General features: G+C 36.8%; 1 pseudogene; it reads right to left on the bottom strand.

Annotated features, from left to right (window-relative positions):
* Nucleotides 1-8794: 8794 nt before the first annotated feature.
* LOC117023146 (heterogeneous nuclear ribonucleoprotein A1-like) lies at nt 8795-30285 on the bottom strand (annotated as a pseudogene).
* Between the last annotated feature and the right edge of the window lie 33661 nt (nt 30286-63946).

Raw genomic sequence — 63946 nt, 5'->3', positions numbered from 1 at the left:
TGCTTGAAATGTTGATTGGAGGCTAAGAAGGATGTACTACAACATGGCATTATGGAGAGAAAGAGGGAAGAATGCAGGTAGAGAGGAAGACAGGGAGAGCCAAATCATCCGCCTTGTGATTTCTGCTGGTTTTTAGAGAATATTTCCAAACAGTTTAGCATTTCATTTTAAACGATGAACATCTGATTATTTTGTAGTTATGGTGAAAATGTTTGAAAATATTTCTAAATCTTATGTCTTACACTACTTAGCTAAACAGATCTGCTCAAGTGAGTCGGAATCCGAAAAAAGCATTTTGCAATTTAGCATGTTTTCTTAAGCAAACCTGCCAAAAGTAAGAAACTGGTTGTTGAGAAAATATTTAATTACTTTGCTATCACTGGATGTTTTCTTTGAAAAGCGCCTCAACCACAATGCTTCTTTTCCAATTACGAAGTTCTCATTTTAATAAAGATTTATAATGTTAAAAATGGTCATTTTATTCAATGTCCAGTAGATGCTCATTTATAGCTATCAAAATGCTTGGAAAAGAGAAGAACATGATTTATTTTGGCTTTGGACAGCTTATTCAGTAAACATTTTTTTTTTATTTGCTCATTTGTAAGGATAAGGCGAAGAATAAAATCTAATTTATTATTTTATTGGAAGTCGGTATCAGAGTGATGCAGGATTGTAGATTTAAGAAATCTGTAAATCTCTTTAATAAAGGCCTAGGGAATTATTAGTAAGGACAAATGTAAAATGCCTGACAGTTACATATCTAAAAGAAAAACACAATAATCTCATTAAAGAAATTACTGACAGCGGCTCACAGATGTTAATGGTTGAAGTAACAAAGGACATACATTATCAGAAAGTAGATTATCTTTCTCCTCTTTTAGAATTTTGCTATCGATTTAACTTATTGAGCATATCAAAATAACAAGCTGCAGTTTTCACTCAACAATCCTCTTCTTCAGTAATACTAGGCAATTCAGAATAAAAAATATTTTTATATAATAGATAATTATAATTTAAACACAAAGAATTGTTAAATCCTTTAAAGGCAGAGGTTTATATGAAAATAATACTGAATTCTGCAGCATAAGAACTATAAGGAAGATTGCCCTGAAGCCAACCAAATAATATTATATAAAAATGTTTTGCATCTTGAAAGCTATACAGGAAATTACTTACAAATATGTAGTAAATTCAGTTTCAAGAACCAGAATTTTAATTACTTTTTCTTTTTTGTGCTCACTTCCTCTCATTATCTTTAACAAGGAATGAGTGAATTATGCACTTTAGAGAAGGTCAAGAAGAAGTCTAATAAACAAGGAAGAGGGTTTTTCTTTAAAGGATAAAAGGCAGTTGTAAAATATTACCTATGTTATCTCCCTTATAATCTCGCATACTTAGAGAGTAGGTGATTGGCATGATTTTAGATGTGTTTAGTACTTTTTGAGATATTCTGTTGAATATGCCAAATTATGCTATGTCACCTGCTGTATTACATCATACTAAATATTACCCATCCGGATCAAAATTAAGAAAGATGGTTTGTACACTTAATTATTTAATCTTTCACTTGAGCCTCTTAAATGTTTGTGTTCTGAAAGCTGCGCACTTCCCTAAGTTGTGGTAAATATTCAATTATGTCCATTTTGTACTTGAGAAAATGAAGGCACTTAGAGATTACTGATCGGAATAATGTTTTCAAATGTGTTAACACAGCTAAAGAATCTTAAATCCTAGGCTGAGACTCACTGGGCACACTGCCCGACCAAGACCTCAGCAGTAAGAATCTGAATCCCAGCACACTGTGGGAATTTAGCTAAGCCTCAGATTAGCACTCTTCCTACATTTCCCTACATCAAAATTCAAGATGAAATGGTTTAAATGTTAGGTGTAGCTTCTTTGATCGAGGAAAATATGGCAAAACTTAGGAATGCTTTTTTGATTTAGGAAGGGATATGGTATGCCTTAATATAATAATGACTTAAAATATCATATGCAGATAAAAATACTACCCCACATCACATGAGAGGTATTTATGATAGTGGTCAAACCATATAGTGAATTTCGCCTCGGATACTTATTTGCCAAAGCAAAATTTTACTTAAATGTTTTTATGATTTACACACTAAAATCCATCATATAATTTGGAAAAATAACATGATGTTAATGTTTCATATCTTCAGCTGTATTCTAAAAAGTCAAGTCTTTATTTTATCTTTAGGTTTGTGAGTTATTGATACAATAAAAGGCGGTTGTAAGGTAAAATAAGAAGAAACAGTTAAACAGTTTTCTAAAGAACCAAGCCAGCGGAGGGGGGTGAGGAGGGGTCGGGGGGGAAAGAAAGAAAGAAGAGAGATTCTTTCTATTCAAGGCAATATGAAGCCATTGAGATAGCTTGTAAATTGCATTTCAAAAAAAAAAATTCTTAGATACATTTTTATATAGACCTTGTCCTAATTTTAAAATATTCTTAATGTACCAAAGTTTCTTGCAAGCAAAATGGATTTACATGGATGGTTACTGATAGACTGAATTAGTTTAAAGGTTTGCAAGTTTATTTTGGGGGGATTTGGGCCAGAAGAACCCTAAGAGGTCTAACAAGAATCATTCTACATGTAGCAGAATCTACATCAGAGACATAATTAAAATAACCTTAAACTAAATGTAAACATTCTTACTCCTGGCAACCTACAAATGAGAACATGGGGATGGCTTGCATGTACCCCTGAATCCTCTGGTGGATTAGGAAGGGGGAAAAGATACAGGAGGACATGGATAGCAGTTTCTTCCATGTGTCCACTCTGGCCAGAAGAGAAGATACAACATTTACGGAGTATGATCTATGTACTTTTATGTATGCTTCTTCACTTAATTTTTTAAAAAAATATTTATTTTTTAGAACAGTTTTAGATTCACAGAAAAATTGAGAAATAGTACAAAGAGTTCCCATATACCCTGAACCCAGTTTCTCCAATTAGTAACATCTATATTAGTATGGTACATTTATTATAATTATTGAATCAATATTAATACAGTGTTACTAACTGAAGTCCCTATTTAATTCAGATTTCCTTATTTTCATCCAGTACCCATTTCCTTTTCCAGGATCCCATCCAGGATCCCACAAGTAAATTGCATTTACTTGTCATTTTTCCTTAAGCTTGTCTTGGCTATAACAGTTTCTCAGTCTTTCCCTTATTTTTGATGACCTTGACAGTTTGAGGAATACACAAGGCAGGTATTTTGTAGAATGCCCCTCTATTGGAATTTTTCTGATGTTTTTCTAATGATTTGACTAAAGTGCATCATTGATTTTAATCACAGTCCTATTGGGTTGATATTTTACAAATGAGGAAACTGAACAGAGTTGCAGTAAATTAACCACAGCTCCACAGCAGTAAGGGATCTGTGTTAGATCTGTGTGTGTTCAGCTACACCATATTGTTTTTGTAGCTATTATACTCTTATTTTAAAAATATGCCCTATATTTCTTTCATTTATTGCTACAGGGCTTAACTTATTTTCCCCATGAGAAGAGTCAGATTGCCTATTTTGCCAAAGGAAAAATGAACAAACAGGCAAATAAAAGCACATGGGCATACAAAATCAGTTTGGATGTTTAAATGAAGAAAATAGCTGAGATCACAATTCTTTGGATGGTAAAATAGTTAGCATCCTTCAGCTGACTCCACTCACTGTTATTATTTTTTTTTTTAGGGTCAAGTTAAAATAACTCAAACTATTTAACCATTTTCCCCTTTTATTCACCCAATTCAAAGGTAGACAAAGCCCCAGGGTAGACCTTTATAGATAAAAAGCTATTTCAGGAACCAGATTGTTCCCTTAGGCATCACAATTGACTTAAAATTCTTAGGTGGTCACAGGGACAACTCTAGGAGTTTAAAATAAACCAACCAACCTGGGTGTGCATGTTGCTCCATTTTGGGTACTACCTTTGCTAACTCTCCTGCCACATCCTCAAATATCCAGTGACATAACTATTGATCAGTGAGTTATGGAGATAAAACATGAATCAAATTTGTCCTCCAAGAGACCCCTTTTAGGTTAATTCTTCTGAGTAGATACAGTATTGGTAACATGATTTGCCCAAGGAAGGACCATTGGTAGTTACATATGATAATAGAGCTGTTAGAATGACTCAGGTTGGGAACTTTTTAAATTCACAGATACCTGGTTCTACTCTAGGCTAATTCAATCAAACTCAGGGAGTAAAGCTTTGACACCAGTATTTCTGGATTTAGTCCTAACCTATAACCATCAGAAAAAATTCCAAATTATACACTTTCCCAAAACATCTTTAACAACACATATCGAACTAACTGAGGACATGCCAGTTTCTATGTGTAGAAAAATGAACAACAAAAAAGTACCTGCTATCAAGAAGAGAATAGTCTAGTTGTGACAGGGCATGGAGTACCAATCAAATTATAATAGAATAAGGGCAATAATCAAGGTGTGATAATACAAGGGGCAATAATATAAGATGCCAAGAGAGTGCTCCTGAGTGAGTACTCTGCAAAGCATCAGGGATGCAAACCAGACAGTTGAACTGGTGGCACCATCTTGCTGCAAAATATGGGGAAAGTTACATGACCTCTTTGTGGTTGGATTTTCATTAAGAAAAAAAAAGGTTAGATTACATTATATCTAAGGTCCATTGAATATGTATTTGTAGGAAAATGCTACTGTGTACTACTTATTTAACAATACCCCCTGGAGCCCTGTCAGATACATGGTTAAGTTTTCAAGTTGGGCAATTTGGTACCTATGTAATTAACCAGGCTTCCTAATAAGCAAAACATTTTATACCCAGAGATACACACAAATTGATCATTTTTTTCCAACACTATTGCGCCAAAACTTAGTGGATTAAAACAATATTTATTTTAATCAGAAATCTCAATTTGGGCAGGGATTGGTGGCAACATCTTGTCTCTGCTCTATTCCTTATCAGCTAGGGGCTGGGGATGGAGGCCGGAATCACCTGAAGCTCATTCATTCATATGTCTGCTGGTTGATACAGGGCCTTAAACAGCTGAGAGGCCAGTACAGCCTCCATCTCCTTGGGCATTTTCTTCTATCTCTATGTGGACTTTCTACATGGTCTGCAATATGGAAGCCCAGCGCTCTAGGTGGGTATGTGTGCTAAGAGAGCCAGGTAGCTATATCACCTTTTCATACCCAGTCTCAGAAGTCATTTTCATATTATTGCCACCACATTTTATTGTTAGGAGTGAGTCGCTAGGGTCAACCTCCATTCAAGGGGAGAGGAATTAGACTCCACTTTTTTACGGAAGGAGTAATAATGTTTGCAGATCACCATGATCACCGAACAGTAGAACTTTCTACATGATAATATTTAGTTGTGAACACAAGGTTTCTTTTGACCCTTTAGTTTAAAATAACCAAACTTTTTAGAGTAGCTGCAGAAGTCAGTCAACACATAATTAATAGTAAGAACTATTCAAAAGAAATTAAAACTGCTTTCCTATGATGGTAATTCCTGGAAGAATTAAAAGCCAAGGAAGTCTAGTTAATAATATTTATGTAGTACTTATCTATGTGCATTACCATGTAGCCACTAACACACTTCAGATAGTTTATCTCATTTAACCCTCTCAACACGTCTATAAGGCAGGTACTTTTGTTATTCCTATTACAGAGGCTCACATAGGTGAAGAAATTTTCCCAAGTTCAAAATTGTGGCAAAGGAAATACCAGGGATTTTCACCAATCAGTTCTCACTTTAGAGACCAAGGTCTTAATCATACTAACCTATAAAAATAACAGTTGCCTAGATGTTCTGGATGATGAACTTGCTCATATTATTTATAAAACTTCTTCATTCCAAAAATATAGAATTTGAAATGAACTTATCCTAGTTCTTGTTTACCTCTCAAATTTTGTTCACATTTTGTATTGAACTGTTCTGTTCATTTGCAAATGAAGGAGCTTGGTATAAACTGAATCAAGTACAATTTATACTCAACCTTGACTTTCTTGCTTAACCATCATTAATGTATTACTAGAGCTTTCTCCAAATGGCCCGATAAAGTGAGGTCATAACGGATTTCCTGTATTCTCTGACAGTGGGAAACCAAAGCACCTTGTCGTCCACCATGTGTGGTCCATACTTGGCCTCTGAGTCTGTAAAGAACACACAAAACTTGGTATGAAATAAGTATGTTCCCCTTTAAATATATTCTTTTATCTACTCTGCATGGTGCTGTGTCAAAAATGTCTGAATCATTTCACACCTCATTTTTGCATATCCTTATTGATCTGACAAAAGTAGATGTGATGTAAGCAATGAAGAAGGAAAAACTTTCCGAGAAAAGCACTCCCGTACTCCACCCACAACATATTACTAGTCATGTTAGCATCTGAACACCTTTCCATCAGGACTGCTGCAGTCTCTATACAGGGGAGGGAACTGGGTATTTCTAGAGACTCTCGCTGTGAGGTAGAGGCAGCAGCAGAGTTGTGTGCTCAGCTGCCTAATTAGATCATGGGACAGCCCAGGCAAGAAAGAAACAAGGTGTGGGGGGTGGGAGGAGATCAGGTAATAAGTCTGGAGCAAGGGACAAGGGCAGCAGGGGAGAGTTTAATAAAGGAGGCAACGAAGTTGGAGCGGGGGCAGAAACAGAATCCTAGAAATGAAAACCATTTGAATAGCTGAGCACATAAGAACCCAGGTCTTCTCTCTCTCTCTCTCTCTCGGCATACAGCTAGATGCCTTCCTACGTTCAAAATTGTAATTTAGAAATACATTCTGGCCCAAACTATATCCTTGCTGTCAATTTAGAGACTGAGAAACCAATGAGTTAGATATCTTTTTTACTTACTATGCTGTCCCGTATCCTAGAATCAAATATTATCTATGATGGCTATTGAGGAAGGCTCTCAATATGTTCAATCAGTAAACGATATGAGGTCCTTATAGTATGTAAAGTTCTAAGGACATGAAGATGATTACAATTTAGCTTTTGTCTTCTAGGTGAGACAGACAAACATATAAATGTTAGTATGCCGTGACTAATGGTACAGTAGATGCTCACACAATAGTAGATGGGATAGGTGCACACTGGGGCTGCTGGACAAGGCTCTTCAGGAGGAACTGGGTTGTGGAGGATACAGAAGTATTCTCTGGGAGAAAAGAATTCCCTGAGAGAGGGCTCCATTTATGGAATGACCCAGAGAACAGGGTGCACTGGGTATGAGGTGTAGTTTGGGGCGACAGGGACTCAGGGTATGTGGCATGGGAAATAGGCTGGTGGGACTGTCCAACCTGAGAAAAGCCTTGCATTTGTGCTTTGGTGTGTTAGTTTAGCATCATATTCACTAACTCTCTTTGCTTATAATCACGCATAAGAAACACTGAATAAATCTAACCCTTATCGTTTCAATGCCTCAAGTTTTCTCATCTGCAAAATAGGGATATTTTGATTTTCATTCCTACTATCAATGCCTAATTCATAATTTTATTATTGCTTGTCTATATTATTGCCATAAGCTTCAGTCTAGCTTCTCTGACTTCAATTTCTCTCTTTTAAAGCACAGCCCTGGGCCATTACTAGATTAAAGACAAAGCACAACAAAGAATAATAAAAAATACATTATCATCACTTCAAAGCTCCCCATTTCCCAAAGAATGAAGTCCAAAATTTCTGAAAAGGCAGTTAAGACTTTCCACCAACTGATTCCAACCTGATTTTATTTTAAATTCCGATACATCCCATACTCTTGCTTTCTTGGACTGTGTGACCTACCACAATATTTGTTTGATATAGACCCTCCATCTGGGTTATTCTCCTGTTTGCCAACATCTCCTTAGTTAGTTTTCAAGACCCAGCAAAATGCTGCTTAGGATAGTCAGAAATGATATCTTCAGCTTCGGAGTTCTTAAAACAGCCATCGAACGATCGAAAGTCCTTGTCAGAGCCCTCATTCTGCTGTTGCTAGTTATGAGATTTTAGCAAGATACTAATTTTTCTAAGCCCTAGTTTTCTCACCAATAACATAGGTAAAATATGAGTAATAATACCTACTTCACAGAGTAGTTGCATAATTCAAATGAGAGAAAACATGAAACACACTTTTATGAACTCTGCAAGCATATGTCAATGTGAGCAACAGCATGGGGTTTTCAACGGAGAATGAGAAGTAAAAAAAAAAAAAAGACACCTGCAAGCAGTGTTTAAGTCCCCACTCTGATTACAGACACATCCCCGCATTTGCCTACACTGGGTATGCCATCGAATTGGAGTAACAATATTCTCTACATCATGGAGTCTTGAGATGGTTCCATGAGATAACAGATGTGAGAGCAATGGGAAAAGAATAATATTCTATGACTATACAAATATTAGTTGTCATTATTTGTTTTTTAAGTCACCGTGACCACTCTCTATCCTAAACAGAATTTTTTTAAAAAAGACACATTTGTTCAGTGTCATGATCAGACTATTACATTTAGCAATCAACAGCATGGGTGCAAAAAAACACAAAAACAAACCTACATTAAAACCCTTTGTTGGAATGCTTTACACTTTCCACAGAACAGAAACTAAAATAACCTGTTATACAACTAGTCACAAATACAGTACTCAAGTTTTTTGCTCATACACATGAGTATTGTCTAAAACATGTCTTCTTTGTAGCAGCTAGGCCCTGCCACCACTGTACTTGGCTGAGTTCACCAATCTCTTGCTACCTGTAGTTTCTCTGTCACTTCTCTGGCTCTCTTCTCTTGCTAAGCTTTGTTTCCTGGCAGTAATTAAAACCTTTTGCCACTGCCATAGCTACTGCTGCTGCTGGAACCACCATAGCCACCTTGGTTTCATGGTTTGGCAAAATATGGACCTCCACCACCATAGGGGCCAGAGCTTCTGGCTCCAAAGTTCCCTCCTTTCATAGGTCCAAAATTTGAAGAGTGATTGTTTTAATTGCCAAAATTGTTGTAGCTTCAACCACCTCCAAAACTGCTTCCATCATTACCAAATCCATTATAGCCATCCCCACTGCCACCATATCCTCCTCCACCACGACTGCCACCAAAGCCACCTCGACCACTGAAGTTTCCTCCACGACCAAAGTTGTCATTCCCACCAAAGCCACCTCCTCGACCACCACCGAAGTTTCCAGAACCACTTCGACCTCTTTGACTGGATGAAGCACTAGCCATCTCTTGCTTAGATAGGGCATTCCTTACTTCACAGTTGTGGCCATTCACAGCGTGGTATTTCTGAATGACAATCTTGTCTACAGAGTCATGGTCATCAAAAGTTACAAAAGCAAAGCCTCTCTTCTTGCCACTGCCTCGGTCAGTCATGATTTCAATCGCTTCAATTTTCCCATACTGTTCAAAATCATCTCTTAGGGGATGTTCTTCAGTGTCTTCTTTAATAACACTGACAAAAACCTTTTTCAGTTAAGTGGGCACCAGGTCTTTGAGAATCCTGTCTTGAGCAGCCCTCTTTGGTTCCACCACTTTTCCCTCCACCTTGTGTGGCCTTGCATTCATGGCTACGTCCACCTCCTCCACGGTGGCATAGGTGACAAACCCGAAGCCTCTGGAACCCTTGGTGTTTGGGTCTCTCCTCACCACACAGTCTGTGAGCGCTCCCCATCGCTCAAAATGGCTCCTCAGACTCTCATCAGTTGTTTCAAAGCGCAATCCTCCGATGAAGCGCTTCCACAGCTGTGCAGGCTCTTAGGGAGACTGACTTAGACGTGACGACCGCGGGAGGGGTGACTTTTACGATGCTTACCCGGCGGCGTCCACCGACAGAAAGAAGCACTTCTTATAAGATGTATAAAATTGTAAAACATTTGAAGGTAGGCAAGCAGTGGTTTTAATCATGTTTTTCCTCCCACAGAATACGTAAGTGACGCTCATAAGATCAGTGTATTTCTTATCAAAGCAACAATGCTTGCGTTTGCCGGGAGAGCAGTCCCGGCTGGGGTAAGGCTGCCTGCGACAATCACAGCATGCCTTCTTTGCCTGTGCATTGTTACCTCCCCGCAGTGTGGGGCAAAGACCTGCTTATCTTTTACATGTATTTTAGTCTCAAACATCTGAATCATTAGGGGAAAATTCCTTTGCCCTTACTCATCCTTACAAGTACAGGCCTCTCTCTGATTTTTATAATCACAATTTCCCACGTTGCTATAGTTGCAGCTCTCATCTTCACGCAATGTTCCTCCTCCACTACCTAAGCCTGCGATATACCAGTATTCCCTTTTACATTATAACTTACTGGAAAAATTCAATTTTCACATCTGTCTGGTGGATTTTGACTGATACTCTGCTTCCCTATGTCGGTATTACTGGGGATTCCATGCATGTAAAACTGAACAGCGCAGAATGAAAACCAAATGTTAAACTTAGCTCTTTTCCTATTGCACAATTGTTTTTGGAAACGATTCCTATCACTCAACACCTTTTTATTTTTGCATGGACTACGTGAACAATTATTACTTATGTGGATGAACTTTTGGATCATTCTTAATTCATTAATGTTATATACTGAATGAACAATTGGTTTTAGTTAGTATTTTTTCACCAAACGTTGTCGATTGCTATACAAAATTTCCAAATTAATGACAAGTCTGGCATGGTAGGCTAATCTGAACACCTCTTTTCAACTTGAAAAATAAGAATTATGTAAACGTCGAGAAAAAACTGGAATGTAGTCTTTGCATAAAACTGGTGTCATTACAACTAACAGCCTTGCAAAAAAGTCTATTGGTGATTTATGTTGTGAAAGTCATAATAAATATTAGGAGCAATAATTTTGCTCCTTGTGCCCTAACAGAGGGTAAGGTGCCTGGGAATAAGCTTTTGCAATTTGATAAAATTTGTTGCTTTTTTTTTTTAACAAGAAAAATCAGCTGTGTTTGAACACTTACGTAGTTGATTATTATTGTTTATCATTAAAGTTACCCACAAAATCTAGAGCAAGGTTTTTAGCTGACAAAGTCCTCTAAGCATCATATGCTGAATTCTGAACCTTATAGATTTCAAATGCGGGTAAAATCAGGAGAGAGGAATATAAGGAGAAATGAACATTGACTGAGCATCTGCCCTGGGCTGGGCACTAAGCAAAGGGATTCACTCTCATTATTTCAGTTCTCTTTTAAACAACCCTGTGAGGTAGTCGGTTTTTCACTTTACAGACAAGCACAGTAACACTCAGAATTTTTATTTGTCAGACTGCAAAGCCCAAGCTCTTTCTACTTCACAAAATGGATGAAGCCGATGAATTTTTTCCTACACAAGTTTGAATCAAAGAGAACTTTTGCTACAAAAGAAGGTTTGTGCAGTCCTGACAATGTTCTTGGTCTTGATCATATATATGGATATCTTAAAATCTGTGAAATCAAGATCTCTCCAATTGATAACATTGCAATATACAGACATAGCATATTAAATGAAGCACATTAACCCAGTACCCTGGCTTTTAAAAACATCACTGGAGTAATAATGTCATTTATCCCAAGAAAACTTGGATCCCATTTATCACTAAATGCATGCTGACATTCATAAAGTGAGTATTGAATGAATTCCTATGTTAGAGAGAGTTTAGAGAGGATGGTGTTACAAATATGATATGGGCATGGGGGGTAAGAAGGTGAAGGGTGCAAGAGGACAAATCCCAAAGAAAACAGGGAAGTTGAACAGGACTCTTTTTGTTACTTCCGCTAGCTATTTTGCAGATGACGATACTAAGCCCAGGGGTTTGCAACTAAATCACTTCTCAGATTATGTTGGCTTCAGGGTTGGGTTTGGAATTCAGACTCCTATCCTTGGGGAAGAGACAACTGACATTTGATGGTTTTAAATATTCCACCATGTTATGTTAGAAGAGAATTCTATTTTTTACAGTTGTCTGTGAATTTAAGGCTAGACTAGGATCTTTGGGGTTGGAAGTGATTGCGAAGATGATGGCCCTAGATCAGAGTCAGATTCCTGTGGGCATTGAAAATATGATATTCCTCCTCCTTCTCCTTTTCCTCTTACTACTACTACTGCTGCTGCTACTACTACTACTAGTACTATTACTACTGATACCGTGTTTCCCCGAAAGTAAGACCTAGCCAGACAATCAGCTCTAGTGCACCTTCTGGAGCAAAAATTAACATAAGATCCAGTGCTACGTTATGTTATGTTATGTTATACCTGGTCTTATATTATAGTAAAATAAGACCGGGTCTTATATTAATTTTTGTTCCAAAAGATGCATTAGAGCTGAATGTCTGGCTAGGTCTTATTTTCGGGGAAACACGGCACTACTGCTACTACTACTACTTCTTACAAGGCAACATACAGTTATTTGGAATTTATAAAGTATTTCTTTAATATCATGTTGTTTGATCTTCAGTATAACCCTGTTTAGTGTTATAGGAGAACATCCATGAAATGATGTTTTATACTATTAAAATTTCAAGTTGAGGTCTTTGCTTTTCAATTTTTGATATCTTTTTGAGCACTTTAAAATTATGTCACAGTTTTCTTATCTATATCTGTTATCATAAAGAGGCTAATATCTTCCCTATCTGTCTCCAGGGCCATTGAGAAAATCAATTGAGACACTATTGTGAAATGGTCAAGAAATTCTAAAGCTTTCTTTTCTTAATATTGTTGGGATGTACTTGTTTCACAGATGTTCCCTGGGAAAGGGAGATATGATGCCCACCTTTTCTGTCGTAGAGGGGGTGTTATATAGTGATGAGAACAGAGACTCTGGAGTTCGACGGCATCAGATGATTTCCAGCTCTGCCAGTTACTCGCTATGTGCCCTTGAACAAATTACTTAAGCTCTCTGTGTTTTAGTTTCCTCATGTGCAAATTAGAGATCATAGAATTGATGCAAGGATTAAATGTGTTAACATACATAAAATGTTTTGAATGGTGTCTGACACATACTGAGTTCTGTTTACGTGTTAGGTCTTCCAATTAGCTATTGATATCACCACTGTGGTCTGACATATTGTAGATGATCAATGCATTTTAGGAACACATAAAGAAAGTAATAAACATAGAGCAGGTGGGACACTATTGTAGTCTAATATGGTAGGAAAGGAACAGAAGTCATAGAAACAATTTACCTTACTATCTAATAAAATAATTGATGCGCTAATAAAATAATGGTGATCTTGAGTCATCCGGAAAAGTTACAAATAAGTTCAGAAACCTGTAAGCCATAAAACTGTAAGATTTTCCTTCATATCATAGACAAAATACTCTTAAGTGTAACTTTCATGTAATTATTACAACAAACCAGTGACATCCATCATATATCACTCTCATAGAGAGAGAAGAAAACAATACTCAGGGAGGCTCATAGGCCCAAGGCCACTTGGAAATGTGTGAATACAGGAATTCAGATTTTCTGAATCAGATGCATTTTCTCACCCTAGACTCTACTCAAAGCTGAGTCTCCACCTCTCAGACAGAGAACTGTGATACCACATCACTAAAATCATTTGTCTTTCTGTTCAAGACTGTTCAGCTTGCAGTCTTCTCCTTATTCTCCTAACCAAGAGAAGGAGTGATGGGAGGTGCGAGTAGGGAAGAGAAGAAGCGTCTGTGAGCACTTCATCAGTATGGAATACCTTGAATGGCATCCCATTTACTTCCCCCACCACAACTTGTTTGAGGTATAATTGACAAATAGAATTGTATATATTTAAGGTGTACACCATGATGATTTGATATATTATGAAATGGTTACCACAATCAAGTTAATTAACACATCCATCACCTTACATAGTTAATATTTTTTTTGCATGGTGAGAACATTAAGATCTACTCTATCAGAGAATTTCAAGTACACAATTCAGTATTATTAACTATAACTAGTATGCTGTATATTAGATCCTCAAAAATTACTCATCTTATAAAACTGAAATGTTGTACCGTTTGACCAACATCTCCCTATTTCCCTTATTCCCCACCCCCTATAAGGCCCTAGCAACCACCATGCTACTCTCTGTTTCTATGAGTTTGACTCTTTTAGATTCCACATATAAGTGATACTATGCAGTATTTGTTTTTCTTTGGCTTATTTCACTTCAGGTTTAACCATGTTATTGCAAATGGTAGGGTTTTCTTCTTTTTTATGGATTAGTAATCTCTCTCTCTCTCTCATTTTCTTTATCTCATTGACACTTAGGTTGTTTTCATATCTTGGCTATTGTGAATAACATGCAGTGAACATGAATGGGAAGGTGACCTTTCTTCAAGATCCTGATTTCTTTTGCATATGTACAGAGAAGTAGAATTGCTGGGTCATATGGTATTTCTATTTTAAAAAAAGTTTTTTTTTTATTGGGGAATAGTGTGTTTTTCCAGGACCCATCAGCTCCAAGTCAAGTCGCTGTTTTCAATCTAGTTGTGGAGGGCACAGCTCACTGGCCCAAGCGGGACTTGAACCGGTGACCTTGGTATTATAAGCACTGCACTCTAACCACTGAGCCAACCGGCCGCCCACCTGTGGCTCAGCTCCAATCCCAATCTGTTGTTTCCAGTCCAGTTGTGGAGGGTGCCATTCACTAGCCCATGTGGGAATCGAATTGGCAACCCTGTTGTTAAGAGCTCAGGCTCTAACCAACTGAGCCATCCGGCTGCCTGGTAGTTCTATTTTTAATTTTTTGAGGAATCTCCACACTATTTTCCATAGAGGCTGCACCACTTTGCATTCCCACCAACAGTGCACGAGGTTTCCCTATTCTCCACATCCTCGCCAATACTTGTTATCTCTTACCTTGTTGATAATAGACATTCTAACAGGTGTGAGGTGATATCTCATTGTGGTTTTGGCTTGCATTTCCCTGGTTATTAGTGATGTTGAGCACTTTTTTGAATACTATTTGTCCATGTGTGTGTCATCTTTGGAAAAATGTCTATTCAGGTCCTCTGCCCATTTTTAAATGGGATTATTTATGTGTGGGTTTGTTATTTTTTTGTTTGTTCTGCTATCGAGTTGTGTGAGTTCTTTATATATTGTGGATATTAACCCATTATCAGATATATCACTTACAAATACTTCATCCCATCCCACAGGTTGCCTTGTCATTTAGTTGATAGTTTCACTGCTGTGCAGATGTTTTTTGTTTGGTGTATTCCCACTTGTTTATTTTTGCTTTTGTTGCCTGTGCTTTTGGTGTCATATCCAAAAAACGAAAAAAAAAAAAACATTGCCAAGACCAATGTCAAGGAGCTTTTCCTGGAGTTTTATGGTTTCAGATATTGCGTTTAAGTCTTTAATCCATTTCAAGTTAATTTTTGTGTGTGGTGTAAGATAGGGGACCAATTGCATTCTTTTCCATGGATATCCAGTTTTCCCAGCACCATTTACTGAGGAGACTATCCTTTCCCCATTGTGCATTATTGACTCCCTTATCAAATATTGGTTGACCATATATGTGTAGGTTTATTTCTGGGCTATTGATGCTGTTCCTTTGGTCTATGTGTCTATTTTTATGCCAGTACCATACTGTTTTGATTACTATAAATTTGTAGTATAGTTTGCAACTAGGAAGTGTAATGAGTCCAGCTTTATTCTTTGTTTTCAGGAGTGCTTTGAACTATTCTGAGTCTTCTGTGGTTCCATGTGAATTTTAGGACTATTTTTTCTATTTCTGTGAAAAATGTCATTGGAATTTTCATAGGTATTTCATTGAATCTTAGACAGCTTTGGGCAATATTAACAATTTATGAATATTAATTCTTCCAATCCTTGACAATGAGATATATTTCCATTTATTTATGTTTTCTTCAATTTTTTTCATCAATGTCTTATAGGTTTCAGTGTACAGATCTTTCATCTCCTCAGTTAAATTTAAACATTTTATTGTTTTGATACAATTGTAAGTGTGGTTTTTAAAATTTCTTTTTCAGATACTTTGTTGTTAGTGTATAGAAGCACAACTGTTTTTTATCTGTTGATTTTGCATCCTGCAACTTTACTGAATTCCTTCATTAGTTCCAACAGTTTTCTTTGTGAAGTCTTCAGGGTTTTACTTTTCACCAGAATACTGTAGATCCGGTAAATCAGCTATAGTTGGGTGAGTTAGCCAAGACTATACAGCTAGAAGACGGATGAGAAGAAATTATATCACAATGTGACTCTAAAGCCAGGTTCTTTTCACCTCTTAGGGAGATTGCCTCATGCAGCTTACCCCTACTGTGCGAGCTGCCATGAGCTCTGGGAGCAGCAGGTTTGTACTTACAGAATGTCCCTCAGAGAAAATTCCTGATTACTCAGGGATTACTGAGCTTTTAGCCAAACAGACTGTCTTTGCCAGGATAGTGTCAGACATGGCATTTTATGCCTTAGTTTAGCGTTTCTCAAAATGTGGAATAGGAGCTATAAATTCCTCTTATTAAAATTCTAATCATTGTATATTTATTTTTAATGTTTTCAAAAAATATAATTAGTTGTTATAACAGGAGAAATAAATTGTCGTCAATAAAGAAGTCACTGAGTAAAATATTTATTCGTTATTGAAAAGAAAACCTTATAGAAATAAAAATATAGGTGGTGTGTGGATGTGGCAAAAAAGCCACAGAAAGAAATCACAGGTTATCAAAACGTTAGAAACCAAATAATGATATAGTAATATACATACTTAAGACATTGAATAACTAGTTCTAATGGCAGGTGTAATATCGATTGCAATTTTGCAGCAGTGACGAGCATAAATGCTACTTTGAGAGATCTGCAGTAACTGTCATAGGATAGGAAAATATCTGTGCTTTCTTTTGGTGCCAAACTCACACGTACTGCTAATACCAATGTGCTTTATTTTCTGCATTCATAACTAAAAGAACAATACATTTCAGTTAGAAGTTAGTGAAATTTAGATACCATTTTTCCCCTTTAAATGCTGTTCGGGGGTACTTAAAAATGCTTTTTTCCCTTTAGATGAGAACCTCTGGTCAGGTGTCCAAATCCCACTAGCTGGGAGAAATTAACAGCTGTGTTACCTTAGCAAGTGACTCTACGCCCTTAAAGAGTGAAGATAAGAACGGGACTTTATGAAGTTTAGGGGCTTGTAGTGGTAAGCTTACACACATAAAGTAGTTTACACATGCTTGGCACAATGTAGGAACTCGCTAAATGTTATAAACTTGCTCTTAGTGTTCCAGTGAGAGTGGGGGTGGGTGAGTGATCATTCAGCCAGCAGGGGCTGCATCATTCTAGCACAGTCCAAGTATTCAGAGACCTTACTTTCCCCCAAGGGACTCAAATGAAAGAATTCCATTTTTCTGGAGGAAATTCATGATCTTATTAAATGGACTTGCTTTTGTTTAAGTTTGCATTTTATGGCTAAGAAAAAAATGATTCCGTTGAGGCATGCATGTAGAAGAGTAGATGAAAATATGGATATTAAACACCCTTATTGATTTTAGGGTACATGATAATGGGAAAAGATATATGCAGTGCCTGAAGAAGAAGTAAGCATTAAAAGTGATGACATTAAAAAGAGAAACAGAGTTTACCAAGGCATTTTGTGAGTAGAAAAGGTATCAGAATTTTCTCTTTCTAATGCACTCTGCTGTGCTATTGTATAGGTTGGATCTACTCTGTGAAATAGTTTCCTATTATTGGTTAGAGAGATACAAACTCCCTCATGATCTGCTCCACTTTAATGCTTTTAACGTGAGTGAGTTTGATATTAAAAATGAAAAATGTGCAGGCAGATTTTACCTAATGGGAATTTGTCCACTTTGCTTCTTGGTAAAAACCCCGCATCAGGAATGAGAATTGGGAAGGGTTGAGATAAAAGAGTTTGAAAATAGTTATTGATGAGTTGTAATACTTAATGTTAAGTAGAAACCGTGAAAGATCATTCCCAGCTCACCTGAATGGGAAGTGAACAGTGCACATTGCTCTTGTAATGGGGCTGCTATGCAAGTCTTTGGAGAGGATGATATATGTGAAGAGAAGTCCATGGAGAGGACATTATGATATCAAGACAATGACAAAACAGATTTCAATTCAAATCTATAGAGACTATATTACAATGTCAAGGCAATGGCAACATGTAAGTCTAGAGAGACCATTATACAATGTCAAGACAATGGTAAAACAATGTCGCTGAAAGATTATTGAGACCACATTGCCATGTTAAATTACAGTGTCAAAACATTATCATTGCAAGTCTTTAGAGATCATGTACCTCTGTTAAGATAATAGCAAAACAATGGAACTTGAAATAGCAAACAATAGAACAAAGGAATTTTACGTAAGTCCCTGTTACTATCAAAAGTAGATGATAAAAATGTAGAGGCAAGTCACAAGGTTGTTAAAGAAACATAAACAATAACAAGCTTAAGACTGCAATACATCCAGTGAGCATTCAACTTTTATTCTTGCTTTGCAGAGAATAAAGTCTGAACTTCAGAACTAAGGTTGCCAGCAAGTTTAGCTAAAGGCTGAGAAATAGTTAGGGATGAGTGACTGAGATATTAGATCCCTATAAGCAGTTGATTTATGGAATTAGAATCTCACTCCTCTTCCATAAATAACTCGTTTATTGTTTTAGTTATTCAGGTGAGTTGTCTTCATGGCATGAAGTTCACAAATCCTTGGTTTCTGAATCTTGCTTTGTCTGTGACCTTTGTTTGTGATGTAGAGTCCAGTGCTCACTGTTTAAATCTAGATTCAGTTCACAGTTTTTATTACCATGTGTCAATTATTGTGCTAGCCACTGAAGGAAAGATTTTCTTTCTTTTCTATGAAGCTGGGAGGAGCAGGTACCTACCCATACAAAGGTGTTGTTAGCAGACAGGGTATAGAGAGTGAGCTTTCTAATTACAGCCCTGCCCACACTCTTTGTGAATATGGGCACACCACCTGACTGAGCTTTGTTCAAGTTCATTCCATATAAAACAAGAGGATGCACCTGTGATTGATCTCTTTACACTCTAGACACTGGGCTGAGAATCCAAGGCTGTGTACCTTTAACAAGTTGCTTGGCTTCTTTGGGTTTAATGAAGGTGTTGATTGTGCTTGCACATGCTCTTTTCTAGTTCTAAATTTGGTTTTTAGAAATAACTAAAATGCGTATAGTATGTATGAACAATTAACTGTCAAATCTATTATCACAACCCACCCTACCATACACCCAAAATAAGTGCCATTCTTCTTTACAGGATGTCATCTATGTTAAGTTTTTTACAAATGAATTTGCTGCAGGTTTTTAAGTTCAAATAATAGCTATGAATACCTATGGATATGACTATCTATCTATCTATCTATCTATCCATCTATCTATCATCTATCATCTCCCTATCCATCTATCTAATATAGATATCTCCAGTTACATATATCTATTTAAACCAATGGTTTAGAAACAGAGACAATGATTGATCTTAGAAGCTTGGGAGCTCTGGATAACTCCTGGAGGAAGAGGGAGTTAGAAGAGCAGCATGTACTGTAATCCTTCATGGCTCCACTTTGTGATCTGGCTTGTGATAACAGACCCATTAGAGACACAGAATGAACAATAAAAGATTTTATTTTAGCATTGCACCAGATTCTAACAGAAGAATGTTATCCTTATTGTCAACTGAGCACCTATTATGTACAGAGTTTTCTCTACTCAGCCCAGATGTCTCAAATTCTTACACAGACTTTATATAATTTATCAGGAACAAAAACTGAGGCTGAGAATAGTTAAGTCACTTTCACAAGCCACATTGCTAACAAGTAGCTGAGAATGGAGTCTAGATTTATCAGACTTCAAAGTCTGTAGTCAAGTAATGGCAATCAGTGAGAAAAGAAACCTAGATTCCTCTGTAATTCCTGAACTGACCCCCACCAGCTCAGGATACGCTCCTTTCAGGACTGTGACCACCTCATCTGTACTTGATCATTAGCTCACTCTCTCCTGTATCTTCAACCTCTCCCTCAAACTGGCCTTTTGCTGAAGTATAAAAGCATGCACATCACACATCTTTGAGAAAGTCTTTCAACAGTAGCATATTTCCATCTAGCTTTTTGCCTTTCTGGCCAAAGTTCTCAAAAGACTAGTTCTATACCTTCCATTTATACTTAGTTCATGTGCTTCCTGAATCTGAGGATTCATGTCTTTTATCAGTTCTGGAAAATTCTTAGACATTATTTTCTCAAGTATTGACTCTCACGCATTTTATTTTTCCTTTTAGAATGTTTAAATAGATATGACTATGTAGTTCAATTCAAGCCAAAAATCCAAAAGGAGGTAGCCCCAAGGTTTGGATTCTTAGAAGAGATTATTTTTTACCAGAAACAAGGCTAAGAGACTATAGTAACTTTGCCATTTCCCTGCACTTGTATGAAAAGATGTATTTTTCTTTGCCTAACCCACCTTTTCCACCAAGGATGTAGCCTTTCCAGAGTCCCACATCTTGTTGGGATCTTAGCTCTAACTGGGCTCAAGATATCATCAAATTTAAAATCGAAACCACTTGCTTACTCAGCCTGGAATTATTTTCTCTTGGTTCTCTTCCTGCCATTTTGATCTTTGTTCCTCCCTTTAGTCTCCTTCACAGGCACCTTCTTCTCCTGCTCTATAATTACTAGTCTTCTATAAAGCTTGGGGTGTCCAATATTCAACAGATTATATAACTCTCTGCTCACCTCAATCCCTTGAAACTATTCCATCATTTCTTATTAGGATGAACACTTTACCTAACACCATGCTTCAGCCTCTTTAATATGTTCTTCACACCAAAGCTGAAGTGAACTTATTAAAATAGAAATATGGCAGTCCTTTCTTTAAAATCTTTTGATGGCTTCTCCTTGTCCACAACACAGATATGCGTGTGTGCTTGAGCGCGCGCACACACACACACACACACACACACACACACACAATCAAATAATACTCTTTTGAAGTATGTAAATCCTTAAGATCAATCTCCTGCAAAGCTTTTCAATCTCATCTGGCTCTCCTATACGAAGTTCCAGTTTTCTAGCTGTTCTGAACTGTTCTTCTAGACTTCTTTACTTCTGTACCTAGTGTTTATATAACAAGTGTTTCCTCTATATATCATTACAGAAGTTATTATGACATTTTTAATTGTTACATTAACTTGGTTTTTGTTTTTTATTCTTCATATGAAAATAAATATGATGCACAAGGAACCTATGAAAAATTAGCATACAAGAAATTAGAGTTTTTTGTACATAGGATCATGGATCCCAGAAAGTTCTGTGGTGGCAATAATGAATAGCTCTGACCTCCTCTATGCTCCTTTTTGTCCTTTTCTCCAATAATCTTTCCTTCCATATCTAGTTGTTATGTTATTTTGGAAGTAAGACCCATGATTGAAAGGATTACATCAGGATTAGTACCAGTGACAAGAGTCCCTCAATAATCATTGATTTACGTGTGCATCCTAGAGAATTTAACATACCTCTACACCAAGCACATGCATTTGGAAATATTGTATTTCAAAATGCTAAAACTACAACACATGGACAATAGTCTCATTCTGAACAGTAAAGGAATTATTTTTACTTCCTTCAAGGCAGCAAGACAGCAAATATTTTGCTGCCCTAGTTTTGTTAGTTCCCTTTTCCTCAGTTTACTCATCTGCAAAATGGAAATAATAAAAATACCTATTTCTTGGTTTTTGGGGGGGTTAAATGAATTAACGCCTAAAAGCAATTAGAACAATGCCTGGTATTGAGTAAAAAAATCAGTAAAAATTGAATCATTATTTTTCCCATTGTTTTTCTCTCACCTAATCAGACAAGATTTTAGTGAATAATATTTTAAGTAAGAGATAATGTACTTTTATGTCATGGTTCCCTTTCCTATCACGGTCAATTTTGAAATAGGATCTATTACTAGTCATTTATTCATTGGTATGATTTGAAGACATTGTTGGTTCTTTTTCTGATTTCATGATAATTACGAAATGAGAATCTTATAAAGCCATTCAGTTATCAGCGATCATAGCAGGAAGATGTTAGAAAGTAGAAGGTTTCTTAGAGAACTCAAGAGAATACTTTACTCCATTATCACATAAGACCCTTGTGGCTACCACAGTCCGTTTCCCACCCCTTTTACCTGCTGGGAAAACTCTATTATAAGCTACTTCCTGTGACTTTGTATTTCTTATATTGGGATTAGAAAGCTAAGAAAAGACATATGGGATTGTGTTCTCTCTCCCCCTTTTCCCAGTCTATGTATATCCTGCTTTAATGTCTTGGGAATATGTGAAATACCAAGTATAGAAACTACTTCTATTATGAGGTTTTCCCAGCATGTATCAAGTAATAAAGGGTCATTGGATGCACCATTGTTCTCATTGCAAGACTAATGGAATTCTCTTGTAAGAACATGAAACTAACATAAATCAAATGAACATAATTCATTAAATAAATGATTGATCCTATCCCCAGTATGTCTTCTGAAACCCCATGAAACAAATATACTACGAGGTAAAAGTTCTAACTTGTTTCTTTTTCTTAAGAATTTTGCTTACAAGTTCAAGAGCTTGGAGACATATATATATAATATCTCATATATATAAATATATTGTATATTATATATAATATATACACACACATATAATATATATGTATGTGTGTGTACATATACATATACATATATATATATATAGTCTCCAAGCATGCATACACATACACATCTATATTTATTTCTGTATCTTTCTATATCTGTTCATACTCTGTCCAATTTAAATCCAGTACCACAGGATTCATTCTAGTTTTCTGTTTTCCTTATTTGTAGCTTCTTTCTCTGCCTTTGAGAAACCTGCCTCTCATTATATACAAAATATTAACTTATTTGTTAATTTCCAGTACATACATAAGGTAGTTTTAGAATTGCTAACCAACATCCCTACAAGAAATACATTTACTAACTCACGTACAGTGTTTGTGTACAGTTCTTTTGGTCTTTAGCCTTGGAATATCCAGACAAAACACTGTTTTCCTTAGTTACATAGGTTAGTTCTTTTATCCCCCACCCCTTTGGTGTGGTTATGTTATTTATTGGAAATAAAGTTGTACAGTTTGGTTTATTTGCTACAGTTTGCATTCCATTTTTGGTCTGTGCCACATTCTGGCAAATTTTCATTATCTTTTTGGAATGTGAAATAATATTGTGGTTCTAAAAGTCAGAGCTATACAAAATTGTACACAGGGAGGTATCACTCCCTCCTTACCTCTATGCATTCCTAGTCGCCCTGTTCCTGCCACTTTTTCACCCACCCTTTCTAGAAAGTTAATTTCTTTAGTTTCTGGTTCATCCTTCCTGTATTTTTATTTTCCAAAAATGAACAGATACATGTGTCTTTTTTTTTAAAAAAATATTTGCTTCCTTTTTAGTCATCCTGATACTCTTGATCTATTTTTGATATAGGTTCTTTTCCTATAAGATTTGACAATTCCCTGAAGAATTCATATATTTTCTTCCAGACTATTATTACCAGAACTTCAAGTGGCCAATGACTCTCTCAGAGAATGCCTAATTATTTCAGATCTAATTTTTATTAGCCCTATCTTTACTAAAGTTTTGTTATTATTCATACTTATTTTATGAGAGCTTTGTGTCCATTGTTTGTATTAGATTTCATTTTCAGAGGCTGTTTCTCACTCATGAGACAGGTCACAAAAAGATTATTTTCAATAAAAACAATTAGAAATATTGAGATTCATTCACCTTCAGAATTTGTCTTCCTGGAAGGGGGCCGGTGGAACATGTGTGTTCTGACCTTGACCAGGTCTAAGCTGGTCCTTAACTTTTGTGGAGGGAGCCTCTTCCATTTTACATGGCTATGGGAACAGATTCTCTACAAAGAAAGCAGCGGGCACACCATCAAATGACATTTCATTCTTTCTTTAATGATTCGTTTTTTTGCTCTTGGAACAAGTCTGTAAAGATTACAAGTGTGTCTCAAGGGAAGAAAAAAATAAAAGTATAGTAGAGCCAAAACTTGAGCAAGTTCACAAAGAATCATAAGGGGATGGACAAGGTATTAGAATATAAATAGAAAGTACAGTATTAGCTCTAAACAAATGCTTTCAAAGTCTTTGTGTGCACTGACAGCTTCAGATATTTGATGTAAATGAATTTTTCCCTAGAAACAATGGAATCTGTAGCTGTGGTGGCAGTGTTTCTTTTCTAAACCTTGCTTTTTCTTTTCTTTTTGTTCCTGAGGTGAAAGCATAGCTAACTTAGGTATGTATTTGCATCAGAAAGACTCCCCAGCAGCGTCTATACTAGTCAGTGATCATTTTTTCATTATTTCAGGTACCTGCTTGTTTGCAATTTTCTTTTTTAAGCCCCTGTCCTCCTCATCATGAAGCACAAACACAGTCACTGTCACGCACAGAAACATAGACACACTCAAATGATGACGGCGTCTGGCATTGCCATTTTCTTTGAATATTACAAGGTAAAGCCTGTATCCACACTGTGTTTTATGATTGTTGAAATCCCATCAATTTGTGAGAGTCTACTCATCTCCATTAATGACACCTCCATTTACTTAGGTGTGTATGCCAGAAATGAGAGTAATTTCTGGCGCCTTCTCTGCCCCACAGAACCCCCACCCCAATCAACCATTAAATCTTTCAGAATCTCCTTATAAAATATATCATGAATCTGTCTTCTCTTCTTGTTGCCACCATTCTAGTCCAAGCTTCCTCTCTGGCCTGTCTATCTGACCTCCCTGGCCTCTGCTGTAATCCCATCTCTACAAGAACAAGAATGATTTCTTGAAATTTAAATAACATGTCATTTTGCTAAGTAAATGGCCCTGGCCGACCCCCCCACTGCCTATGGCTTTTTACAGTACTTCTGATAAACTCCAAAATTCTTTACAAGACATACAGGGAGTTGCCCCTTGTTTCCACTGCCTTCCCCTTCAGGTCCTCTCACTCGACTTTTCCTCTGGCTTTCCGGGTTATAGCCACACGGCCCTTCTTGTCAGGTCCTAGACAAATAACCAAGCTTTTTTCCCCATCTCAGCACCCGGAAAGTTCTTGCCTACCCCTTTTTACCTAGTTCTTACTAATCTTTCAGGACACTGGCTCAGAGAAGCTCTTCCTAACTCCTATTTCAAATCTCAATTTCCTCGTAGTATGCTCTCCTACTACCCTGCATCTTCCTTTAGAACTACCATCAGAATTTCAAATTATGTATTTGGGCGCTTACATTTGTATCTTCTTGTTCCCTGTATACTCCAGACCTGGCGCAGTGCCTCACATACGGTAAACGCTCAATAAATATTTGTCGACTAAATTAACATTACGGCAATTGTATGCGTGATCTCAGACCATTAACTGCATTGTTCAGGAAAAATCATAAAAACTGATGAATTACATATCACGTTCTCTCAAAGTATTTTGCATATATCTTCGTTTTCAAAGGAATGACTACCACCCTGCTCTCGCTACCATCACCAGAAAGCACTCCCTATTGGAACTGACCCACCCGCTGGCCTCTTTCTACCTGCTTGTTTGTTAGCTGGCAGTGGCGGTGCTCACCTTGGTAGAGTGATTTGAAGGATTTCTAGAAACATGGCCCGAGTTTTACTTCCACTAGCAATATCAAGAAATCCTCAATGCGTTGGTTCATAATATTAAAATATCCCTACAGCAAAATTGCTATTTAGGAGAAATAACATGTCAGACACCAGTAGCCATTATTGTCATATCCTCAGATAGAATAGTCAGTCAGTAAGAGACACTAGATGTTTAAGGGGGGCAGAAATAATCAGGGTACATTTTGATTGGGCTGAAGAACTACAAACACCAAGAAACATTAAGATAATCTCCTGAGGTGGGTATTGAGGAATTTGGGCAACATTACTTCCTAGAGAAACGCGGGGGTGGGTTGTCAGGCACCTATGAGGAGGCTGAATCATCCAAGAGATGCTGAAAACAGTAGAGATGGACATCTCTGGGGATAACAGTTCAAAAGACGCATTAACACATTGTACTGTTCTTCTTAGATTGGCTTTGCCTGGCAAACTTCACCCTCACACTGAATGTTAATTAATTTTTTCCTTGAAGAAAATAGGAAGGCTAGCCCACAAAGATATACAGGCGATGGACATGCAATCCAGTTCCCCAGGCAACCCGTGCTGGCTGGTGAGTTCAACCTTTTACAGCTCTCTGCTCCAATTCTGGGGCCTGGACCTTCACGCTTCCACAGTGGCCCCCATCTCCTGGGACCCAGACCTGAGATGACCTCACTTGACCTGGGCAACGTCCTATGTTTCTGACCCCAGCCTGCTTCCCTACGTCTAACCTTTCCTGACCAAATACTTTTCTGAGGGCTTTTAGCATTCTTCTCCTAGGACTCTGTGTTCACTTCTCAGAGGTTCTCAATATAATAAATCTGACCTCCATCCTATCATCTTGCCTTTGTAGAATTTATAAAGGTCTTTCAAAATTATTTATTTATCTGATTATAATAGGCAATTTAGTGTAATAGGAATACATTTTATACATGAGGAAACTGGGTCCCTTTTCAGATTAGGTTGGGTTACTCTTCTGTTTGCTTGGACTTAATTATTGCTAATAGAATACTAACTGATTCTGATAAGGCAGATAATGACCCCTTGGGCCAGCTGCCAATTTAGAATGACTCAAATGGAAAATAACTAATAGAATGGAATATTCTAGATCACCCCCAAACCATAAATCTGTAGTGTTCAACGCCACAGAAAGCTAGCCTATGTTGAGATGGATTTAACAGGGTATCATGTTTATCAAGTAAAAGATGGTCTATAGTAGGCACTCAAGTGATACTGAGCATTCAAACATTCAAGAGCATTCAAGACTTCTCTAGAGCATTCGAGACTAGGGATGTGGCTTGGTTTGGCATTCTGGTCAGAGTCTGGATTCAGTGAGTCATCATCTAAAGCTGCAATTAGCTTCTATTATTTGCTAGGGTTTGGAACTCAGTCCAGCAAGTGACTCCAGCCTGTTTTGGCAAACAGTACAAACCTATCACTCTTCCCTGCTTGGGCTCAGGGCATGAAGCATGTACGAACATTCCTCTATCTGTTAGTTTCATCGTAGATGGGGACTGGAGAAACCATACAGGAAAAGGTCAGTCATATAAGCCCAGAGCAAATATGGTACACTTGAAACACTTAATGGGTCTTTTCTTGGTGATTCCATATTTGAGTCTATTTAAGTTCTCCATAGGCTTTTAGGCAAACACAGCATTTTCTAAAATTCCCTCCAAATTGCCATATTGACCATCAGTCTTCTCAAACTGAATTGTATATATAGCACATATGTACAAAATTATTTTACATAGTGAAAATCCACATGTAACCATGTTTTCTGGTCAAAAGATTCTCCAGGTGGTCTTTTTTCTCTTGAGAATCCTCATTTACACATATGCAATATCTTCCTTTTAATATTTCTCTGCCATTGGAGGAATTGTTTTTTTTTTCCCAGAAAACGTAATGATGGGATTTCACTGTACTTATGTATTCTCTATCTGAAGAGCACTTAATATCTTTTTGATTTTAATATATTTACATTGTTCTTGGCATTGCTATCCACTTGTTGGTTTTAAGTAGGGAGCTCAAATTCATCTGAGTTCCTTTACCATAAAGGGGATAATTGAGATTCCAGAAAATTAGGTGCTCTGAAGCATAGTGAGTCAGCAGCAGAGAAAAGAGGAAGGTAATTGATTTAGGGCCCGCCATAGGCTAGATATAAGGACGTTCTTACATTATCTTGTTTAGTTCTTACCAAAACCCTGTAAGATAGGTGTTATTATTCCTGCTTAACAGACAAGAGAACTGAGGCTCAAAGGGATTAAGTGATTTGCCCAAGATCACACAGTTAAGTGGCAGAGCTGAATTATAATCTACATATATCTGTTTGAGGTCTCATGGAATGCTTACTCTTGGAAACCAGTCCCCACGCTGCGAGGAAGTCAAAGCAACTCATAGAGAATCTCACATGGAGAGATCCATGTGGAGAAGAACTAAGACACCCACTTCTTCTGCTCTGGCTGAGCTTCCAGCTGATAGCCAATGCCCACTGACTGAGCCATCTTGGGAGCAGGGCCACCTCATCTGATCTGTGTGGAGAAACACAAGCCTTCCCATAGCACACTGCCCAATTTGCAGATGTATGAGCTAAATAAATGATTGTGTTTATTTTAAGACACTAGATTTGGGGTTAGATCGCAACTGGAGAAAGCAAGGCATAGACATCAAAAATGATAGAAAATCATTAAAAAGTAGCACAAGTATTCAAACAGCTTAGAAAGGTAAATGTATACTTAGGTATTATAAATCTCTATAATTAAACACAGAAGGAATTTTTAGTTAGTTCCTTGCCTTTAAAGACGGAATTTATGAAATGTGTATTTGGTACAAAATGTCAAGTAAGCATGTTTAGTCAGAGAGTTTATTCTTGCTCATTCTTTTAAAAAATGCAATATGTACTGAATTAGGCCATGGACTCCAGAGAGAGAGAGAGAGAGAATACTGTGAAGACAGAAGAAAAAGGAAAAGATGGTAATATGGCATAAGATCTGTATTAAACACAACAGTAATAATACTGCCATTTGGGGCTTACATAATTCTGTCTTTTTAAAAACTCAAAGATACTAAACAAGTTTTTTAGTACAGCAACATCATAGACGGGGCTAGAAGAGTTTTCTCTTTTGCTCTTTCTCCTTTTCTCTGTCCCTCAACTAAAACTGAACATAAGAAATGTTATGATTTCTTTATATTCAAAGAATAGACCAATCTTAGACTACTCTGCAGTTAATCCCCAAAAGACTAGGAATGAGTGACATCATCATTTTAGATTTTTTATTAAATCAGTAGTACCCTGTGATAATTTTTCTCAATTAGGCAATTACTTTTTCAAAACGTTTTATTTTTGGCCAGGTACTTTCACTTCTATTTCTCCATTCTTCTTCTTGGCTTCCCAGACTCTAGCCAAGTTTCACTATAAATTGGCTAAAATAACTCCCAAGTCACTCCAACCATTTGATATCATTCATTGCCTTCTTTGAATTATCCTCACCATTTCTACATTCATTTAAATAATATAAACATTTATTGAGAACTTACTATGTACCAGGTACCTTGAGGTTTTCTTCAGGATTCTTATTTCTCTGTTTCTGTTTTTAGCACCTAAACTTTAATTCCTTGTTTTATAACCTAAATTCTATCCAATCTTCTCTTCCTGTCACCAGATGGTTTTTCTTTTAGTTTCACTCCCACAAAGTTCTTTTATAAAATTGAACCTTAGTTTGCCGGAGTTTAGAACTCTCCCAGGTAGTCATCTCAGATTTACTATTCCCTTTTCTTTCATCAACTAGCACAGTTCTTTCTGTTTGCTTGTCTTTTACTTACTCTGGCAATTACTGAAGTCATGCAGTAATTTATCTTGTTTGTCTTATGTCTCCAAAAAAGAATTTAAATTACGTATTTCTCCAAGGCAGAAACAGTGTCCATTGTTTTAAATTCTTCTCATTTGTTCTATGATGTGGTCAGTGACAATAGCATGTGACAAAACTTAACAAAATGGAAAAACAAATGTCTTTATGATTAATCTGTTAAATTTGCAAATGAGTGCTACTCTACAAAGAAGAAAATATATTATGGATATTAGAAATGGGTGCGATGTAAATGTATTCATTTTAATACATCCCATTTCTTATTAACATATTTAAGTGGGGTCTGAAGGCTTCAGTACTATATGTATATGTAGAAGAAGGGAGCTTATAAAAACACAATATTTTAATAGCAGATATGGCACTTAATTCTTCAATGGTTACACTCTAAAACAGTTCCCAACGTATTCTTGTTTGTTCAACAAAAAAATAAAGTCCCCAGATTCACATGAATTATTACATTTTGGAAATTAGCAGCAATACGATAATGCAGAACTATAAGCCATGGAGTTTATAAACTGGCTATTTTTCATCACTTATAGAAGTGGCTCATACAATACTCTTTCCTCACTTTTCACCTTATATATTCTCATATATTAGTGGGCTTCCCCCCAATTTTCCTTTTCTCATTATGTATAGTTGCTTCCCAGCGTTAAGAAGAGTGTGGAGAACAGGACACACACTGTCAGCTGGCCATGTCAATTGCTGCCCATAGCCTGAGAAATGAGGCAGAGATGGATGCTCAACATACGCTTTATGCCGGGTTCCCTCCTCCCCGCTTCGTCCAAATGGGCTACCACATTCTTGCTCATGGTCTATACCCAAACTGGGGAAGCCATCTGAGTCAAAACACATCTACTGCTTATCTAGTGAAAAGGGGCACTTTGAGAACAGAACCCAAAATAGGGTATGTTGAACTACTTGCATAACTAAGAAGTTTGAATTTCTTGAATAACTAAGACAGAGCTGGCTTCTTTGGATACAGGACAAGGTGAAGCCACATTTGTCATGGCAGCTTTTCTTGGGATGAGACTCCCCCCCTCCCGCCACGCCCCGCTGTGATCCCCAGGAGCTGATTCCCATGTCAGAGCTCTTGCTGCATGGCCTTCCACTGTGCTGAGCAGGAGCATTGCAGGTAGTTCACCTGGAGGTACGAGCAAGAGGTTCCAGTTATGTGCAATCTCCTGGGACCAGGCAGTGCAATACGGAGTATGATATTCAGAGGAAGGCTGGATGTCATAGCTCGATTGGCAGTTTGTCCTTATGTCATGCTAAAATTCCCATAGTTAGACTACTTCTGATAGCCAGCGGAGCGAGCATAATCATGTATAAATGCAAGGTCCAATATGGTAGCTACGAGCAAGATGTGGCTATTGAACACTTGAAATGTGGCTATATGTGCTGTAAGCAGTGACATAGTTCAAAGAAAAGAATGTGATGTCGTATTTTTTGTAATGAATACATGTTGAATTAATAATATTTTAAATATATTGGTTTAAATAAAATTTATCATTAAAAATAAAAATCCACCTGTTCCTTTTCTGCACTTTAAAAAACATTGCTACTAGAAAATTTGAAATCACATATGTAGTTCACATTTTATTTTATTGAGCAGTGCCAGTTTAGAGATTTCTAGTAAGGCTGACCTGACTTTGAGTCCTGGCTGCAATCCATGCAAGTCACTTAATTTCTTTAAGTCTCAGATTTCTTCTTATAATAATAGTACTCACAATGTTTTTATGAGGATGTACTGAGATAACGTTGGTAAAGCACTTGGAAAATTACCTAGAGCAAAATAAATACTTAACAAATGCTTAAATAAAAGCCTAAAACTAACATTCCAAAAATCTAGGTCCTCCTTTGTTTACTAATAGTTTACTAACTATTCATGTGTCACTGAAAAAGTCCCTTCTTCTCTCTGGTCCTCAGTTTATTCATGTATAAAATTATGAGCTGTACAAAATATTTTCAATTAATTAATTCAAAAACATTTGGTCTATCATGGCCGCAAACCCAAAGTTCAACAGTGAGTTGATGAGATGTGTGTTAGTTAAGGGAAGGCAGGAATACAACAGGGAATAAGACACTGTATTAGATCCCTGTTTTGTTTTCTCAGTTTGCTCTGCCCTCTCCGCCCCCCTTTCTGGAGATTTCCTTCTCTTCCAACCCCACCGTTTCAGTCAGAGCAGCCATGTCAGTACAATGTGTCTGTCCCCTGGTCACAGTTAATTGGTGGAGGAGTGGACATTTGTCCAGGTGGGGCCCAGGCTTTCCTGGGAATTGTATTTGAGATTAGAATATTACAAATCTATCTGGTTTATTCCAGAGTGGAGGTGACATCAACTGGAGAGTTATCAGCAATATCCATTTCCAACTCTGTGGACTGGGGAAGAGAAACAGCTGGTCTGTGGTAGCAGCAAAGAATGAAGCAGATGCACAGAGGGAAGCAGAAAGAAGAAAAAAAGAGAGAGGTCTTATGGGTTCCTTGTTAGGCTCCAGTCCTGTATTCAGTCCATTTCTACATATAAGAATGGCTGCACCCCTGGCCTGTATGGTGGGAGCTATCCCCACATGCTTAAAGCAAAACAAAACCCCCTTTGCTGATGTTAAACGGGTTTCCTTTTATTTGCAACCTAAAAAGTTTCAACTAATTTGGACACGGTCCTCACATTTAAGCTCCTGCTAATGGGGAAAAGAAGCTCACAAACCAGTCATTTAATGCACTTAAGATGTTATGTAACATCTTACACACGTAAGATGTTATGAGACAATAGAGAGGAGAGCAAGGGAATGCCCAGTGAAGTGGGGAAGGCTTCATAACCAAAGTATCATTTGAGATGGGTCTTATGAGAATGAAGGGGGCTCTTCCAGGTGAAGAAGGAAGGGTGGACCATTCTAGACAGAGGCATATACAAGTACCAAGTATGAAAGAGAGAGTTACATTGAGGAAATGACATGTAGGTTACTTACTGGATAAAAGGAGCTATTGGGATTTTTCAGGGTCTAAATTAACTTTTAATTCTAAACAGTTCTTAGGAACATATAGGACAGAAAAGTAAGTGGAAAAATAATGACCTTGGAATAAGGAGACTTGGCTTTTGTCCCACCCCAGACATGGATTAACTGTGTTACCTTGGGTAATTTGCATCACTTCTTTGGGAATTGGTTCTGTTATTTGGAAAATGAGGAGGCAGATTCTATTATCTCTATTGTCCCTTTCAGCTCAAAATTCTGATTCTGTAACTTAACTCAAATATAAAAACTTTGTCACTGCTGACAAAGCATTTCTACTAGGTTTGACTGTAGTAGTGATTTAATTTAGATATGTTTCATTTCCTGTCAAAACTGTGATATGCTATATGCTACATCAAAGAAGTCTTGGTCCAAAGACTTATTCCATAAAATAGGGAATTTTGAAAGTGAATTTCAATAACTAGCGTCATCCCTGAGACTGACCTAGTTATTAGCCTTTCAATGCTTTACTTTCTCTACCTGTGCAATGGGCCCAAAGAAATCTGTCCTATATCTAGGTATTACAAAGATAACGAATGATTGAGTTCTGTGGAGGAAAAAAATTATCCTTATTTGAATATGACAAACAAAAAATATTTCCCATGAAGATATCTCAAAGAATCCTTTTCTGAAAATTGTAGCTATATAAAAATATCATCAAAAGTGGTAAAGGAATGGCAGATTTGCAAAAATTCACATGCCTCCAAGCATAGTGCATTTCTCTCATGTGCATCTTTTATATTCTCTCCCTCCTGTCTTTGGATATCAGAAAAGGGAATTCTTATTCTTTCTCACTATGCACCTGCGACAATCTTTTGGCAACTTGTCTTTTTAAGTTTCCTTTGTTTATATCCAAAGACAAATACTCTATGGGAACAAATGGCACATAATATCGTTTCCTGGACACATTTGTTATAAAGGCCTGGGTGTGTTTGCTAAGCGGAACGTGTTCCTAGCCAAGAAAATGGGGACTATAAGCATATGTGAGGCAGAATGGTAAATAAAATTATTACAATCACAACAATGAGTAGGAGAATGTGTAGCAAAGGGAAGCTGCACATGTTGTGTCAACAATGTATCTACCTTTATTGTCTTCTAAGACCTCTTTCAAAATACATAGATGCTGAAGTTTTGGTTTAACTATTGGTAAGTTACTATTTTTCTAAATTATCATAAGCAAGAAATCGACAAGCATGATAAGGTTTATAGTGAAATTGCGTGGTACACAAATCCCATTCTTACCAGTAGTGTCCCTTTCTAAGGTGATTTGTCTGCATGAATTGCTTGATCATCAGGTAACTAAAATGTTAACTGTATCACGATGTCCTATCTCTACCATGCCAGGTAATTAGGCTGCAAGTGTGAAAACTTTGCAGTCCATCATATTTTAAACTTTTAAAAAGCATATTTGCATGTTATTATTTATTATAAATTATTATTTTTATCAGAGATAATCTTATCAGGATAATCTTCTGCTTACTTTTAGTCAATATGGACAAAAACTAATATAATAAAATTAGAAGAAAGCACTTGATTATTTACAAGAGTAATTTAAAAGGTTATATTTAGACCAAATAAATATAAGTATGACAAATTGACAGATGACAAACTTTATAAATGTGGTTTCTACCAGTTATCAAAGTCTGGAAGGACACAACATATTAAAAAAAAATGTTTAGATAAACAGTGGGTAATATTCAAAGAAGAGAACCATTCTGAAAATGTTCGATGATAAATACAATGTTAATGTTGGAAGCTAAATACAAGGCCTGCTCCAAGAAAACAACTTTTTTTATTGTGGTATAATTGACATATAACATTATGTTAGTATTAGGTGTATAATGTAATGATATGCTATTTGCGAAATGATCACCATGATGTTTAGTTAATACCTGTCATCATACATAGTTACAAAATTTTTTCTTATGATGAAAATTTTTAAGATATACACTCTTGCAACTTTCAAATATACAATGTAGTATTATTAACTATAGCCTCCATGCTGTATATTATATCCCCATTATTTATTTATTATATAACTGTAAGTTTGTACCTTTAAACCCCCTTTACTCATTTTGCCTACCTCCCCAGAAAATAATTTTTATACTTACATTTGTGTTATGATATAATCAATAGATAACAATGAAATATTCTATATCTACCTATGCTTGGTTGGAACAAACATCACTTAGAAAATATGTATGAAAGTCTTAGAGTTTTATATAGTTTTACTTGGTTTTAGTTTTCTAATGCTGGACTACTAATATTATAAATTTGGAAAGGTTTCTGGTATGATGGTAAAGAGACACCCCTTTGATTGGGAAAGAAGGAAATCATGTGCCATACACTACCTTACACATTTTCATGTACCTTATCTCATTAAGCTGAAATGTTTTAAGTTGCCAAACTACCCAGTCAGTAAGCAATAGGATCATAATTCTGAATCCAAGACTGGCCGACTTTCTTTATATTTGGAAGGGTGGTCAATTCATATTCAAAAACCTCTGTGAATCCAGTACCATAGTGATTCTATTCTGTCATAGTGAATTTCTAAAAATCAGTTTTGTAATGTTGGGATATATGTTTCTAAATTCTAAAATTCTGCCCCCAATCTCCCATTGTTCCTGATTTTCCCCTCACCATTAGCATTTTCTCAAAGCCCAGAACAGGAGCCGTCATATATTTCATGCAGAAAATGGCACACAGACAAAACAAAGTATAGACAACAGATCTAGGACAGTAAGTAAACTCAATGTAAGGAGGAACTTCTGAAAAAACCCAAGAATTTTCCACAGTGTGCTGCTCTCCCTGCTGAAAAAGGAACAGTGATCCGCCCTCAGGAAAACAAGAGTAGGGATTCCTATATTGGTAGAAGTTTGGCTTAATGGTAATCTAAGATGCTTGCCAACTCAATGAATTAGGAAAATAGATTAATCACTATGAGAGATTATAAGACCACACTTTCCAATTTGGAGCTTCCTCTCCCACCATCGTCCCCACCATTTACCGTGTTGCCCACCCATAGTCTGTGAGTGATGCAACTGCTGACCGGCACCGCACTTGAAAGACAACAGAACCTTGCAGACCACGATGCTGTTCCCTTACACCACAAACAACGTCTACGTTCAACACACTTTACTCACAGTAATTAAGATGCTCAGGTTATGAGATAACTGCTGGGCGAAATACAATATGCACCTTCCAGAGTACATTTTCTCGTGGGTGACACAGATAGGAATGACCAACAGAAAGTAGTATGTTTCTCTATGGCTACTATCTTGAAAGCATTAAAATCTTAATCCCCATACTGTCTCTGCAAAACTGCTTGCCTCCAGTAATGTCAGTAGTGCTAGGCCTCAATTCTTTTCTCTGTGAAATGGGCATATTGATGATGACTTCCTCTGCAGAATTATTGTGTTGTATAAATATATCCATATTATTCACGGTAACACTCACTTTCTGTAACCTTTATCAAGAGGAAAGAATTTCATTTTGGGTAAGAAAGAAACCTACTAAATAGAGTTTTATAAATCACCATTAAAATATTTCCGGAATAATTTTGCATTACCCAATTTAAAATTATCAATAATTTTAGAACTGTAAGTATATTTTTAATCCTTTTTTTTCCACAGAAGATAAAACTGAGAGCCAGAAAAATCAAGAGAATTGCTGACCGTCACTCAGCTACTACCCTGTTTCCCTGAAAATAAGACCTAGCCAGACGACAGCTCTAATGCGTCTTTTGGAGCAAAAATTAATATAAGACCCAGTCTTATTTTAGACTGGGTATAATATAATATAATATAATATAATATAATATAATAGCGGGTCTTATATTAATTTTTGCTCCAAAAGATGCATTAGAGCTGATCACCCAGCTAGGTCTTATTTTTGGGGTTCTAAGTGGCTGGACCAGCCTGCGTCAGTTTCTGACCTTCTGATGCCTGCCCCAGTGTTCAAGTGTCTAATATGTGTCTGAGGGTACTGGGTTTACCAGATTGTAAGTGGAAAATGAGTATGGTGACAAATGTTTACCTTGGTATTTTTATGTTCTCTTAGCTTCTTTTTTAAACTCATTTTTTTTTGTTCATATAACACAGCTGAGTGAAGTATAAAGCATCTAGAAAATAGTCATTAAGAACTTCTGTATTTAAGCACATCTCTATAGAATTTTGTTAGTGCAAGTGTAATTACCAATCTCCTAACAGTTGTTAGAAAAATAAGAAAAAAGATTAACTTAATTTTGTATTATATATACAATTCTCTTTGAGGTTATCCAGATTTATTCCCATCAATATAAATATATTCCTATAGATTACTGTGTATATCCATAAATTGGATTTCTTAGGAGCATGTGAGCTCAGATGGAAAATTTTCCATATATGCCAAAAAACAACAAAAAAAGTGTTCCTGGTCTTTGCAGGTGGAAATCAATAAAGGAGTAATTTGAAATCTAAATCATGACATCACTAGACAATATAATATAATGAACATACATACAATATGTCCTACCTTCATCCCTTATTTGGATTGATTTGTTCTTGATCATACCTGAATGAGTTTGCTGTTTCTCCAGGTCCAAGTGGAAAATTTCTTATTCTGGTTCCATCTTCCTTGAACAGCTGTGGTAAACCTTTCTCCTGATGGAGAAAACACACATAATATGACATTAATATCAGTAGTACTCCTGATATTCCCCAACGTTTAGCTGAAACTCCACTCTTTTTTTCTCATTCAAGAAAGCTGATCTGCATGAATGCTGTATTTTTATAGTAACAATTACACACTTTCTTCCTTCCTTCCTTCCCTTCCTCCCTCCCTCCATATCTCCCTCCCATCCTTTATTCCTTCTCTTTTTCTCTTTCTTCCTATCTATCTATCTATCTATCTATCTATCTATCTATCTATCTATCTATCTATCTATCTATCTATCTATCTATTATCTATCATCTATCTATCCATCTATCATCTATCTATCTATCTCCATCAACATCATCATCATCATCTATATATTTGTTTTCAAGCATTAGCACATCAGCTATTGTCAGTAACTCACTTCACAAGTTATCAGCTGTACCAAGGTATCAAGACAGCACTGGTTGGGATCACTCCAACTCAGAGGGAGGGAGTACAGATCTGCATGGGATGCAGTGGACTAGTCACCTGTCACCTTCTGCTGTCCGACTCTCCGAGGACCATTTGTAATATCTGATATTGCCTGGGCTAGAAGTCACAGAACTTGTGAAGATATTTCACAAATTATCATTTTTTTGTCTGTGTGTATTTTAAGATTTTTATGTGTAGATCAATATTAAGAACTTTTTAGCACTGTATTTCTGTTGATTAATCTGAATAGTGTGCGTATCTGCGGGGTGGGTAATGACAAATACCATTTCATTTTCTGGCCGATTCAGACTTTTGGGAACACTGTAGACCATGTAATGGCACACTTAAGCATGGCTGGTGGGATGGTCTTTGCCATCAGTTAGACTGTGTGGGGGTTCCCACTTGGCCACCTCTCAGTAGTGTTTCCTTTCTGTGTTTGCTTCTATTATCAGGAAAACGAGGAAGAGCGCCGTGAGGACTGAATATTATGTATAAAGCGTTTTCCCAATTCCTGGCACACAGTATGTACTTAATAATAACCACAATAATGATTATTTTATAATTCTATTGACTCACACCAGAATGTAATGAGCAGTCAAACAATGATTTTAGATTTTGCCCTATTTGTTCTCCACAAAGATGAGAAGTTCCAAGTGTGGGGTACTGAAAGCAGGTATCCATGCCTCATGCCTGACTAAAGGGACTGTCATGTGAATGCTGAAAGAAATTCCAAAGGATATTCTTTCTAAAGCAAACTAGCTTCTGTGGGTCACACCTGAGGAAGTCACAGACATACAAAATTCCCTCTATAATACTACTTGCTATATTGATTGGTTTTACTAGCTTAACCTTTTGGAGTCTGTTACTCTCTCATAAATGTTGTTAGTGTTTGGTGTACTCGATGTTAAATGGATAGCACAGTATATTGATTCTGAATCTAATTTTGGTTTCCAGGGTATTGAGGGTAACTGAATCTGGCATTTAGAGCATTCCAATACTGCATGAGACTTCTCTAAAATATTTTTGACTGAAGAAAGACATTATAAGCACATTTAAAGAGTTCCTAGTAAAAATTAAGTCTATGCAATTTTTTTTATTGAAAATATCATTAGGCAGCATTGAAGAACTAAATTTATACCGATAATCATTACAATGATGAAAAAATTCCTTGCTTCAATAATTGATTTATGCGTCATTTAAATGTACAGAGTAGTTCCAATATAATTTCTTATTAACTCTAATGACGAATTTTAAAGTAGCATGACTCTGAAATAAAGATGAAAATTCTCCATACAACTTATTGCATTTAAATGGATTTAATATTTAATATTTAAAAAATCATTTGAAGTAAATAGCCATCATGAATCACTGCAAATATACTAAAATGTAATTAAACGCTTTTTCCTTTTTAAATGCATCTCCTTGTTTCATAATAAATTATTTTTGCACTCTTTTTTCTCTTAAGCTGTGCTATTACTTTTGAAATCACTTTTAATTGTGAAATAACATGAACTCTAAAATTCAGTGAATTCATAAAAATATCTTCTCTTAGGAAATTCAAAATAACTGAATTATTGCTTAACATTTGCATTTATCTTTCAATTGTTTAAATCATGTTAGTAAACACTCAGATTTCTAAGATAGAAGGAAAAAAGATAAAACTTGGGGAGTGGTAAAATTCTGTATTTGTAAGGCTTTCACTAGATAAAATTGTGCACACAGAGAAATTACTCTGTGACCACGTTCTGTCCTTGAAATTTTCTGTTGTGACAATACATTTCATCAATGAGAGTAGAGATAGGCTTGATATAGTTCCTACTGGCTAGATCCAGAAATCAGGCACCTAAAATTTCAGAGCATTGGCCAGGTACAGGAGTTCCTGGGTCTGTCCTGTGGCACTGTGAAATTAGGTCATGTAGAGTCATTTTAAGTATGGTTCTCATCAGAAGGTTGGGCAATGTGGGTTATTAGCAGATTCTCTTTGACCTTAAGAATGTGACAGAGATTGTGACCAATCACACTCACTCACACACACACACACACACACACACACAAAATCAACGAATAAAAAAAAATTAGAATCCTGGGATAATCTCTAACCCATACACTGTAAAGAATAAACGTATTTCAAACATGTTACAGAACGTCAGGGAAGCAGCATTTCTGCCTGAATTCAGGCATTTTGGAAGCACTCAGGACTCAGCTCTGGGAACTTAGTTTTTGTAGCTAATCTTGAAAAAAGAGCCAAAAGATCTACCAGTTTAGGTTCAGTGACTCACTTGACCATGAGTAACTTTGTAAGAGCTCAGTTTTCTCATCTGTTACATAAGGACCATGCTAATTTACTGACAGATTCTTGGAGTTTATAGAATGGCCATATAGGTTAATGTTTTTTAAAGTTATATAATTTTATAATTATATGATTATATACATATGATTATATATATATGATTATATAATTTTATCATCTAAACCAGGACGCTTTTGAGACAGAAGGAGGGAGGCATTAATAATTATACTGGGGAAGATGCATAATCCAGGACTTTCTTGGGCAAACAGGGACATGTGTTCACTCTGGGTGAACTTGACAATGTACAGTGAGTTTTTCTGTGACATCATGGGTGGGAAATGAAGCTGGTACAACCTGTGAAGTTTAGTGGAGGACATGTGTTAACATTAAATTGGTATTTCGGGAAAACAATTTCCTAACTAAACTAAAATAAAAAAATAAAATAGCTTTATGTTTCAAAGCCTATAGATAGAATAGTGGGCTTTTTTTGTTTGTTTGTTTTTGTTTTTGTTTTTGGTTAATCTATACTCTCCTTAAAGCAATAATAAGCAAAGTTCCCTTGTCATTTTTTTTTCCTTCCTTAAACCAGCCTTTCAAATCATGTAATTGAAAACCATGGATGAGGATACCTTTGTATTTTCCCAGTTTAATAGAGCTCATACAGAAGAACAGTTGTATGATATTTCTCAAGGTTGTTATCATAGTTATTATTAATTTTGGCCAAGAAAATGAGTCTATTGACAATAATCTTGATGTTTACTTAGAGAAAATAATTTTTTTTATTACCACACTATCTTTCCTCTGTGTCTCTATTGTGCTTGGAGAAAAGAATAAGGAGGATAAAAATACCATATTTTTGCAATTGTTTGTTATAACTCTAGAGATGAAAAGCATTACTTACTGAAGTTTGTATTACTTAGTGAACATTGTGCAATGTTAAAAAATTCAGATAAGCTACAGTCAAGTGGCTTTTTTCTTCCTAGAAAACTATTACAAAAGATTTATTCTTTTATGACATTTTCGTATTAAGCTAGTAGTTAGAATCAGTGCTATCAGGAAATTTTACCAAATAATGGGCTAACTGATTATAGGACCTTTATTCCCAAGAATCCATAGGTGGCTTACATTTAAGTTTATCTCATTTTACATAGAAATATTCTGTTTACCTATCACTACAACAGGATGGTACCAACAAGAATAATTGCCTTAGCATATACTGAGTAAAGATTAATAAGAAAAAATTACATTATCAAACACAGAATAGATGATATTCACCTTGTTGATCCCAAACTGCACACATTAAATAAGTTTTGGAATTACAGATTTTTTTTTCTTTTACTGAAAAATTTAAAACCATTTGAAATACACACACACACACACAGGGTGCCAAAAAAGTGTATACACATGACTTGTATTCATCGTTTGCTATCGGTATATATTATAACAATTTTAATACAGTTTTCCTTTCTTAAAATGTATATACATTTTTTGGCACCCTCTCGTAGGTATACATATATTAGAAATGCTAAGCTTGAAATCCAAGAAATGCTCTCTAATTTCTAGGACTCAGTTTTTTTTAATGCAAAATTCTTCTTCAATAATATCTAAAAACAGGGCTAGAAGTATGAATTGTCACCTGAATCATGCAAACCCTATCGGTCAATCTAGAAAAAAAGCAATGTCTCACTGACATTTGAAATTGAATTGGAAATTATACCCTTTTTAAAAAAGGGGGTGGTTACAGTTTACAAACTATGTTTTGTCAATGAGTACCATTTTGTAAATGGGCATACTTCATGTTTAAGTAACGGCCTATACTTTCTGAAACTTGGTCTCCACAATAAGTCATACGGTTTATAACTTAAGGACCCATCACATCTTATTGTTTCTGAAAGAAGAATGGACCATGTGCATGTTAAAGTATGTTTGGTTTAAGTGAAAAAGAATATAAGATATAGAACATAATTTTATGACTTCAGTCACCCTTGAGATTTTGTTTACATCAGAGATACTCAAAATAAAAGTGGATTTTTACAGTTCCCCTGCCCCCAATTTCAGCTTTATTATGCCATCAGTTCATATAAATAATCAGAAATATATATCTCAGAATTTTTCACACATTATTAATTTTGACACAGAAAGACAGTATATTACTTAGAATCATATTTTTTATATTTTCTGCTGTTAATTTTAAAAGCATGAAGATCCAACATCTCATAATATGAATTTTAATAACACATATCAAATTTGCTTTATATGTAACCCTTATTTTTTTTAACATCTGGGAGTTGTAAGGAAAAATTGCTAATTGTTGGACAGCGACAAATCCAGATTCAGTCTTATCCATATGTCATTATATACCAGCTGGTATTTATTGAGTACTTACTGATTGCTTGGCAAAGTGCTGTGTTTGCTCAGTGAGGATCCAGTGATTCTAACCCAACTCTGTAAGGTTCATCAACTATTATTCTGCTTTAACAGATGAAGAAACTAAGACTCAGGAGAGGTTAAATAACTTGGTCAAGTCCCAAACATATTAAATGTTGGAGCTTGTGTTGGGTCCCAGGTAGTCTGATTCTAACACCTGAGGATTTGGCTACATATATACCTACTTCCTACACAACCCATTTGGGGCTAGGCATGGGGCAGTTAAGAGAAAACACTTTAGGAGAAGAATCAAAAGAAACATCACAGATATACATTCATAAGATACTCTATTTTAACATATAAACATAGTTTAACATAGGTTAACATATTTTAACATATAAATATTTAACATATAACTTATAACATATAAACAGTTATTTTATTTTATATTTTGATGTGCACTGAAAGCATTTTCTTTGAGGATGGATCTACTGACTGGAATTCCATAGCATTTTCTTGCATAAACATCTACACTGTATTTTTCACAACCTTGAGTGTCAATATCTTTAAGTGGTGTAAAAAACATTTGTAAAGGAATATAAGTGAATTTCTACCCTAGATTCTTACAAATTTTGTTTCTAATGTTTTATAGCTGTCTCATCCACACCTAAGTGCACAGCAATTACTTTTTGTAAAAAGCAATTTTTCTTTATCCATTTTAACACATTCATCATTTTGATTTCTCAAGAACCCTCTTTGCATATTTAATACTTATTTCGTGTATTTAATTAAGGTACGAAATTACAGTAACTACTACTGGCATAAATAGGATTAAAAATGAAAATAATATGCCTTGGGAATTATACAACTCAACTAGCATCCAGCACGCACTGGGGACATCAGTTTGTATGTTTTAAATAGGGAATGAAGACTCTCCATTCTCTTCTCGGCTGTAGGTAGGCTGTAAAACCCCCTTGTTATTTCTGTGATATTCTTAAGACTATCTCTGAATGAAAGAAGTTGTATAAGTCCAAAGTAGGAAAAAAGGTAATCTCAGGATTACAAACTGCCTCAGTGTGATAATACATAATCTAAGTGTGATTATTAATCGGATGTGCTCGTTAACATATATATATATATATATATATATATATATATATATATATACACATATATATATGCTCATATTTAAATTTTAAATATTTTGAGCAATTTTTAAATGATTTTATACTTTCCTTCCAGTCAAAAGTCTTCCAGTCAAGCATTAAAAAAAAAAAAAATGTTGCAGAAGTGTTAATTAAGGGCTAAAAAAAACACTAAATAAATTATGTTTCTTCATTCTAACTATGATATTTTTGAACATAAAAATATTTAGCAGCCTATTACAGAGCAATCTTTTGTGCTATATATTACATTAAAAAACATGATATTTAAAACATATTTCGACTAAGGTATATATTTTTGACTTGATAAAATAATTTGAAAGATGCCAACTCACAACATATAATTCTGCTTATGTTAATAAAATAAAACAGAAGCACTTTCATTCTAATAAGAATATGCCAGGCCTGAAGTCACACCTTCCTGTACATCTAACAGTATTCTCATTTTATCACATTTTAAAAATCCACACCTCATATTTTCTGTTACCTTATATGGATGGTGCTAATGACACACGTAGTAAACCTTCTATTAGCCTTGCAGTTGAATAGGATTTGTTTAATTTCAGCTGTCAAATAATGTCGGGGGGGAAAAAACACCCACTCTGGTAACCCTGGGAGTTAAAAGTAAATGTTTCACAAACAGAACTGATTTATTGATCACATTCTCTGCCAGCATAAAATTAAAGGTGCAGAAGATGTCCCTTTGGGAAGCCTGATGGCTTACTTTTTTGAGTGGTTTAAAAGAAACTTTGAACAAGGTTCTTTTCAAAACAAGTAAAAGGAACTAAAAGTTGTGAATGGTATGTATTTTCCTTATTTATGCAAAAGTAATCATTCCTTATGATGTTTTACAAAATAGTTTCTCATTGACTTAGGTATATAGTAATAGCAACAGCAACAATAGATAACTTGTTGGTTGATAACAGTCAATAGATAACACTCGTAGAGCCAGTCATCTTAACTTTCTCTATATATTCAACTAGACACATATTGACTCATTTAATCCTCACAACAACACAATGAGTTAGATATCATTACTTTCCCATGTTTTCTGATGGGAAAACTGAAGTAGAAAAAGTTTAGGTGACTAGGACAAGTTTGGGTAACTCAATAACAGGCACTCTAAATTTTGTTATTATTACAAAGCATTTTAGTTGGCTTGCTAAGATTTTTCAAAAAAAAAAAAAATTACATTATCTATAAATAGTGGTGACATCTTTGCTTATATCGTAATTCTATATTATAGATATCATATTGTATTTGCACCTCTAAAACAATACTAGTAGCGACAGTAAGTATCCCTGTCTATTACTAAAGATAAATAAAAAATTACTAATGTTTCTTCATTTGATTTGCTGCTTGTTCTTGGCTTTTGTAAATGCTATTTAACTTACACAAAAACGTTTCTTCAAATTGTTGCTTAACTACAGGGTTTGTATTAATAAAAATAATCAAGTTATAGCAAACTGAATTTTGTTAAACATTTTGTCAGTATTAATGTAATCTTTTTTCCTTTAAAATGACTTAATGTTGATGAACTTTCCATTGTTAAACCATCCTTGCATTCCTAAAATAAGTCTACTTGACAGAAATGATTATTTAAAATTATATTCCTGGATTTGTTTTGCTGATACACATTTTGCTTTAGATGCTGGATCTGACATAATACTCTGTAATCATATAAATATTTCTGCAGAAAAATATGTGACTATTCAGACAAAGTGGGACATAAAAGGTCAGGCTTTTCTAACAAACGAATTAAAAAAAACCCAAAAACTTGATTTTGGATAAAGAACTGAGCATAAGAGATAGTGTGCCTACATACAAATTGTAGGATACTATAAAGTTACACCTGCATCTGATCTTCTACCTTTTAAATGATAAGACTTTAACATCCTCCATAATTATTGATATATTAAAATTTCTCTTCTTCTTGGGTCAACTTTTAACATTCATTATTTTATTGGGAATATATATATATATATATATATATATATATATATATATTCTATTTTTAAATTTATTGTTATGAGAAGAGTGTAGAGATGAGAAATTAGTTAAGCACTAGAGTTTGGAAGGTATTTAGAATCCAGGATGACAAAGAACATCAACCTAAGAATCAGAAAGAAAATAGCCAGAAAGCTGCAAGGAAAATTTTGTTAGTGTAAGAATCATGTGAGATAAAGGGAAGAAAATTTCTGAATGTATTAATGTAGTTCCAGGTACTTCTTAATATGAAGATTTGTATCTACTTTATCTAGGGTTTAAGTTCAAGTTGCGCTGTGACTACTTCTGATAACTTGCAGACAGCATCTCAGATATAAAGAGAGGCTAGTGATACTAAAATAATCTTATCAGTTTTATTCAATGCAGTCACTTGGATTCAGTGTGTACTCCTAAAGAGATATTTAGAAGAAAAAAATAAGGAGAAAGACCTATGGACAGTTTAAGAGTGATTGAGAATAACTTGTGATTTAGAAGAAATTAAGCAAATCCTACAGTGCTTCCTCTATTTTGGATTTCTGATGCTTCTCTTGATCCTCTTTGTACAATGTTTCTATGGTCACTTCAAAATCTAATTTATTTGGATTTACTTTTGATTTGGATAGCTCTCCTTCCAACTCCAATTAGAGAACTTGAATTGTTTTTAACTGATCGATTTTTTTTCCTTGCTGACCATAGACTACAAAAATACATATTGACTTTAAGAAAAGTTTAAACTTCTAATTCTAGAAAAACAAAGGGTTTTTTGTAGTTGAAATAAAGATGTTTACATTTCCTTCTGTTAATCTGCCTATCAAAATACATCCACCAGAGAGATGTTTCTAGGCAAAATGCATCAGTTATTGGTGTTTACCACTTTATTCAAAGGCTCACAAAAGGAACATTTTTCTATCAAAGATTGTTCTTTTCCTTGGTAATCACATCTAACTAAAGTTTAAAGACTATGTTAGAAGATCACACAGCAATCTTTAATTTGTAATCAACTATACCCTTTTTAAAGAAGTCTGAACTAGTCAAAATGTAATGTCAGTAAAAGAAAAAAATCTGATGAGATTGAATCTTTGCTTATATTTCCTGTTTTCAGTCTGTTTCAGTTATTCTTCTCATACCACTAGTCTCTTTGAATGTAGTAGCTTACTGACTGAGATTCCTGACTTCATAAAATATGAAAACACTTTGAATTTCATGGCAAAATTCCTGGTATTTAGCAGTAGATCACTGAGATGACATTTGGGACAACAAATCTTCCGAAAGAGACAGGGAATATAATCGAGAATGAAGAAGCACTGGGAAAGGATACTGGAAGAAATGATTTGGCGGGAAATACAGAATGTTTATAATGTGGAAAATGAAATGTCCTTTTTGGAAAAATCTATAAATTCTATATTTCATTATGGAATAATGCCCTTCCTAGACTTCAGAAAGCTTTTTTTTTTTTTCTTTTTTCCTGATTGATAATAAATTCCATATTAAATTGTTTCTTTTTTCTAGTTACTGGATAATTTTACCTTAGAATGAGTTTAGGATATTTGGACAGCCCCAAAGTAGTGGCTATAAAGTTTCTTTGTCCAAAAAGAACTTCCTTCTTTGACTTAGCTCTCTTGATGCATTTCTTAATCATCTCACTGGAAATTGATCCTGCTTGTACTCTCTTAGAACAATTATTTTAAACAACTCACCTGCATTTAGTATGTGTTTCTATATGATCTATGTACTTAAATGCATATGTTACCTATTGTCCCCTTTCTGACCCCGATGAAGTACCAAGCAACTTAGGATCAGTCTTGTTTCAAATCCATTTTGAAAAAAAGCAGGAACGAAAAAGGTCATTAGTAAATAAATTAATGTATCTATGGTCATTGACTAGATCTTGTTTAACTTTGTATAACTTGTAGCACCTACAAAGATTCTTGTAGCTCAACAGAGAAACTTTTACTGTGCCCTAACCCCACGCCCAATCTATCCTCCATATTGCTTAATGCCTGAGTTACTGTTTTGATACAGAAATTCTTTAATATTATGTCCCCCTGCCAGTAAAATTCTTCAATAGCTATTCATATCTTTATGCATAAAGTTCTAACTCATATCAAGGAACAATGTTTTTCTTCATGTGGATCCACCTAGGCCTCTGGTCCTCACCCCAGCTACCCTTCCAGTGCATGCCCTTTACACCAGATATGTAAAACTTATTGTGAGTTTCTCAAAAGCTCTCCTCAGGCTCTTTCACTACTCTGAACCATCCTGCGTGCTGTTCTCTTGGCATAGAATATCTTTCTCTTTCTAACTCTTTTGTATCCTGTGAAACTCATTTGATTCATTTGAAGTGTTTCCAAGATACCTCACCTTGCCCACTGAATTTAATTCCCAAGTATAGCTTTCTCCTAGAATATCTTTTATATGTAATTTTTGTCAATATTTTCTAATATAATATTATAACTGTGGGCTCTCGTGGCTATTTCTTCTAGTGGAATAGAATTCTTAAAGACTGTATGCAGGCTAGTGCTTATCAGAGTACAGCTGCGGAATAGGTTTTTGATAAATAACCTTGAATAAATAAATAAGTGAATTAATTAATACTACCTTTTGCATAAATCAAGGCAAAGCAGTCATTCTAACACAGAGGATTAAAAATTGATAAACAACTCTCAGGAAACAACAGGCAAAACAAACATAAAGGTATATGAAATGCCTATAAGCAGGTAATTATTATAATCAATCTAATTGTTTTTAGCGTAATGTATGGGCTTTGAAGAAGAAATGCTATTGTTTTTAACTTAGTTTGAATGGTGCTACTGAAACCTACAACTGCCAGTCATGTCTGTTAAACCAATGGCTCTTAACAAACAATGCACATCATTTTTAATGTTCCAACATTAGGTATAGGATGGTTCCTGGGGCATATGTAATATCATTAAGTTTTCTGCAAAATTCTTGTATATATTCAGTTAGGAAAAAATTGTATTAAAGTTTATTCAAATTTTTGAAGAAATTCCTTCTTTAGTCAAAAGCTGTTAGCAGGCTGATGTCAGTTTCACCTTATTTTCCACTCTTAAAATTATTCATTTGTCCTTAAAAATATCTTCATTGGAGTGACATCATAGGAATAGCGGCAGTGGGGCGCACTTTTTGAGTTCTCTGCCGGCTCTTATCACAAACGGGACATCTATAACCCACCAAATGACTCTCTGCTCATCACGCAGAACAGCTAAGAGACTCGTGCAACGATTATTTGAAGGTGGGCAAATTGGGCGAGCAGGGGAAGAGGGAAGGGAGCAGAGTGGAGAAGCGGCCCGCATCTGCAGCTGTGTAAAAGCACCTGTGGCTGTGGGGACGCGGCGGCAGCTGCAGCAGTGGAAATGCAGCTGGCATCCGCAGCTGCAGGTGATCCCAGGAAGGAACAGAGACCACAAAAGCCAGGAGGTGAGCTCTTTCCCTGCATCCCACAGCTGATCTCTCCCGCTGATGGGGCAGCATATCCAGCATTTGAGGCAATAACCTCAGCTGAGACCTCCTGTTGGGCCCTAGATTGGACAAAGGACACAAACTCCATTCCTGGCCCCCCCACCCCCACGCTCTTCCAATCCTACTTCCGCCCTTCCAGAGACTTAAACTGGCCCCTGAACTGAGGAGTAGTGTCAGATTACAGAGGAGCCTTAGTGCTCAGGCTCTGGGAAGACTGCCGTGCAGCTCTGACCCAGGGAAGAAGCTGGGAAGAGTGAGATTTTTGCTGGGCTAGGAGAGAAGAGACTCCTCCACCCCGAGCCACCACCTTTTCTGGCCTGCAGAAAGAGTGTGACACGGCTGGGCTAGGAGAGAGAAGACCCCTCCATCCCCAGCTCCCACCCTTTCTGGCCTGCCCAGGGCAGGGCAATTACAACTGCAGAGGCACTTCCAGGGATCAGCAGTAAGTGGCAGATGCAGCTCCGGGCTTTCATCAGCTCAGAAATCTCCCACCCACCACACACACACACACACACACACACACACACGGAAGAAGTGGCCTAAGACTCAGGAGAACTGGACAAAGGGCTGGTGGTGCTACTCTCAGTGCGCATATGTGCAGGCAAGGGCAGAAACTGCACTGACTTTGTAGAAACTACCATTCAGACCCTGTGGGGACAGAGCCTCAAAAAGCAGTTTCCAGGCTCTCGGCCTCACATAGAAAGGTGCTGGCTCAGGTAGTAAATGGCCATCGACTGTGATCAAATGGCCAGCAGCTGTGGCTAGTTGGCCGTCAGCTGTAACCAGTGAGCCATTGGTCATGAATATAACTGCTGTGGCTATGCTAGCAGAAAAGGAGCTAGCAAGAAGATGGTGGCTGAGTCTGCAAGCGACACAGTGAGGGTTAAGAATTGTGTTGCTCCTGGTTCCTGTGTCTCCAACCCAGCCGCCAGCAAGAATATAGTGGTATGACTCCCCTACTTATGGCTCCGTGGGTGTTTCTTTTTAGCCTCACCATGTCCTGCGTTCTTATGTGGGGAGTGGGAGCTGAGACCCTGCAGGCCGCCCTGCGTGACACTTGGCATAGTCGGCAGGATCCCCCGCAGGCCGCCCCGCATGACACATGGCACAGCGAGGAGGGTCCCCTGCACGACAAATGGCGCAGCGAGCAGAGTACGGTGCCGGCCAAGGCTCTCCGAAGGGCGGTGGAGCAGTTTGTGCGTATGAACACTCAGGTGGACGAAGACCAGGAGGAGCAGCTGCCTGAGAGCTGGACCTCGTGGAGGGGTGGGAAGACGTGGACGGTTCCCCAACCAGCAAAGGCCGGAGAAAGCAAAGGTCGTTGCGGCCCCGTGGGCTGGAAAGTGCTTGCTGAGGCAGCCCAGATGCAGGACTTGTAGTCCCAGGAGGAAAGGCTTGCTGAGTCCTCCGTGGGAGCTGAGGGTGAGGTCAAGGTCATCCCTCACCCCCAGGACAGCCCTGGCGAATGACTATGGACTATGGGGAATTGTCTTCCATCCCTAATTTAATGGACCACTTGACTGTTTGGGAACATACCACCTTGTAGTGGAACTGGCGGATGTTTGCTTTTGTGTCTTGACCGGCCACCATTGAGAATATGTAAGCACCTTGACTGTGAGCCGCTGTTTTTCCAGCACGGTACCCTGAGAGGCCCAGAGAGAGTGGCAGTGCCCTGAGAGCCCTGGCTGTGTCCAGGAAGTCTGGCTGAGCCCAGAGAGAGTGGCAGTGCCCTGAGAGCCCTGGCTGTGTCCAAGAAGTCTGGCTGTGCCCAGAGAGAGTGGCAGTGCCCTGAGAAACCCTGGCTGTGCCCGGGGAGACTGGTGGTACCCTAAGAAGTCCAGGAAGTCTGGCTGTGCCCAGAAGTACTGGTGGTGCCCTGAGAAACCCTGGCTGTGCCCGGGGAGACTGGTGGTACCCTAAGAAGTCCAGGAAGTCTGGCTGTGCCCAGAAGTACTGGTGGTGCCCTGAGAAACCCTGGCTGTGCCCGGGGAGACTAGTGGTACCCTAAGAAGCCCAGGAAGTCTGGTTGTGCCCAGAAGTACTGGTGGTGCCCTGAGAAACCCTGGCTGTGACCAGAGAGCATGGCTGTGTCCAGCAAATAGCATTCACCTCCAAGCTCCTCGCACAGGGCCCCTTGCGGAAGACGCTTATCGCGTAGATTGTGAGGCAAGACCCTGTAGGGGTGGAGTGTGGGAACAGAGCCTCAAAAAGCAGTTTCCAGGCTCTCGGCCTCACATAGAAAGGTGCTGGCTCAGGTAGTAAATGGCCAACGACTATGATCAAATGGCCAGCAGCTGTGGCTAGTTGGCCATCAGCTGTAACCAGTGAGCCATTGGTCACGAATATAACTGCTGTGGCTACGCTAGCAGAAAAATGGGGGTTAGCAAGAAGATGGTGGCTGAGCCTGCAAGCAGAGCAGTGAGGGTTGAGAATTGTGTGGCTCCTGTTTCCTGTTTCTCCAACACAGCCGCCAGTGAGAGAATAGTGGTGTGACTCCCCTACCTATGGCTCCGTAGGTGTTCCTTTTTGGCCTCACTATGTCCTGCATTCTTATGTGGGGAGCGGGACCAGAACCCACATGACACCCTGCATGACACATGGCGAAGTCGGCAGGATGCCCTGCACTACAGACCCCTAAGCCCCACGCACCTAATCTGCAGTCCCAATGTCACTTTGGGCACCTGGTGACCGGCTCTGACTGCACAATACGCAGGGGACTCTTTGGTACAGCAGAGGACAACCTGGAGATTACTTGGTAGGCTTAAGCCAAGACTGGCGCTGCTTTTTGTTTTGTTTTGTTTTGTTTTGTTTTGTCTTTATATCTTTGATATCTTTGCCTGTGCTGAGTGGGGGTTGTCGGTTGTTTTTACATGTGCATGTATTTGATTTTTTCTTTGTTGTTGTTGTGCTTGGTGAATTGCTTTGTTCTGAAATTGCCCTACCAGGGCCCAGCTTAAGAGGCACAAGATTCAACATACCCAGCAGCCAACTTCAGACCAAACCAGAGTACTACCAGGTTTGACCTACAAGTGACACACCCAGAGGGAATTCTCTACAGGCACTAGAGCCCATAGAGGCCAAGCCACATTTAAGTGGTCAATCCTCACGCAGCAGAACATTCTGCGGTGGGCAGAGCCAAGTCTCACAACTAGTCAGCCTAGGAGTTAACCCCACCTACTCACAAGCGAAAAGCAATTAAAGATCTTCTTTAACAGGACAATATACACAACTCAAGAGTCACCTTTGGAGCATATGCAGAGGAGAAGAACAAAGTAGTGCAAGTCAAATATAAAGGACACATACTACATAAGACAATCCAGCAAGAACTAAGAATTCTAGGGGATCTACCTAATACATCGAAGCAAACACAGAGAGTCAGCCAGAATTGGGAAACAAAGAAACATGTCCCAAATAAAAGAAAAGAAGAAACCTCCAGAAAAGGAACCAAATGAAACAGAGGCAACCAACCTATCAGAGACAGAGTTCAGAACACTGATGATAAGAATGTTTAAGGAGCTTAGAGACGACATAAAGAGGGATGTAGAAATCATAATGAACAACAGTTAGAACTAAATAACACAATTACCGAAATAAAGAACTCACTTGAAGGAATTAACAGCAGGTTAGAAGAAGCAGAGGATTGAATCAGCCACTTAGAAGACAAGTTAGCAGAGATCACCCAAACAGAACACAAAAAGTAAATAAAAAACAATGAAGATGGTTTAAGAGACCTCTGGGATAACATCAAGTGCAACAACATGCACATCATAAGAATACCAGAAGGTGAAGAGAGGAAGCAAGAGATTGAGAACATATTTGAAGTAATAATGTCCGAAAACTTCCCTAATCTGATGAAGGAAACCAACATACAAGTCCAGGAAGTGCAGAGAGTTCCAACCAGTATAAACCAAACAGGTCCACACCAAGACACATTATAGTTAAAATGGCAACGGTTAAAGACAAAGAGAGAATCCTAAAGGCAGCAAGAGAAAGACAGAGGGTTACATACAAGGGAAGACTATCAAATGACTTTTCTACAGACACATTGAAGGCCAGGAGGGAGTGACAGGAGATACTCAAAGTGATGGAAAACCAAGGCCTACAACCTAGATTGCTTTATCCAGCAAGGCTATCATTCAAAGTTGATGGAGAGATAAAGATCTTCCCAGAAAAGAATAAGCTAAAGGAATTTATTACCACCAAGCCAGCATTGCAAGAAATACTAAAAAGACTTCTATAAATAGACAAAAGATGAGAACAATCTAACTACAAATTTTAAAATGGCAATAACTATGTACCTATCAATAATCACTTTAAATGTAAATGGATTAAATGCTCCAATCAAGAGACATAGGGTGGCTGAGTGGATAAGAAAGCAAGACCCTTGTATATACTGTATAGAAGAGACTCACCTCAGATCAAAGACACACATAGGCTGAAAGTGAAGGGTTGGAGTAAGATATTTCATGCAAATAGAAATGAGAAAAAAGCTAGAGTTGCAATACTTATATCTGACAAAATAGACTTTAAAATGAAGAACATATTAAAAGACAAAGATGGGTACTATATAATAATAAAGGGATCGATCCGACAAGAGGACATAACCCTAATAAACATCTATGCACCCAACATAGGAGCACCTAAATATATAAAACAGATATTAACTGACATAAAGACAGAGATCAACAGTAACACTATCATAGTAGGGGACTTCAACACACCTTTGACAACAAGGGAGTGGTCTTCCAGACAGAAAATCAATATGGAAACCACAGCCTTAAATGATACATTGGACCACTTGGATTTAACCGATGTTTTCAGAGCATTTAACCCCAATGCTGTAGAATACACAAGCGCACATGGAACATTTTCCAAGATAGACCATAATGTTAAGCCACAAAACAAGTCTTGATAAATGTAAGAAAATTGAAATCATACCAGTTGTCTTCTCTGACCACAGTGCTATGAAATTAGAAATGAACTACAGGAAAAAAACTGGAAGACACACCCACTCATGGAGGCTGACTAACATATTACTAAATAATGAATGGGTCAACCAGGGATCAAGGAAGAAATCAAAAGATATCTTGAGATAAACGAAAATGAAAACACGACGACCCAAAATCTATGGGATGTCACGAAAGCAGTCCTAAGAGGTTAAATTCATAGCATTGCAGGCCTACCTAAAGAAACAAGAAACATCACTAATCAACAGTTTATCTTCACACTTAACGGATCTGGAAAAGAACAGCAAAATAAGCCCAAAGGGAGTACAAGGAAGGAGATAATAAAGATCAGAGCGGAAATAAATGAAATAGAAAACAGAAAAACAATACAAAAGATCAATGAATTCAAGAGTTGGTTCTTAGAGAAGATAAACAAAATTGACAAACCTTTAGCCAGACTCATTAAAAAAAAGAGAGAGAGGACCCAAATTAATAAAATCAGAAACGAAAGAGGAGAAGTGACAACAGACACTGCAGAAATACAAAAAAATTTAGGAAATTACTATGAGCAACTATATGCCAACAAATTTGACAATCTGGAAGAAATGGACAATTTTCTAGAGGCGTACAACCTTCCAAGGCTAACTCAAGAAGAAACAGAAAACCTGAATAGACTGATTACCACCAGGGAAATTGAATCAGTAATCAACAATCTCCCAACAAACAAAAGCCCTGGACCAGATGGCTTTAAAATGAATTTTACAAAACGTTCAAAAAAGAATTATCACCTATTCTCCTCAAGCTCTTCCAAAAAATCCAGAAGGAGGGAAGACTCCCAAACACTTTTTACGAAGCCACTATCACCCTGATCCCAAAATCAGACAAAGACACCACAAAAAAAGAAAACTACAGGCCGATATTTCTAATGAATATAGATGCAAAAATCCTCAACAAAATATTAGCGAACAGAATTCAGCAATACATTAAAAAGATCATACACCATGATCAAGTGGGATTCATCCCTGGTATGCAAGGGTGGTTCAAATCCGCAAATCAATTAATGTGATACACCACATTAACAAAATGAAAAATAAAAATCACATGATCATATCAATAGATGGAGAAAAAGCATTTGATAAAATCCAGCAGCCACTTATGATAAAAACCCTTAAGAAAGTGGGAATAGAGGGATCATATCTCAACATAATAAAGGCCATATATGATAAACCCACAGCTAACATCATACTCAATGGGCAAAAGCTAAAACCATCCCCCTTAAGATCCGGAACAAGGCAAGGTTGCCCACTTTCTCCACTTTTATTCAACATAGTACTGGAAGTTCTAGCCACAGCAATCAGACAAGAAAAAGAAATAAAAGGCATCCAAATCAGTAAGGAGGAAGTAAATTTGTCATTATATGCAGATGACATGATATTATATATAGAGAACCCTAAAGACTCCGCCAAGAAACTATTAGAGCTGATAGATGAATTTAGTAAAGTAGCAGGATACAAAATTAATATTCAGAAATCAGTTGCATTTGTATATCCCAAAAATAAAACATCAGAAGGAGAAATTAAAAAAATAATCCATTTACAATTGCTCCAAAGACTAGAAAATACCCGGGAATAAATTTAACCAAAGAAGTAAAAGATCTGTACTCAGAAAATTATAAGACACTGAAGAAAGAAATGAAAGAACATACAAATAGATGGAAACACATACCATGTTCATGGATAGGAAGAATTAATACAGTTAAAATGTCTATACTGCCTAAGGCAATATACATATTCAACGCAATTCCTATCAAACTACCAACGACGTTTTTCACAGCAATAGAATATATAATCCTAAAATTTATATGGGACCATAAAAGACCCTAGATAGCCTCAGCAATCTTGAGAAATAAGAACAAAGTGGGAGGTATAACAATACCTGACATCAAATTATACTACAAGGCTACAGTAATCAAAACAGCATGGTACTGGCATAAAAACAGACACATAGATCAATGGAACAGACTAGAGAGTCCAGAAATAAATCCATGCCTATATGGCCATTTAATCTACGACAATGGAAGCAAGAATGTACAGTGGGGTAAAGACAGTCTATTCAATAAATGGTGCTGGGAAACCTGGACAGACACATGCAAAAATATGAAGCTGGACCACGTCCTTACACCATATACAAAAATAAATTCAAAATGTCTTAAAGACTTAAATGTAAGATCTGAAACCATAAAATTCCTAGAAGAAAATATAGGAAAAAACTTCACAGACATTACTTGGAGTAAGATTTTTACCGATATATCACCTTGCGCGAGGGAAGTAAGAGAAAAAATAAACATGTGGGGTTACATCAAACTAAAAAGTTTTTTCACAGCAAAGTAAATCATCAATAAAACAAAAAAGGGATCCTACTGAATGGGAAAAGATATTTGCCAATGATATATCTGATAAGGGGTTAATATCACAAATTTATAACAAATTTATTTGCCAATGATATATCTGATAAGGGGTTAATATCACAAATTTTATAACAAATTTATAACAAATTTATCACAAGTTATATCACAAATTTATAATATCACATATTTATCAACCCAACTCCAAAAAAAAAAACAACCCAATTAAAAATTGGGCAGAGGACTTGAAGAGACATTTTTCTAAAAAGGACATACAAATGGCAAACAGACATATGAAGAAATGCTCAACCTCACTAACCATCAGAGAAATGCAAATAAAAACCACAATGAGATACCACCTCACCCCAGTCAAAATGGCTATCATCAATAAATCAACAAACAACAAGTGCTGGCACGGATGTGGAAAAAAAGGAACGCTTGTGCACTGTTGGTGGGATTGCAGATTGGTGCAGCCACTATGGAAAACAACATGGAGGTATCTCAAAAATCTGAAAATGGAACTAATTTATGATCCAGCAATTCCACTCCTAGGTATCTATCCGGAGAAATCCAAAATTCCAATTCAAAAATCTTTATGCACTCCTATGTTTATTGCAGCACTATACACACTAGCCAAGACATGGAAACAACCAAAATGCCCATCGGTAGATGACTGGATTAAGAAACTGTGGTACATTTATACAATGGAGTATTACGCAGCCATAAAGAAGAAAGAAATCTTACCATTTGCAACAACATGGATGGACCTAGAGAACATTATGTTAAGTGAAATAAGTCAGATAGAGAAAGATAAGTACCATATGATCTCACTTATATGTGGAATCTGAAGAAAAGAATAAGTGAATGAACTAATCAGAAACAGTTTTGGAGACATAGAGGAAAAACTGAGGGTTGCTAGATGGGCGGGGGGCGGGTGAGGGGGAAGGGGGAAGGTGAGGGGATTAGAAAACAGTCGGTAACCACAAGATGGCCACAGGGTTTTGAAAATCAATTTGGGGAATGTAATCAATAATGTTATAAAGATTTTGTAGGGTATCCGATGGACACTTGTCCCATTTGGGAGACCACCTCAGAGATGATGTAGATGCCTGATCACTGCACTGTACACCTGAAGCTGAAGCTGAACAACAATGAATGTCAACTATAATTATATATATATACACACACACATATATGTGTATGTATATATATGTATGTATATACTTACAAGAAGCGCAGTACAGCATTAGGAATAGCGACAGTAGAAATGTAATGGTTCTGTGCGATGTCAGAGGGATAGTGGACAGGGGGAAGGTGGTTCACACAGTGTGAGGGATATAAATGATAAACGTCTAAGTATTACTTTGTCTTGTGCACCTGAAAATAATAAAATAAATAAATAAATAAAATTAAATTAAATTAAAAAATTTAAAAAAAAAAGGAAATGGCCAGAGGGGTAGGAGGAAAACCAAGGAACCAAGTGATTGTAATACATGAAAGCATAGGTAAGAGAGAAAGCTCTGAGAAGCAAACAGAAGACTACAGAATGAAATGCTGGTAAAAGTTCATCAAGATAGGGACCGCTGAGTGGCTCAGGTGATTGGAGCTCTGTGCTCCTAACGCCGAAGGCTGCCAGTTCGATTCCCACATGGGCCAGTGCCAGATGGCTCAGTTGGTTGGAGTGTGGGCTTTCAACCACAAGGTTGCCAGTTCGATTCCCCCAAGGGATGGTGGGCTGCGCCCCCTGCAACTAACAATGGCAACTGGACCTGGAGCTGAGCTGCACCCTCCACAACTAAGATTGAAAGGACAACAATTTGACTTGGAAAAAGACCTGGAAGTACACACTGTTTCCCAATAAAGTCCTCCCAATAAAGTCCTGTTCCCCTTCCTCAATAAAAAAATTAAAAAAAAAAATACCTTCATTGCTGCTGAGATATAGATGTCAAAATATTTTTGATCTCAATATCTGAAACACTGTCTACCTTAATCAACATCCAGAATAAGAGTATGGCCATCATTCTTTCATTCACTCTTCATTTCTTCATAGATTCCCCCAGCAGAGAACACTAAGCACTTGGGCAGATAAAAGAGCTTGGGAATAACAAAAGAGATGGACAGGTAGCACCTGCTGTTTCTAATTTTAAAAAATAATGAAAAAACTACATAGCACAGTTTAATAGAAGGAAACAAAGCCTTCTTGATACATAGCAATAAAGTCTTTTTAAAAATGAAGTCTTAATTTTGTACTTGATATAAACTCCAGATAATGGCCTTGGAATTTATGGAAATAGGGAGTTTGCGGATACTGTTTCCTCTACCAGGAGTGCTTCTACTTCGTCTCTTTCCTCATCTAGTTTTTGCTCTTCTTTCATGTCTCCATTTCTACTAGACTTCCTCTAGAGAGTCTTTCCTGATTCCCCCAAGGCATTTAAATGGCTTGAGGTCCTTTGAGTTCAGGAGTTTCCATGGTAACCCAGTACTTGTCTTAACATGGCACAGATCTACACGTATAGTGGATCTGGTAGAGAAAAAGAAGACTCAGCAGCAAGGATTGGAGCATACAGCCTCAGTTCCTAGGACAGCATCTGTGCTTACTCAATACATATGTGTTTAAATGAATAAATAAAGAATAAATGTAATCATCAGGAGAAGAAGAATTCAGACTAGACCATCACAGATTTGATCATTTTGTTCATTCCAGTAGTGTGGTAAATTAAAGGTTTATATCTGGGGTTGATTTTATCTTATTTATAATTTGTAATGTGTATAGCTGCTTAAGATAATATTTTACATTATACAGAATAGGTTTCTCACTCCAAAGTATGACTTTTGCCATTCTAAACTAATCCTTTAGCCATGTCTCCAAAAGTTGGAAGTGTAGAAACACCTCCAGATATTTTTATAAAAAGATATCTGGACTGAGTATATACCTGTCATGCAGGGTGTCATGTGGGATCTCAGCTCCCGCTCCCCGCATAAGAACACAGAATATGGTGAAGCCAAAAAGGAACACCCACGGAGCCATAGATAGGGGAGTCATACCACTATAGTCCTGCTGGCGGCTGGGTTGGAGACATAGGAAGCAGGATCCACACTATCCACAACCTGCTGTCTGCTTTTCTTCAACCAACCAACCCCACTTGTTAGCTGCAATCTGCCGTGCTAACTGCAATCTGTGCTTGCTAGCTCAGCCAGCATCTTCTTGCTAGCCCCCATTTTCTGCTAGCGTAGCCATAGCAGTTATATTAGTGACCAATGGTTACAGCTGACGGCCAACTAGCCACAGCTGACGGCCATCCAATCACTGTTGATGGCCATTTACTACCTGGGCCAGCACCTTTCTATGTGAGGCCGAGAGCCTGGAAACTGCTCTCTGGGGCTCTGTCCCCACAGTACCCCTCCTCAAAATGATTCCAGCTCAGATTCTTGTATTTACAGGATTCAAATCCAGAGAAGCAGCACCATTTACAGAAAGTTCTTTTATTAAGGTTCATAGGTAATCGTTGTCCAAGTTGTTATGAGTTATGACAACTTCAATGTAGCAGAATATCTGACCTAGTAAAACAAAGCAGCAACAATAAAGTCCAGGCTCCCTCATTGGAGCCTATAAGAAAACCAGTAAGACTGTACCTCTCAGGAAGAGTGTGAACGTCTCTAGGAAAAGTGGGGTTGCACTGGGACACTTGAATGAAAGACAACAAAGGATAACTCTACATATTTTTTACAAAATAAACCTTGTTTTGAAGGAAATTTTCTATGGCCAGATGATGAAAATTAGGCTGAATCACAGGATGTTAGTGGAGGTAACGGTTTAAAACCTACCACCTTAAATTAAGGTCCACTTTGCCTTAATTTAAGGTGGTAGGTTTTAGCACAAGCCACAGTCTTAGAAAAAACTGGAGCCAAATTCAAACTTGACTCCTTCTTAGATCTTATTAGACCTAGGACATGTGCATAGGCAGTCCCAATTCTTTTGTTAGCAATGAAGGGACAATTCATAAGTTTATTATTCACAAGAATTCTCTCTCTCTCTCTCTCTCTCTCTCTCTCTCTCTCTCTCTCCCTCTCTCATCACCAGCTGCTAGGAGAGCCAATTTCTTCATTTCATCCTCTTCCTCCTCTAACTTGCTACTTTCATCACTTTTCCTACCTATCATAAGACTTGGGATCTAGAGTAATGACCCACAGTGTCCTACTCGGTGATGACCCCAGCATTGAAGGACTTGGATTTTCACATAATTCTCCTTGACTAGTTGTAAGATCTATCATCCCCTGTGCTATAGGCTGAATATTTGTGTCACTTCAAAATGTCTGTGCTGAAACACCGTCCCCAATGTGATGGCATTTGGAGAAGGGGCCTTTGGGATGTGATTAGTTCCTGAGGATGGAACCCTCACAATGGGATTTGTACCTTTATAAAAGAAGCGTTGGAGAGCTTCCTTACCTCTTCTGCTATGTGTGGAAACAACCAAAAAACCAGCTGTCTATAAACCAGGAAGTGGGTCCCTAGCAGATATTGAATCTGCTGGCCCCTTGATCTTGGATTTCCCAGCCTCCAAACTGTGCGAAATAGATTTCTGTTGTTTGTAAGCCACCCAGTCTATGATATTCTGTTACTGCAGCCCAAATAGACTAAGAATCCCTGACTACCTTTATCTCTTTGAACCTCTCCTGAAAAAAGCTAGTTTATCAACTAGTTTGCCCATAAGTAAAGTACTTAAGAATTATTTAGCAGTTAATTGTTCATATAAAAATATGAAATAAATACTGTTTAAATTGTCAATTTGTCAATATTAAAACTGAAAAATAAGATGTCATTTTTAGCAAGAGCAGATGTTTGTGGCACATCTTTTTCGGTGCATCTGTTTATTAATCAGGGGTTAGCTGGAGCTTTGTGAACATGAGGCTTTATTTATTAAAAAAAAAAATTCCATTGGCTTTCAATTTATATCCTAAGAAAAGTGTGTATAATGTGGCAGAACTATTTTATGTGATTAAGAACTGTTTATTCTGGATTTGTAATTAATTTAATTGTGACATCTAGAGGACTGCAATTTTGAAAAACTCTCAATCCTGATTGCCTATTATTTACATGATAACATTGAAATAAAGTGACACTATGATAAATGGAAACATAACTGGAGGTTGTCCTGATTTAATAACATTTTGAAAGAAAAATCTGTATAATTTTTATATAAATCATATATAACTATTATACACAAAGAAATTTCTGTTTTGTCTTCAAATTTTGCATCAGGGCTAGAAAGTTCACAATTTGATCAACATCTTACAAATGCACTTTCATTATTTAAAACTAGCTTGAGATATTTCATGTCTTGGTGAAAATAGAGTGAGGAAAAGAACTAATTCAGTTGCTTCATCAAATGATTTCCTTAAACCCAGGCCCCATTTGAGGTCAGTGACATACCTTCATTTGTTTGAACTATGGTTTTTACCAAATTCAATCAAACATTAAAAGGAAGCACTTAATTAGTTATGCTGCACTCACAAAGAAAAATTATTACACCTTACTAATCTATGTTATGGCAAAACCCTGACCCCACAAAAATGATTGGTGCCATTAAAGAGATTGATTGAAATACATAGGAATTATAATTCAAAGAACTGGTGAAGAGAAAGCAATCCAATCCAAGCTGCATTATTTTTCTATTCAGATGCTACACTAAGATTCCATATAAAACTTGTTTCTAAAGCTGAATTACATTGTGAAAAGTGTTAATAAAATGAATATGGAATAAATGTAGGGTTTCCACTTCCATTTAGATCAATTCATTTTAAATAAATTATAACCACTAAGCAGTTTTAAATAAGAACATGGCAAATACAACATCTTTAGCACATGAAATACTTACACATAAAGATTTCTAAAACAAAGATCTATTTGTGGTTTAAACAAGAGGAAAGTCTGTCTCCCTCCAAATGCCCAAATCCAAACTTTAGAATATTTGCTCTCAGATTACCATAGGAAAATTTGAAAATAAGGAAAAGTGGGGAAGAAGGAAAAAAAAAATCACAAATAACTATTACTCACATTTATATATATGTTTTCCTATCATTTTGTATGAAAATGATTTTTATTATTGTTCCTCTCTAAAAGATATTTTTATTAGGTTTTGTCTAAAACATTTGAAATGACTTGGCCTTTGTTACATATAAACATATTTGAGTTCTAGCATTTGAATATTAGATCATAATTATAGAAATTGGAAATTTCCTTCAAGACACGTAATGTACATGCCATGTGGCTTTTTTTGACATTTCTTTATTTCTCCCTAAATTTAAAGTTGTTGACAGCTTTACAAATAAATCTGGGTGACTATGTGGCCATAGTCTGGCTTTATAGAACCTCCTCCTATGCCAGACAATTTTTGACAAAAGGTCAAAAAGTGCAATGAAATATTTTTGTTTTTCACCTAGGATAAATGATAACAATAGTTGTAAGTCTTAAATAGACTTTGAACATGTAACATTAAATATTGTAGTATTATACAAGAAGTTCATGAATTTAATATATAATACGACGTGTGATAAAAAATACAGTGAATGCTTAAATTAAAAAAATTATTACAGTAAAAGACACATTGCCATTAATCCTTTCAAAACATTACCCCTTGCTTCAAACACACTTATCCCTTCATTCTTGCCACTTTCTGAAGCAGTTCTGGAAGTTCTCTTTCATGAGTGCCTTTAGTTGCACTGTTGTGGCTGCCTCGATGTCCTAAATCAATTCAAAACGTTTACCTTTCATGGTCATTTTGACTTTGGGGAAAAGCCAGAAGTCACACGGTGCCAGATCCGGTGAATAAGGTGGAGGAGGACACACTGTAATGTTTTTATTTGACAGGAATTGCCGTAACAGAAGTGATGTGTGACAGGGAGCATTGTCATGATGGAGGATGAAGTAAAGACACTCACAAAAGGAGACTTCCAGAACTGCTTCAGAAAGTGGCAAGAATGATGGGATAAGTGTGTTTGAAGCAAGGGTGGGTATTTTGAAGGGGATTAATGGCAATGTGTCTTTTACTGTAATACATTTTTTTAAAGTTAAACATTAACCATGTTTTTCGATCACACCTGTTCTGAAAACCAGCACAACAAAATGAAACATGTAAAGTAAACAATAAACTTGTGTATTATGCACCTATAGGAGGGGAAGTTTTCAAGAGACCTAACATTATAGAACCGTAAATTATGCCTACCTTCTAGGCACAATCTTTGATGATACATTTCTAGGATTTCATACATGATTGTAAATATTTATCTTTTACAATTGAAATCAATCAGCTCAAGTCCATTGAAAATATGAATGATGATTAAAGACTCATCGCTTTTAGCTTACTAGTGATTTCAAACTTTGGCTGATAAATTTTAATTTTATGAGGTCTTTCTCATGACTAGGATGGAGTATTAATTTTTTCATGATTTAGTGTCAATTAAGGATGAAAGAATGTACTGAAATATTCAAATAATTGTGTAAATTCTATTGCTTAAAAGTTGTGACAAATCATTTGGGCATCACCCTATGATAGCTCAAAATATCCATCTATTAACTGAATTTTCAAAAAATATAAATTGTGTGTGGGCTTTAGAGATGACAATGAAATGTATGAAATTCTGAACTGTGCGAATTAATCATACGAGTTAAGGACTTTGTTAAAGTATGGTATAGGGATTTTAAAATCAATCACAGGAAGGTAACTGTTGTTGAGAGAAAGAAAGTGTAGCTTCATAATTCAGA

The sequence above is a fragment of the Rhinolophus ferrumequinum genome, chromosome 6 (genome assembly GCF_004115265.2).
Source record: "Rhinolophus ferrumequinum isolate MPI-CBG mRhiFer1 chromosome 6, mRhiFer1_v1.p, whole genome shotgun sequence".
Taxonomy (NCBI): Eukaryota; Metazoa; Chordata; class Mammalia; order Chiroptera; family Rhinolophidae; genus Rhinolophus; species Rhinolophus ferrumequinum.
Note: the sequence above shows the minus strand (reverse complement) of the source record. Positions and strands in the feature narration are given on the sequence as shown.